Source organism: Cupressus sempervirens, chromosome 2, assembly GCF_028749045.1.
Source record: "Cupressus sempervirens isolate cs-2001-9-10 chromosome 2, ASM2874904v1, whole genome shotgun sequence".
NCBI lineage: Eukaryota > Viridiplantae > Streptophyta > Pinopsida > Cupressales > Cupressaceae > Cupressus > Cupressus sempervirens.
Window position 1 is genome coordinate 690,730,465 of NC_143119.1, and position 72,089 is coordinate 690,802,553.

A 72,089-nucleotide genomic window follows, 5' to 3' on the forward strand; every position below is an offset into this window, starting at 1 on the left:
CAATGAAAAAATATTTTCTAGAAAAATTTGGGCCTTATCTATTGTCTTGGCCAATTCTACCTATTCAAGTGCAATTCCACTTGATATCTTCTCATTAACCCTTCATTGAAACTTTATTTTTGACCATTCCATTAATTTTACATTTTTATCATGGTCTTCATTAGTCACCTGATCAACTATATCTGATAGTTGTTCTACTATAGGCCTTGTTTCATCTGGTGATTGCAAGCTAAAGGCATCCATGAAGATGTCCTTTATCTCATTCAATGCTTTCCTATACTTGTATTCTCTTCTCAATACTTTTTTTCTCTTTCTCCTATCCAATGCACTTTGTATTTCATTTATCTTTTCTATGGTGAGGGCATTGGGTTCATAGGAGGGAATGATGATCTCTTCATCAAGTTCAAGATCGCCATAGTGAAGTATCCTGGCTACCTTTTTAGAGCTTGAGCCTAGTGTTTGCACTTGCATTGATATCATCTATGTGCTCGGCTTCTTAAGAGTCTAAGTGGGAGTACCAATTTTTGGTAATTCAACTAATGTTTGGATTGTGGCTTGTTCCTCATCTCTTTTCTCTTCCTTCTTTTCTTCTAATTTTTCTATATCACTGACAATTTTTGGGGGTGAACCTGTTAACTATTCTTATTTTCTTGTATCTTCCCCTATTGCTGCACTCAACATTTGAAGTGCATCACTTATTGCTTTTGGTGGAGATGGTGGTCAAAGTAGTAGGAGTTTAGTAGTAGTGTATGTAAAAGGTTGTTCCTTTGGCTTCACCTTTTCTCTTTGAGGTGCTGCTACTCTCTTTGGAGTTCATCTACACTCACCAGTATAGGGCTTGTACACAACTGTTCCTGTAGAGTAGATTGGTGAAGGATCTTTGAGAGATCCTCTATAGTTAAAGGATTGATGTTCTCACATGAGGTATCAGTAACATCCTTTATTTTTATGGTCTCTACAAGTGTAATCGAGGCATGAGGAGGGCTAGGAGGTGGCATTTGTGTGTCTTGTATACTTTGTTCTTCTTCTTGTTGCTGGTCAACTATTGCCATAGTTTCCTCTCCCTTAGTTGTATTCTCCTCTTCTTCCTCCTTATTTTCTTTCTTTTCTACTCTTCCTTCCTCACCTTTCTTCTCCTCTTTCTTTCATGTTTCCTTTTCCTCTCTTCTCTTTGAACTGGACTCAACCTTATATTCCTCACCAAATACATCATTAATTTACTTGTATATTGACTTCCACAATTTTGTGGATTTATTTACAACATCCTCTATCTTATTTTGGAGAATGCAAAATGCTCTATATTTAGGAGAAAAATTTATATTATGCCTTTTATTTGCCTTAGCTATTTGACCTTTAGTTAGGTCTAGCAGTATTCTATCTAGGGTTGATTCCCTTATCTCCTTCTCCATTTGTAAACAAAATTGCCACTTATCAGCAACTATCTTGTATAGCTCCTTAGGCATTGTACCATCTAACTCTAGAGGTATATATTTGTATTCTGCCATCATTGCATACACTAATTCCTCTATTTTATTTTTCTCTTCTTTATTGAGCTTATTAAAGTCTATAGTCTTTAAACCATTCAAGTTTGTTTTTCTAATATTTACACATAACTTGTCAATGGCTAACTTTGTGGGATGACTTACCACTTTAAACTAGCTAATATCATCTGACTATGTTCTTTCTTCATCTGAGTCAAGTTGGGCAACATATTTCCTTCTCTTCCTTGGTTCTTCACCAGTCTTCTTTGTCACTTTCTTTTTCTCTTTGGATTCATCTTTTTCCTTTTGAGTTGCAACCTTGGTGGTAGCCCTTGTAGTAGGCTTCTTTACTTTGACTTCAATGGGCTTTGACCCTCGCTTTGCCTTGGTTTGAGGTGTAGGCTGAGTTTTGGCTTTTCTTTTGGTGGCTTTGGCTTTAGTGGGTGCTTCCTCAACTTCTTCTTCCTCAGCACCTTCTTCTTTGTCCTCTTCTAGGCCCTCTGTCAATTCTTGTGGCCCTTACCCTTGCTCACCTTCTTCCTCACTGTCACCTTTAGCTTCTTCTACTTCTTATTTACATGCTTCACCTTCAATATCTGCCCTAAATGTCTTCTTTATTTTCCTTATCATCTAATTTTCTTCTTTATTATAGAGGTTGTCTTTAAATTTGTCACCACCCTAGATTTGACAATATCATGAGTTCCAAAATGAGGAGCATCCTTGTCAATTTCTTTTGCAAGTAAAGCAGTGATTACAGCTGAAGCTTGGTCTCTATCAAGCTCATATCCAAGTGGCCTAAGCCATCTTACTCTAGGTATCACTGCTTGGATGTAGGTGTAATCTATGTCAACCAAGAAACAAATATTATTTGCATGTTGCTCAACCAGTGATACTAGTATCCTTATTCTTTGTTTCATGGATTTCTTGAAGTCCTCAAAGTAGCTTGTCATCTGAACATAAAAATCATCTCCCATTTTCTCAATAAACTCATTGACTTGTGTGACAATTATCTTGTCGGGATCCCATCTTACCTTTGCAACTAAAGGAAATTCTTTCATGACATAGAAAAATATGCAAATCAATACTGATCCAAATTTGCACTGAGCTCCTTTAGATTTCGTTATGGCTCCCAAATTTTCATTGATTTGTTGTAGCATGATCTCTGCTAGATCATAAGTGTGATCCTTCTTTACAATTTTATATGCTACATCTACTACTATATATGGCAGGATGTTCAATCTGGTTGATTGATAGAATTTATGATATATGACTTTGACAGTGAAATCAAGTAGGAGATCAGTGATGGTATCTATGGTCATTCCTTTGTTATTCCATTTGGCACCAATTTTCTTCTCTATGGCCTCCTTTTTATCACTTCTTAGGGTTTTAGGTTGGTCTAAGGTTTGGAATATAGTAACCCTATGAACAATTTTCTTTGTGATCTTCACTGGCCTAGTTTCTAGCCAAAATGATCCATTATGAATTTGGCTTAACACTATATGAATCCATTTAGTTTTAAATACAATGGAGAAAACTAGGGCTTTGGTTAAACCCTTCTTTTCAACAATTTGAAACTCATCCTTCAATACTCCCTTGTCACACAACTTATCAAAAGCATTGAAAATTTCTAGGTCACCTATGGCTCCAATCTTACAGTTATAACTTTTTTTGACATCCTTGACCATTACAACTTTGTCTAGAATGACTAACAAAGCACCTCTTAGGTACTTCTGAGATGTGGGGGGTAAGGGGGGGGGTTGTGAATAAGAAGTAACTAGTTTTTATTCATTTAAACCTTCATTAATCTCATAGCTGAAAGTAAAGCATATGCATGTAAACATATAAACAAACATAAAATAAAAACATGCATCAACACATGACATAAGAGATTTGGTAACCTAGAAACCCTCCAGGAATAAGAAGGTAAAACTGGGGTAGGGATGACACCCACAAAAATTATTGTAGGAAATGTTCAACCACTTTTGTTGGTCTTCTCTTTGAAAGGTCTACTTTGTTAAAGGGTTTACATTGTGTCAATTGTGACCTGGTTAGAGGATTTACAAACACTTTACATGAAGTGTCACCCTATTAAAGGATTTACAATAGGTTGTTAAACCCACCTAATATATAGATTTTTCATCACCTTCTCCAAAGGTTTTCCTACCTAGCTATTAAGCTAACCTATCAATATAGGATTTTAGTATCTAATACAATGGTAAGAATGTATTAGGACATTTGACTTGATAGTATTCAATCTCTAAGTGCTAGATTTAAGCACTTGATCTGCTCTCTTCTGATCTTGATCCTCTGACATCTGATATCTAATCTTGTTCCTTGTCCCTTGTTCTATTCTGATCAACTGGATATGAAACTATTACTCTATTCCTCTAAGTCTTTCCTTCTTCACACTGACTCTTCAAAGAGGACAATACCATATCCATTATACAAATATCAATTGTAATTAGATGTTTACCACTCAAGGCTATCTAAAATCTCCTCCTTCTCACACAATCTCTTATACGTCCCAAAACACAAAATGCATATGGCTTAAACGGAGCCCATACTCCATGAAAGAAGAAACAACTCCTCACTATGAGGTAAATTTTCTCAACTACAATGTTGAGCCCAACTAACCCCATCAACGAAGGCTACTCTTTCCTCCCAAGTGTGAGTGAAGCCTCCACACCCATTAACAATTCAACATCCCAAAAACAAAACAACAGAGATGAAGAAGGAAAACCAAGAAAATACATGTAACACAAATCATAATCACACCATCGCAACACAATACAAGGATTCACATTGACAATACATGAATCCACAACAACAATGCATGCTTTCAATATCATTATGCTAATGAAAAAGATGGTCATGGTTTGAGCACCAACCTTGGTCCAAGCTAAAGGCAATGATAGTTGATGAAGAACTCCCTTCTCCTTAGCTTCCTTCCCAAAACCCTAACTATCTCTAAACTTAGAGAGTGGGTGAACACCCCCATTAGTTTGTCCAAGCCTCCCTAAAAGGGCTCTCCCACTATCTATTTTGGAAAAAACATCAAGCAACTACCTCTTACAACCTTGTCCCCCACCCCAAGTTTGCTATTTTTGACTTAGTGGAAACATGAGGAAGAACTCATGTGACAACTCAATTTTCGAATTGGTGGAAGAATGCATTGGTTAAGGGGCCCCCTAAGCTAGCTAAGCATTAACATGGTTTAATTTAGGCCCCTAACATGTTATACTAACATATGGGTAGCTTATTTTCACAAAAAGGACACTTTGGGACCACATAATGACCCTCTAAAACCCTGGTCAAGTCTAAATTCGAATTTCCCTTTGATGTTGAGTCATCCTATCCCTTGTCAAGTGGGTTTACTTAATCTTTAAAAAGGTAATTATTTTAAAAGTTAAATGCTACCATGACCAGAATACTAAGTGACATGTCATTAACATGCAACAATTCTACAAGTGTCAAGTGACACATTAAAGCACATTATGCATCATCGTGACATGTCCCTAATGCATCTTTGAGATTAAAATTTTCACATACATGCAAGCTTACATTTACAAAATAAAATATATCACAATGAGGCTTTTGAATCTTCCAAAGATTCACCTTGGCTGAACCATGTTCACATGAGTTTGGACCTTGTTTCCTCGATAAATATCCATGGTTCCACTTCCTACACACTAAACTCGAGCATCAGTAGTCCAAGGGAAGGTCACATAAAATACATATCATACAATGCATACAAATTCAAATGTTATATAATCCATATTAACATAATTCAATTAAATTTCTTTTCTTAATCTTTTCAAATAAAATATTCAAAACATTAAAATATCAAAATCCGCATATCACATTTGATCTTAAATCAACATGATTGAATTAACATTTTGAATCACATAATAATTCATTTTCAATCCTAACATGTGTAAAGTTGCATTCATATTTGTTTGATCATCTCATGCAAAAATTTGGTTCTTAATACATATCATAGATGGAAATCACTACTGTAAATACCAAAACCAATAGATAATATAAGCTTCTATCCAGCTAAGTCTCGAATAAATGTCAAAATATCCAAATCCTTAGTATCAAAAATGTGATTAAAATATCTATGCTATGATGAGTCGACATGAGGTCTCACAATGCATGATATTCATAGTAGTAGCCATTCTAAACTTGAGGTGAGTTACATTAACTTTTTTTATCTATTATATGTATTGTTATTGTTATATGTATTGTTGGTTTTGTCGATTAGATGCAGACATATAACATCTTGGGTTTACTAATCAAATGTGTAAAAATGTTGTAATAACCTTATATGTCAGGTATGCATGTATGGTAATTTAGTGTTTATACTTGACACTTTCATAATTAACTATGTAGCTTAATGTATTTTCGTTTCTTTTTGTAGAAATATATTGATTATAAATTCAAGGAACTAGACAAAGTTAGGGTGTTGGATTTGTATGATAGTGATGTTGCAGGAATTGGGAGGATCCATTCCCTATCTATTTCTCATGGAATCAATTTGGTAGGAATAGGAGATGCAAATGTAAACATTATAATAGTCACAAATGACATTCTTCTTGTTTATATGGATAAAGAAGATGGAGCTACTCATCTAAAAGAGAAAATGGGGACCTTCACACGATGGCCAATGCAATATTTGCAAAAAATACCACAGTTAATCATATTTATCATGTAGTAGACGTTGTTAGACATCTATTCTCACAAAACTACCTTTTATGTAGTATTTTGAATATTTTATTTAAGGATTTCAATGAGGATGGTGTATTTCAAAAAGTTCAAAACTCTTTAGATAACTTTGAATTTTTTGATTAAGATTTATATATATATATATATATATATATATGCATTAAGTTTTTGTATTGTAGATTTTGTTCATATATTCATAATTATAATTTTGTATCAATATTATTCTAGTGCTAGCATGTTGTAGCTTGTTCATGTATGTATTATTTTTATTTTCTTTTACAGTTTACTTCTAAGTTAAGATACTGATATATTTTATTATTAAATTTATGGTATTAATAAATTATTTTTCACATGACTTATTTAATATCACTAAATCAACTGGGTAAAAGCATAAACCTGTGTCACCTTTTATAAATGAGAAGTGATATCAGAATTTAAACTCTTCAACTTTAACGAAATAAAAGTGGCATTTGTGCTTAGAATTTGAAGATGATGTAAACTAATGAAATGTGTAAAATTGGATGAAGTTTATGTCTCTAATTTTTTTTAAAAAAATTGAGTGAAAATTTTATTTATTTTTGAATTTTTAAAGTGTATTTTTTAATTTTTTAAAAATACTAAAAATATAGAGTTTTTTTCCTGTCAAACAAATATATGCAAATGTTCATATTTTGGTTTGATTTTTGAATATGTTAGAGTTAACATGTATACCTGGTGCATTGAAAAAGAAAAATTGAAATTCGGCTAATATTTTTGAAGTTATAACTGGTCAAAGTCAAAGTTATCAGAAATAGACAGTTTTTTTCTCCCGTCAAACTTTTTCCATCAAATCTACATATTTTTTTTTAAAATTACATATTCTTGAAGAAGACTCTCTCCTCTAGTGTACCATTAAAAAAAAAAAAATTAAACATGATTTACTATTTTTTTCTTATTTTTGAATAGACATCTTCTTGAATCTTAAAATACCTACTTGTAATATTTTTAAATTATAACATATTATTCATAATCAAAACTTTAAAAAAATTATACAATCATAATCATGACTCCAAGAACTACAAAAGTATATTTTTAGTTTTAAAAAATACTTCAATTTAGTAGGTCAAATTGGCCTTCAAAGTGAGATGTTTACAGAAGTTCTAATTTTTGCTTGTTTGGCTGCCACATAGATAGTTACGGCCGAAACAGTTTTGGCCGTAACGGTTTTGGCCAGAACAGTTCCGACCGAAACCCCTAGTTGGCTTGAGAAACCGCTAGCGGTTAGCATGACTTTTTGATATAAAAAAATATTGTTTTATCTTTTTTAAATAATTAAATATATAGGGACAGCAAAAATTGGAAGAAGATTTGCAAAAAAAATTAATTTTGAAGCAATTTTCAACAACTATTTTGCGGATTTAATCAATATTGCAAAGGATCGAATATTTTGAAGGTGCTTTTTTTCTCTTCTAATTATTTTTATTTTTATGTATTATATATTGAACCATTAGCTGATATTTAGTGAAATCTAAATTTTTTATTTATTTTTCTATAGGTTGAATTATTCAATGGGTAGTAAAAGGAAAAGATCAAGGAAATATGATAGAAAAAGAGATGACAAAATGAAAGGCCATACAAAACATGCTCAAAACCAACCTACTAAAATTCCTGAACATGATGAGATTCATAAAGAAAATGAAAGTAATGAAGAGGAAGAAATTGGCAGTTCTATTGATAGAGACAAATTAGAAAGCATAAAAAAATTGATGGATTTGGATGAAGAACTACTTTTTAACCAAATTCCATCTAAAGATATGATAAATGATAACACTATCAAAAAGCATTGTCAGAACATGTGGGATGAATATTTCAAGGATAAAAGTATATTTGGACAGGCACAATTATTTGTCAAGTTATTTAGGAGAAGAGATATGAGACCTGTCTTAGAGTTGTTGGGTGTTGATAACAGGAAAAACCATGCTCATAATATTAATAAAACAATAGTTGAAAATTTGCAAAATTCTTATAAAAAAATTGACAACACAACTAGAGGAGGTGATTTGAGTAATGCGCGTAGAGCATTGATGACTACTATATCTAGTACAAAATTGACACATAGAAAATAGGTACGTGCAATTTCTGATGTACTACATATATCTAGAAGAACTGTCCAGAGATACATCAAGAGGAGAAATATGCTAGATGATAACATTGAGAATAACTAGGTGAATATTTGTAGAGTTCCTCGAAAAGACAAGATTTCTAAAGAAGTAAAAAGACAAGTTATTGAATTTTGGACCACACATTCTCGTGTTTCTTCCAACAGGCATGATACTATACAAATTAAAGATCAAGAAACAGGGGCCAAAATTGAACATCAAAAACATTTCATAGATATAACTCAAAGTGAACTTTTTGAAGCATTCAAACAAGAATTTTCAAATGTCAAAATATGTCAGAGAATGTTTGACAGTTTACGTCCTTCGTTTGTATGCATAAATAAGATGCGAGAAACTTGTTGTTGTAGAAATCATGTTGAATTTGGTCTACACTTGCAATCATTTAAAAAATTTATGGCAATACTTGATCCTAATTTGGTCATCCCTAGTAGTACAACACAATTTGTGAGGTCCATATTATGTGATAAATTAGAAGATTCAGATGAATTCAAAGTGCAATGCATCAAAAATTAGTGTGAAGTTTGTGCAGATTTACGCAAATTTTCTCAAGTTATGCAAGTTGAGAATATTAATGAATCCACACTAGTTTTATGGATGAGATATGAATATGAGACATACCAAAATAATAGAGCGGATGAATCCAAAAAAATTGTATTGAAGGAGAGTGAATTGCATTATGATGAGTTCATGGCCAAGTTCCGTCCGTTGATATATCCACATTTCCAACATTGTCATGGTGCACGATGGAAAGCTAAATAGTTTCATGATTTCAAAAATTGTTTTCCACCTGGTTGTATACTTTCAATTGTAGATTTTTCTGAGAATTATACATTTGCAACTCATACAGAGCTCCAAAGCCAATATTATCATTCTGAACAAGTTGCAATATTTGTGCAAGTGACCTATAGACATGCACAATTTGAGGTGGATCGGATAGAAAGATTGGATGAAAATGAACGCATCATCATCAAAGAGGTTCATTTCTATATTAGTGATGATAAAGTTCATGATAGCAGTTATGTGGCTCATTGTTTTCCAATGTTCTCTGAAGATCTCAGAAATTGTGGAATAAATGTTTCAGAGCACTGGATTTGGTCTGATGGATGTGCAAGTTAATATACACAAAATAGTTATACATTTATTTAACTTTATTTTAACTTGTATTTATTTGGACATGCCTATTTCTATTTAATATATGTACTTGGATAATTGTAGATACTTATCATGTTTCACATTCATAGGACAATTCAAATCTGCAAAAGCATTTAATTGGTTAGCAATGCAACATGCTAGAACCAATGTTAAGTTTTTATGGAATTTCTTTGAAAGTGGACACAGAAAAGGGGAGCATGATGGAGCAGGAGCATGTATAAAACGTGCACTTCGACAACATGAACTTGCAGGTAAATATATGCATTTTTTAAATGTACATGTTTAATACTCTAATAGCATATATTTTAAATTTTATATACATGCATATTTTATGTACATACAGGGAATAGGATAGAGAGTGCAAATCAAATTGTTGAATGGTGCAAAGTTCATTTTGCTACTCAAGATACTAAATACAATAAGCGTTACTTTTGGGAGGTGAAAGGTGAACTAAGTTATAAATTTATTTTTAATGTCTTTTTCAAATCAAGTTGAGTTTTTAATTAAATATTTATTTTGAAATATGACAATAAGTTTTTGTATTTGTAATAGATATAGATCGATCTAATCCTTACAATTGTCAAACAATTCCTGGAATTAGAAGTTTACATCAAGTGATGACTACAGGAAACCATAAACCTCCAGTACTTAAAGTAAGAGAGAAAACATGTTTTTGTGATGACTGCATTAAGGACAATGTAGTGGGTGCATGTGAAAATATTGAGAATGGATATGTTTCACATTGGGATTTGAAGGAGATAGTTAGAAAGCCTCCTTTTGAAGATGTTGACATTGACATCGACATTCATGATCTTGTATATTCAGCTGATTATGAGCGCATTTCTGATTTAGTTGTGGCAAGTTTGTGTGCATATATACATATATATAAATTAATATACATGTATATTTGTTTTAAAATTAATTTATATTTCTCTTTTTATATACACGTAGGAGATATTTTTGCAGTTCAAGCCTTACCAGATAATGCAAAAAATGTGGACTATTATCTTTTAAGATGCACAAAAGCAAAACACAAGTTGCTAAAAGGAACGATAGAAGCTGATGAACAGTCATATCCAATTGGATCAGTTGTTATTGAAGGAACATATTATCAACAAACAAGGGTAATTGGTAATGGTATTGAATTTATTGAATACAAGCCTGGAGAAAAGGTTTTACACTATAGTAACCATGTTATAGCAACCAAATTACAATTTGAAGCAGTACAAAAGAAAAGGATGTCGTGGAAATCAAAAGTGGAAATTGCCTATTGAAGAACATGAAAAACTTTTAGAGATAATAAAAAGTAGAGAGGATCCTAACAATATATTGTTTGTGGAGCTCTAGTTTACCTATGTACTTATTGTGGAGCTCTAGTTGAGTTATGCCTGTATAGCTCTTATACTTTCATATTTAATATTGATAGGATATTTGTTTTATATAAATTTTTGTACATTGGATCATTTATCTTGCATATGAAAAATTAGACATGTATTGTTATTTTTATTTAAATTCGACATGGATATCTCATTTAAGACCAGGTCTCTTAGGACCTCCCCTTAAGACAACCTTTTTAGTATTTGTATGTATTTGTATGTACATATAATCTTTATATGTTCTTATATGATACATTCTTTATGTTTGTATATAATCATTATGTTAAGATTACATGTATATGTTATATGAACTATGTTACATATAATTACATGTACATTATATTTTATTAAGTAAATGTTGTTAATTATAGTTAATTAAGAATGTATGTCATTAAATACAGTTAATTAAGTCATTAAATAGAGTTAATTATTAAGACATTAAATATAATTAGATTAAATATAATTAATTTAAAGGTTAAATATAGTTAATTAAGGCATGTCATTAAATAGAGTTAATTAAGTCATTAAATAGAGTTAATTATTAAGACATTAAATATAATTAGATTAAATATAGTTAATTAGATTAAATATAGTTAGTTATAGTTAATTAGGTTAAATATAGTTAATTATACTTAATTAAGGCATGTCATTAAATAGAGTTAATTAAGTCATTAAATAGAGTTAATTAGTAAGACATTAAATATAATTAGATTAAATATAATTAATAGGATTAAATATAGTTAGTTATAGTTAATTAGGTTAAATATAGTTAATTATAGTCAATTAAGGCATTTCATTAAATAGACTTAATTATTAAGACATTAAATATAATTAGATTTAATATAGTTAATTATAGTTAATTAAGGCATGTCATTAAATATAGTTAATACATGATCTACATTAAATATAATTAGACTAAATATAGTTAATTATATAGTTAATTAAGACATGTCATTAAATATATGTTATATTGTTATGTACATCGACCATTAAAATTATATAGTTAATTACACTTAGATTAAGGCATTAAGATGAATAACTATACATATACATGTAAACTTGAATATTGAAAATATGAATAACATATAGAAACATTTGCATAACACATACATAAGTTACATAAAAAATGAAGACATCAAAAGATCAATAAAATAGACGTCTACATTAAAAGATCAATAACATACATGTGCATATATCTGGAGAATATAATGCACCCATATTAAATGTATAAAAATAGATCATGTAAATCAAATGTCTGGAAATAACATATATAAAACATCCAAATCTCCATATAAGCATGTATCTCAAAATAAAATATAAAACATCATTTAGTTTCCATGATATAAACGCGTATCTAGAAATAACATATAAAACATCAAAGTGTCCATATAAACCATGTATCTGAAAATAACATATAAGACATCAAAGTGTCTGGATATAAAATGTATGCATATGGAAATAACATATAAAACATCAAACTGTCCATATAAATATGTATCTAGACATAACATGTGTATAATAAAATAAAAGGCCACATATGATCTAATCAACTACATCCCCCCTCCTGATCTTGGGCCTTGTCCCCAAAAGGGTCTATCAGCTGCATCTGAACCCTGTATCAAATGATAACAAGTGAGCCATTTAATTATGTGTACAGACAAATTATATCAAGATCTACATGTATATAAATCAAATATATATATGTATATATATATATATATATAAATTGTAACATACCTGGGACTCACAACATGTAGGATATGTCGGTGTCTACAGATCAGCAAAACGTAACATACTATCACTCAAACCCTATAACACATACACAAACACACACATATACATTAATTTAAACATATAGACATATTATTTACTATAATAAAAATAAATCTAAACATATAGAGATATTTACCGTAGCATTATGTAATGCTCTGTCGATCTGACTGATATCTTAATCATGTAATGAAAAAATAGTATCAACATCCAAGTCAATAGTGCAGCCCTAATCTGAAAGCATGGAAGTAAATAGACCAGGCCGTATGGTGCCACTGAGATCCTAAGTAGGGGGGGGGGGGGGGGTGTTGTAGGGTCCTGAGTAGCTAGGGTTGGTGTTGTAGCCTGGGCCTGTGTAGCAGTAGGAGTAGTAGAAGGTGCAAGAATGTCCTCCTTCCTCTGTGAATCCTCTGGGACTGTTGTACGTGACAAAATATGTCTAATCTGAGAGCTCATGTCATGAAGTGGAACCCCTAAGAGTGTAGATAATGCTCGATATGCATCTAAAAAAATCAGATGCTAAATATGATGCCAAACGATGCAATGCATCCACCTCTAAGACTGCAAAAATGTCTACAGGAGAAGGTATGTCTACAACTCCATAATCATCATCAACAAGTGTGCTAGATGATGCAGCTGTGGGAGCGGTACCTCAAGACCGTAGCATATATCAACTACATTGATCAGAAGAAATCTTGTGTAACTGTGTGGCGACGATGGCGATGCTCAAAAAAATTTGTGTCCTAATTGTGTCATCAGGAACACTCTCACCTGCAGTAGCCATATGTGGACCTCTTGGCATAACCAAAAGGTTTGGACCCACCATTGCTCATTTGTTAATGGGTGCAGGAGTGTCCGCAGGTCTAAATCTATCAGAAAGTCTCCCCTGACCCTGCCCAACATGCCCTAGATAATCTGTATAGTCAACATCATAATGTAAATGAAATTTTGCAAACAATTGTTTGTAGAAATATAGGGGGAACTCATCCTTCTGTGGCCATCTATGATGAGTAGCCAACCAACGAGGATACATCAATGGTGCGATGAGTGGATCAGTACACTTCATCGCAAAGTAGCCTCTAACTCTGTGACGATCTGCATAAGATAGAAACATGGTTTTCACCAAGCCGGTGGAAACCTCAGTATCAATCTATGTGTACTTCACAGTGCCAGTGACACTATGAGATAAAGAAGAATAAAATGTCTCAATGCTCATTTCATCAAAAGGGTTGTATGATTCAACTTTCTGAATCATACACAATAACTCCTCTTGCATCGCTATGACCTTCTCCCTATTAGGGAGGGTGGTAGAAGAGGAAAGTGAGCTATCCAAAACTTGCATAGCACGAGATAATCTCGCCACTGTATCTCTAAATAATTGTTGTCTATCATGGGTGGAGGTTGATCTACGTGTTGTACCAGACTCAGCACTCTGACCCCCACCACAAACACTGGCATCCCCTGAGGATGCAAGAGCATGATCCCCAGAACCAAATGCCATAATGTATATATGAAAATAAATATGAGAATATGAATGTGAAGCTACAATCTGAGTGATAAATATCTAGAGATCTGCACATGCATATATATACAAATATAAACATACAAGTCTATTTAAATTAAAATAATTAAAAGTTAAATTTAATTTGAAACACATGTACATATAAATACACAACATTAAATGAATGGTGCTAAATGAACAATCATGTAACATACATATGTATTTTAAAACAAATTATCTTAGAGACCATATCTAATGTACATTGTAACGTGCTCATGCAAATGTGAAAAATAAATATTCATACATGTACATGTATATGTAATAAAAATAAAATAAAATTTCTTGATTAAATGATAACTAAGTGCACACATGTACATACATGCAATAAAAAAATATAATTCTTGACTAAAATCTAAATTTTGATGTAAATGCTTTGATGATTATGGGGAGTGTAGATGAGAGTTAGGACATAGGGATAGAAAAATTTGTTACTAGATAAGTAAATGATTTTAGTTAGCAAATGTTAATTTACAATTTAGAACTCATGACTTAATTTACTAGTTTGAATTAGAGTTAAGAATGTTAATAAAGTAAATGGGATATAGTTTTATTAAGGTTGATAGTAAGGTCAGTCTATTATGTGCTAGTTTAAACATATGAATACCTATTACAACCTATAACAGACGTAATGACCCAGTAGGAGTCCCTAGGTCCCCTTAACATATATATGGATTAAAATACCTAGAAATGTATCATGAGGTCGTTGTGTGTCATTTGATAATGTAAGAATCATCATTACCTAATAAGACCTATTATATCCTAATAATACATATTAAGAGTTGTCAAAACCTAAAAAAAATAGTATGACCTATTACGACTCCTATGTCCCCTTAAGACACACATGTATGGATAACGTATTGAAAAATGCAGTTGAAATAAGTGATCTTAATGTGTTGTTTGGTAATGTAAGACTCATTATTACCTGACAATACCTATTATGTGCTAGTAAACATATGAATACCTATTACAACCTATAACAGACGTAATGACCTAGTAGGAGTCCCTAGGTCCCCTTAACATATATATGGATAAAAATACCTAAAAATGTATCATGAGGTCATTATGTGTCATTTGGTAATGTAAGAATCATCATTACCTAATAAGACCTATTATATCCTAATAATACATATTAAGATTTATTAGAACCTATAAAAAATAGTATGACCTATTACGACTCCTATGTCCCCTTAAGACACACATGTATGGATAACGCATTGAAAAATGCAATTGACATAAGTGATCAAGTAATGTGTTGTTTGGTAATGTAAGGCTCATTATTACCTGAAAATACCTATTACAACCTATAATAGACGTAATGACCTAGTAGGAGTCCCTAGGTCCCCTTAACATATATATGGATAAAAATACCTAAAAATGTATCATGAGGTCATTATGTGTCATTTGGTAATGTAAGAATCATCATTACCTAATAAGACCTATTATATCCTAATAATACATATTAAGAGTTATTAGAACCTAAAAAAAATAGTATGACCTATTATGACTCCTATGTCCCCTTAAGACTCACATGTATGGATAACGTATTAAAAAATGCAGTTGACATAAGTGATCTTAATGTGTTGTTTGGTAATGTAAGAATCATTATTACCTGACAATACCTATTATGTGCTAGTAAACATATGAATACCTATTACAACCTATAATAGACATAATGACCTAGTAGGAGTCCCTAGGTCCCCTTAACATATATATGGATAAAAATACCTAAAAATGTATCATGAGGTCGTTATGTGTCATTTGGTAATGTAAGAATCATCATTACCTAATAAGACCTATTATATCCTAATAATACATATTAATATTTATTAGAACCTATAAAAAATAGTATGACCTATTACAACTCCTATGTCCCCTTAAGACAAACATGTATGGATAACGTATTGAAAAATGCAATTGACATAAGTGATCAAGTAATGTGTTGTTTGGTAATGTAAGGCTCATTATTACCTAACAATACCTATTATGTGCTAGTAAACATATGAATACCTATTACAACCTATAACAGACGTAATGACCTAGTAGGAGTCCTTAGGTCCCCTTAACATATATATGGATAAAAATACCTTAAAATGTATCATGGGGTCATTATGTGTCATTTGGTAATGTAAGAATCATCATTACCTAATAAGACCTATTATATCCTAATAATACATATTAAGATTTATTAGAACCTATAAAAAATAGTATGACCTATTATGACTCCTATGTCCCCTTAAGACACACATGTATGGATAATGTATTGAAAAATGCAATTGACATAAGTGATCAAGTAATGTGTTGTTTGGTAATGTAAGACTCATTATTACCTGACAATACCTATTATGTGCTAATAGACATATGAATACCTATTACAACCTATAACAGACGTAATGACCTAGTAGGAGTCCCTAGGTCCCCTTAACATATATATGGATAAAAATACCTAAAAATGTATCATGAGGTCATTATGTGTCATTTGGTAATGTAAGAATCATCATTACCTAATAAGACCTATTATATCCTAATAATACATATTAAGATTTATTAGAACCTATAAAAAATAGTATGACCTATTACGACTCCTATGTCCCCTTAAGACACACATGTATGGATAACGTATTGAAAAACGCAGTTGACATAAGTGATCAAGTAATGTGTTGTTTGGTAATGTAAGACTCATTATTACCTGACGATACCTATTATGTGCTAGTAAACATATGAATACCTATTACAACCTATAACAAACGTAATGACCTAGTAGGAGTCCCTAGGTCCCCTTAACATATATATGGATTAAAATACCTAAAAATGTATCATGAGGTCGTTGTGTGTCATATGGTAATGTAAGAATCATCATTACCTAATAAGACCTATTATATCCTAATAATACATATTAAAATTTATTAGAACCTATAAAAAATAGTATGACCTATTACGACTCTTATATCCCCTTAAGACACACATGTATGGATAACGTATTGAAAAACGCAGTTGACATAAGTGATCAAGTAATGTGTTGTTTGGTAATGTAAGACTCATTATTACCTGATAATACCTATTATGTGCTAGTAAACATATGAATACCTATTACAACCTATAACAGATGTAATGACCTAGTAGGAGTCCCTAGGTCCACTTAGCATATATATGGATAAAAATACCTAGAAATGTATCATGAGGTCGTTATGTGTCATTTCGTAATGTAAGAATCATTATTACCTAACAATAACTAGTTGTTAAAATGAACATCATCAATAGCTACGTGTGGTTCATTCGGTTAGTAGAGGGCCTATGTTATGGTTAGAATGTGGTATGGGTTATGATTGTAGTTAATATAAGGTTATGTTAGAAGGTGTATTTAATGTCAAAATTAATTTCACCATAAGATATTATTGTTTCACCTCTAGATCCATCAGGTTATGTTAGAAACTGAATAATGTTCCCTAAAAGTTTGCTAAATTTTTTACTAATATTTTTTTACATGTTTACCTCATAACCTAATATTTTTCTATATTTTAACCTAATGTTTTTCCTAATGTTTTTCTAAATTTTAACCTAATGTTTTTCTATATTTTAACCTAATGTTTTTCCTAATGTTTTTCTATATTTTAACCTAATGTTTTTCTATATTTTAACCTAATATTTTTCTACACTTTTAACTAATGTTTTTCTATATTTTACCCTAATGTTTTTCCTAATATTTTTCTACGTTTTTATTTCATGTTTAACTACATTTTTGCTAAAAAATTAATTTAAATACCATTCTAAAATAATCTAAAATAATTTAAATAATTTAAACATATTAAAAAATAAACAATTTAAAGCATTTCACTCACAAAATACGTAAAAAACAACTATTTTAAGTAAGATTAACATCTATTAATCAAAAAATATGTTTAAAAACTATTAAAAAATAGGGAGGGAAAAACCACCAACCAGTTACGGCCAAAACCCTTAACCCACTCTCCAAACATTTAGGAACCGCAACAGTAACAATGATAGCTGCTAGAAGTTTGCGGTGAGTTTTATCCCAGCTTGGGGTTTTAGCCAGAACCCATTCGGTCGAACGTGTTTCGGCCGAAATGGTACGCACCACGTAGGCGTGAGAAATTGCCACGTGTGTACAGCTAAATCTGTTACGGCTGAAACCGTTACGACCAAAAGGGTTCCGGCCAAAATGGTACAAGATATCACAAAAGGTGACACAAGTTTGTGCTTTTACCCAATTGCTAAATATGTCTAGCCACACAGTGAAATCAATAATTAAATCAACTACTAAATGTGTGTCTAACTACATGATTGAATTGACTAATCAATATGTGTCTAACAACATGATTAAATCAACTACTAAATGTGTGTGTAATCACATGATCAAATCAACTACTCAATATGTTACTAACCACACAATTAAATCAACTAATAAATGTGTGACTAACTACATAATTAAATATACTTTTAAATCAACTACTAAATATGTGACTAGCCACATGATTAAATATACTATTTAATTAATTGCTAAATATATTAGACAATATATCACTAAATATACCAATAAATCAATGATCAAAATTAGCAATCAAATAAATGATTAAAATTGTTTAGTAGTAAATTTATTAGTGATATAAATGACTAGATATTAACTACTAGCAGTCATGTGACTAAGTTTAATCACATGTATACAATTTTTAGTGATTTTTTTAGTCACATATTGTTGTTTTTGTATTAGTGTAGCAATACACACACAATTTACCCTTTGCAAATGCTATCATATTATGTATAATTGAAAGACACTAATGAAAAAAATAAATTAAAAATAAATGCTCATATATGAGAATTACTATTATTACACAAGTTACTAGTTACTATATATGACTAATAGACAATTTTAAATCTTTGAAAGGAGGAGTAGAAGATCAAATAACAAAAGAATTTTTATTTTTTTAAATATAATATATTAAACAATGTAACTTTATATAATTGGAAGATTAAAGCAACAATAGCACTTTGATGACATGGAGAGAGGGAGGGGTGATGCTTGACATTTACTACACATTAATAAATGTATCAATTATTTTATTAATTTATATATAATTCATTTTTAGAACCATTCAAATTTGAAGCAAATTATAAATGTATACATTAGGCATTAAATACAACCCTATTATCTTGAATTTTATGAAAGACATTTTGTAAAAAAATATGATTTCTAATAATATAATGCCATGTTTTTCACAAATTATATTATATTACATATGTATTAATTTAAAATTAAGTTATATGTACATAATGATATCTTTAATTTTTATCTGAACCCAAGACCTCCCAATTAAGAGGCTCATTGTTTACCATTGTGTCATTTGAAATGTGATAATATTAGTTGACTATGAATTTTGGGTCCAACCAGATAATTGTATAAACAATGTAATTCTTAAGAAACACTATAAATAATCTACATAAACCTTTAAATAATTAATTGTAGACAATTCAATCAAGAAATAAATAATGCATAACTTAATATTTGTAACTGACCTAAATTTGCAAATAATAAAAAATATGTAGTCTAGAAATGTTATTTTTTGGGAAACATAGATCTTTTTGTTCGACTTCTTATAGTTGTGGTTTTTCATTTTCTAAAAGTCCATTAACTCCATAGAATACAATCATTTTGTTGGATTTGAAAGTGAAATCAAAGTTGTCTTACCAAACACAAAATGGCATAATAGTGATTTTCCCAAGTATGACTTACAAGAAGCCAAACTGAACTTCCATACATTAGTTGGCTAATCTAATTCTTTGAAAGAGTTGGATTCTGACCAAAGTAAACATTTTTTTCATATTTTTTATCAAATCATTGATAATCATTTGTATGATCCAAAGTAAACCATCTTCCAAAGTCATAATAATTTAATTTTTTCTTAAATCAAAGTCAGTATTAATTTAAGGTGACGTTCATATTAAAAAGTATTATCTTATGGTCAATATTTAATGATTGAATCAAATGATTTTTAAGAATTTTTGACAAAATACATTGAATGATGTTTTGAAACATGTAAAAAAAAAATTGAATGATAGTTAAGTATGATATCCAAAACCAAATAGTGAGTGATGTATTTGTTAGTATGGAGAATTGACTTTCAAATTTGTAAACTTCAAATTGGGTATTCAAGCCTTGAAATAGTAACATGATCAAACAATAAAGATAAAGATAGGTTGACAATGAAGACAAGCACTTTCTATCAAATAAAGACAAAATAATTCAATGAATCTCGATAATAGTTATCCATCACATTGTGTGCTAAAAATTATTTTACCATATACCAATTTTAATATAATGTACATTTTGTAAGTGTCATGAGTTAAAGAGAAAAATATTACATTTTATAAGTGTCCTAACCTAAAGAGAAAAAAAAAATTCTACAAGTTTATAAATAAGATTTTATTTTTCAAATCTTAAACGCTAAAATAAAGGAGATATAGGGCAAGAAAGCAAAAATTATATTCATTGACAATCAATCTTTTGTGTGTGTGCACGCGCGTGCGCACATGTGAGTGTGTGTACGCATGTGTGTGTGTGTGCATGTGTGTGTGTGTGCGCATGCGTGTGCGTGTGCGTGTTCGTGTGCATGTGTGTGTGTGTGTGCGTGTGTGTGTGTGCGTGTGCGTGTGAGTGTGCGTGTGCGTGTGTGTGTGCATGTGCATGTGCATGTGCGTGTGCGTGTACGTGTGCATGTGCGTGTGCATGTGCGTGTGCGTCTGCGTGTGCGTGTGTGTGTGTGTGTATCAATTTTGATGAAGAAATTAGGGCTCTCTTGATTTTGTGTTCTTTGCCTGAAAGCTGGAATGGCTTGGTAATGGCGGTGAGTAATTATGTTCCTGGATCTAGTACCCTAAAATATGATGATGTGATCGGTGTTATTTTAAGTGAGGAAACTTGTAGAAAATCCTCAGGTGGATCTACATCAGGAAGTTCTTTAAATGCACAAAGTAGGGGCAGAATGACTGAAAGAGGAAGTAACTCTACAAATCGTGGGAAATCAAGAGGAAAGTCAAAGGGGAGGAGGTCTCAATCGAGAGGACCAAATGATTGCTGGTACTGTGAGAAACCAGGGCACAAAAAGAAAGATTGCTGGAATCGAAAGAAAAATGAAGGAGATAAATCAGATGGAGACAAGGAGGCAAATGTGGTAAGTAACAAATCCGAAGATGATGCTTTGCTTCTGTCTTTAGAGAGTGTTGATGATTCATGGGTTTTAGATTCTAGTGCTTCATTTCATGCTACACCTCATAGAGGTTATTTCATTGATTATGTCCAAGGGGATTTTGGGCTTGTTTATTTGGGGGATAATGAACCCTGTCAAATTGTTGGAAAGGGAAAAATTAAGATTAAGTTGCAGAATGGGAATCATTGGCTACTACATGAGGTAAGACATGTTCCAAAACTAAGTAGAAATTTAATTTCAGCAGGGCAACTCGGTGATGAGGGTTGTGTAGTTACTTTTAATGATAAAAATTGGAAGGTTTCAAAAGGTTCCCTTGTAGTAGCAAAAGGTGTGAAAGTAGGCACCTTATATCTTTGTACAGGTCATATTGTTCCTTCTACTTTGATTGTTTCAGAGAAAAATGAATATTCAGGAACAATTACTGTAGTTGAGCAAGGAGAACAAATAGCTGTTGTAGATTCTGATACAGTGCTATGGCACAATAGACTTGGGCACATGAGTGAGAAAGGTATGAAAGTACTTCATTCAAGGAAAGTTTTACCAGGTCTAAAATGTGTGAATATGGATTTCTGTGAAAGTTGTGTGTATGGAAAACAAAAGAGAGTGAGTTTTGTAAAGACAGGGAAGGAAAACAAAAAGGAGAAATTAGAGCTTGTGCATACAGATGTATGGGGACCAGCCCAGGTATCTTCCCTTGGTGACTCTCATTATTATGTTACATTTATTGATGACGCAACTAGAAAAGTATGGGTTTATTTCCTTAGACAAAAATTTGATGTATTTCAAACTTTTAAGAAATGGAAATGCTTGGTTGAAAATGAGACTGGTCAGAAATTAAAATGTCTCAGATCTGATAATGGTGGTGAGTATTGCAATCATGAATTTGAAGATTATTGCTCCACTAATGTTATTTGTAGACAAAAAACTATTCCAAGGACTCCACAGGAAAATGGAGTGCCTAAACGCATGAACAGGACTATAATGGAGCGTGCAAGGAGCCTGAGGTTGCATGCTGGGTTGCCCTTACACATGTGGGTGGAGGCTGTCAATATTGTAGTATATTTGATTAATAGAGGTCCCTCTACTCCTTTAGTCTGTGGTATTCCAAAGGAAGCATGGACTGGTAAGAAGGTGAGTTATTCTTTTCTCAAGACCTTCGATTGTGAAGCTTTTGCTCATATAGACTCTGAAAATAGAACCAAGCTAGAAGCTAAATCAAAGAAATGTGTCTTTGCTAGATATGGCATTAATGAATTTGGTTATAGGCTTTGGGATTTTGAAAATCTTAAAATTATTAGAAGTCGGGATGTCATATTCAATGAGAAAGTGTTGTACAAAGATCTGTTGCAGCAACATGAGAAGAAAGAAGATGATTATGTAGTGCTGGATGATACTCCAAAAGCTGATGTTCTAGCCATTCCTCATGATGTGCAACAACTGCAACAACAAATACCACACACACCAGTGAATGTTAGACAGTCAACAAGGCAAATTAGACCTCCACAAAGGTTTTCTCCCTCTTTGTATTCTATTTTACTTACTGATGCTAGTGAACCTGAAAGTTATGATGAAGCTGTGTAGGTGGATACTAAGATTTAGTGGGAGTCTGCAATGAAAGATGAAATGGAGTCTTTGTTGAAAAATAAGACATGGGATTTGTGCAAGTTTCCTGCAGGTAAAAAGGCTTTACAGAATAAATGGGTTTACAGGTTGAAAGAAGAGGAAGGAGGTAAGAAAAGATTTAAGGCCAGGTTAGTTGTAAAAGGATGTGCATAGAAAAAGGGAATTGATTTTGATGAGATATTTTCTCCTGTTGTTAAAATGACTTCTATTCATACTGTTTTAAGTCTTGTGGCTACTGAAGATTTGCATTTAGAGCAGATGGATGTTAAAATAGCCTTTCTTCATGGTGATATGGATGAAGAAATATATATGGCTCAGCCACAAAGTTTTGAGGTCAAAGGTAAGGAGAACTTAGTGTGCATATTGAAGAAAAGTTTATATGGATTGAAGCAAGCACCTCGGCAATGGTATCTGAAATTTGACAGTTTTATGCAAAAGCATGGATATAATAGGTGTCATTCAGATTACTATGTTTATTTTAAGAGGTTGGATGATGATAGCTACATTATTTTATGTTTATATGTTGATGATTTGCTTGTAGTTGGGTCTAACATGGATCATATTAAGGGGCTGAAACGCCAATTAGCACATGCATTTGCTATGAAGGATTTGGGGGCAGCAAAACAAATCCTTGGTATGAAGATTTGCAAAGATAGGAAGAACAGAACATTGACGCTATCTCAAGTTGATTATGTTGAGAAGGTGTTGCAACGTTTCTCTATGGAGAATGCTAAAGCTTTCAGCACACCTTTACTTGGTCATTTGAAATTGACTAAGGAGACGTGTCCCAAGACACAAGAAGAGGAGGATAAGATGTCCAAGGTACCCTATGCTTCAGCTATAGGAAGTTTGATGTATGCTATGGTATGCACTAGGCCAGATATTGCACATGCAGTGGGAGTCATTAGCAGGTATATGAGTCATCCAGGATTTGAGCATTGGAATGCTGTCAAGTGGATTCTCAAATATTTGAGAGGAACATCCAATAAGTGTTTACACTTTGGGGGCTCTACTACTGATTTACAGGGCTATGTTGACTTAGATTTGGCTGGGGATATTGATACCAGGTAGAGTACTACAGGTTATGTCTTTACTGTTGGTAGGGTAGTCGTGAGCTAGGTTTCTAGGTTACAAAAGATTAATGCTCTCTCCACTACAGAGGAAAAGTATGTTGCTGCTACAGAGGCAGCCAAAGAGATGATATGGCTTTAGTTCTTCTTGGAAGAATTGGGACATCCTCAAAAGGATAATTATTTTTTCACAAATAGTCAAAGTGCCATTCATCTTGCTAAGAATTCAGCTCTACATTCTAAGACCAAACACATACAGTTGCAGTACCATTTCATTCGATTAGTTTTGGAGGATGGACAGTTAAAGCTGGAGAAGATACATACCAATGACAATCCAGCAGATATGTTGAAAAAGTTTGTAACAAGGGAGAAGTTGAACTCCTCTTCAGCTTCGGTTGGTCTTTTAGACTGAACATGAATAAAAGAACAGTAGAGTCCATGATGGTTTGATCCAGTGGGAGCCCCATGTGGTAGTGGTATTGCTACAGGATCAGTCTCCAAGTGGGAGATTGTTAGATTATGGTGACTAATCAGGAAAGTATTGTACATACTTCATAAATAGTGGGGTTCGGGGCATCGCCCCAAAAAAGAAATTTTGGGCAGTAGCCGACATATGGCTGACATGTTATAACCCTAAATTGGTTTAATAATTGTATAAAAGGGCTTAGGGTTGGGTATTTTTCATAAGGTTGTGATACAAAATTGGTTCTTGTGGCAGTATTGAGTTGTAAGGGATTATAGATTGTAATCAGGTTGTAATCACTAGATTGTAATAAGATCGGACTTGCTGTTTGGTGGACGTAGCCCAGGGATTGGGTGAACCACGTTAAATCTTGATGCCTTGTGTTCATTTTTGTGTGTTCTATTATTTTCTATTATTGGTTATATTTGCATGTAGTTTTTATTTGTGTCTGTGGTTTATCCTAACACAAACTAGAGATCACTAAGAAGTATGTTAATGGGTGGATTGATGGTTATGTTTCTATTGTTGGGAGATTCTTGCAACTTTTGTTTGATGTCTTTTCTGAAGTGACAGGTCTTATCCTTAGAGGTATGCATTTTTTCTGTGACATGAAAGTTTCTGAAATAGTTGTTAATATTTTTCCCAAGGATGAGGATGAAAAGGATAAAATTGTCAAATATTTTGGGGGTTTTGTGCAATTGATTCCTTAAAATTAATTTGGAATACAGTTTTAGTTGTGGTCATGGAGTATATCACCTTGAATGGTCTTAATGATAGGGTACGTTCTTCTCATTTTTTCCTTGTTAACCACTTTAGACATAAGAGGAGAGTGTGTTCTCCATTTTACCTTATGTGTTCCCTTAGTCAGGATATAAATTTTCATAGCAAAAATCTGCAAAAAACAATTATGCATGAGGGTCTTATCCTCCTTGTCTCAAATTATATTAAGAAAAATGTGTCTAGCCCTATTCATCCCTTTGTCACTACAAAGGAGGGACCCTCTAAGAGCTATGGTAATTAGAAGGGTAAGTGGAAATGGATTTCAGTTTAACTAGATGTGGATTCACCCCTCTCTATTAAAAATTTGAAAGTTGTTATTGAAGAGAAGGATTTGGACATGAAGTTTGAGGGTGTTAATGTGGAGGACTTTTTTCTAGTTGCCAACTCAAAATTGGGAGTTGGAAGTATGAACATGGAAGATGATGGGGATAGTGTAGAGTCTTATGTCTTAGTTAAGAGGGTGTTTCCTTACCAAGGAATCCTAGTCCCTCTAACCCTAATTCCCCTTCTCCTTCTCCCTTTCTAGAGGAGAATGCCCCTTCCCTAGAATGGAGTGATGTTATGGAAAATAAAATGGGTGATGAGGATGAAGGGCGTATTGAGAAAGAAGCCTCTATTCTTATGGATTATGATGATTTGGTTGAGCACAATATTCCTATTTCCCTCTAGAACTCTACTGACATGACAAGAATCAGAAATAAATATGAGGAGGATGGTATTTTTCCTAAGGATAAGGTGGTTGTGGAGGTGCAATAATGTATTCCTCTCCTCAAGATTATTGATCTGGATGAGATTAATGTGTGGCTTCTTGATGAGGGCTTGAAGAATATGAAGGTGGATCCAACTTTTGGTGTCCTTTCTACAACTAAGGTCATGTCCTTGTACTCCTCTTGTTTGGAAAGGTGGACCTTTAACACCATCAAAAACCTAAAATTTAAAGTACATGTCTCTCAATGCCAAGTTTGATGATATTCAGAGCTTTATGCAGAAAGGTTCTACTAAGACAAAATTTGACCATGTTAAAGAATCAAAAAATAAGACTGAGGGATTAATGGGGAGAATTTCTAAAATGGAAAATACTCTCAAGGGAATTCTCAGCAACAACCAAGATATCATGTCTACCTTGGTGGATTTCCTTAACAAGCTTATTAGAAAAATGGAATAGGATGTTGATGCATTGATGATACTAGACTTGGATGTTGGTGAATACATTGGGAAAATTGTTGGGACTACCAAGAAAATTCTTTTGAGCACCAAGAAAAAGATGGTTGTCAATCATCCTCAAGATTTCCTTAACATCAAGGGTGTGGTGTGAAGGATGGAGGACATAAAATATGAGATAGAATCTTCTATGAAGGAGTTGATTTGATCATTTTGTGTCTCTGGTCATGTTGGTTTTTTGTTTTGATTCTAGGCTAGGTCTCCTACGGGTTGTGTCTATTTGGTTTTTGTTTCTTTTTTTCTGATAGTGTTGGTGTTGCTAGCTTATCTACATAGAATTTTGTTGGGGCTTAATATTATATATCTTGTAACTTTTGTATGGGTTTTTGGGTTCCCTCAAAGCCTTATTTTCCTTATTAATCAAAAATGTTATGGTTGCAACCACTTTCAATTCATTGCAAAGCCTCTAAGGCCTTCAAATTAAAGTTAAAAATTTTGTTCACAAATTTTAAAAATAAAAATCTTGAATATGTTCAATATTAGACATGGTCTTACAACAAAAATGTATCAACAGGTGCTTATTTATCCAATACATATCTTTGAGGAATATATCTGGCCAATTTGTGTTCAAATATAAACTTGCTATAAATAGTAACATTATGTAAATGTAAGGTTGAGACACCATTTTTCTGACATTATCTCACTTTTAAATAACACATTACAAGAGGAAGGCGAGTAGCTACACCTTAATTTAATTGTGAGGGTCCATGAGGCCCATTAACTTTTAGCACAACCTAAATTCATATGTGATCATAAACTTAGTATGCCCTCTCGGGTTTACAATAACACACCCTCGGGGCCATCCTCGATAGACTTTAAAGGATGCTTCTTAAATTGGTACCTAGATCTATCCTTAACATAATATACTTGTGGTTTTTCCATGTTTTCAAGACTCAACAGCAATAGTAAATACTTCAATTATAAAGCTTCATAGTTCACATAAATACCTTATGATGATCGAATTGGAGCTTCTACAAATTGCTTTAAAATCCTTCAAAAATCTCTCTAATGTTCTTCTTTGGTCTCTCTAATGTCTTTGGATTCTCAAATGGTGAAAATGAAATTAATTTTTCCTCTTAAATCCTCAGCAATTATTTATTCCATTAATGCATTAGGTCACATAGTACAAAAGCTAACATGTGCAATAGTATATGCTTAAATATATAGCAATCATCCAGAATGTCATATAAACATATGTAAACATACATACATGATCAATAATGTCTCTTATACCTCATACTAAATTTTTCTACCTTGGTTCTTGGATTTCAAGGTCTTATGGTTTATTGGTTAAATTCTCCCCCAAAGACTATGATAGCCAATTAGGTTGATGAAGAGGGCTCAGTGCTTAGCATTTTTTCTCTTTTTTATATGCACTAATATGCTCTTTTCTTTCCATATTTTCCATTGCTAATATTTCTTTCCCTTACAAATGTCATATTTATGTTCTCATAACTAGTTTGATTAACAATATCATTTCTCCTTCCATTATTGTTGCTTCTTCTAACATTAGGAATTCTCAATATTGTTTACAAATCCAATAAATCTTCAATATCTAGTTGTGTTTCAAAAAAAATCAATTTTAACATGTAACAATAGATTTTCCATACCTTAGTCCATTCTGATTCCCTCGTGATCTACTATCTCTAGCTATGAGTCAAAATTTATCACACTTGTATCATGTGACACAATTAGATATAACATTGTTAATTCCCAAAGTTATTATTATATTCATGTTAGGTCTTTCATTTTCTCTTCCACTAGTTCGATGATTAGGTCTTTTGAATTTAATATGATTAATATCCATAAGTCCAATAATTGAGAAATATTTTAGCATTTGTTTTACCTTTTCAATATTTCTTCAAGTGTCCATATTTCTTTCATGAATAGCATCTTACTTTTAATTATATCATTTATTCTTTAGGTTATGCAATCTAATATGTTGATCAATTTGGATCTTGCATAGCTATGTTTTATGATTCCTTAGAGCATTCACCTTCAATGTATCTATTGATCTCAAATTGGTTTTGACAAATGAGTGTCTACACACTTAAGTCATTTACTTAGTTCATGTTGAACAAGTAATACATGTCGAGCACAACATGTAAATAATAGTGCATGCCAAGTCCACAATGAGTGTCGAGTAGATAGTGTATGCCAAGTGATTTAGGAACTAAGCAAGTAGTGCATGTTGAGTGATATAAATGCCTAGTCTTAGTATAGAATTCAATATATGTCAAGCATCAGAGACTTCAAATGTCAAGTGACATAGTTTTTTTATAGTTATTTGTAATGGCACAAACAATTATGTAAACTATTTTTGAGCTGACTAAAGGTTGAATTACACTATTTTGGAGATAAGGATGCACCTTATGTTGGATTTCCAATGAAATTACATATAGCCAATTAGAAAAAGGGAAGGTTTAAGTAGAAAAATGGATGAATCATAGTCATTGATTCATACCTAACCCTAAGTCACCTAAGTCTTCTTAAGAAGGACAAAACCCTAAACTCTCTAGAGTGTGTAGAAGGTGAATGAATGAGAGTATAGAGAATTTTGCATGTGTAAATAGAGAATTCATGCTGACTAAGGAGTTATGATCTAAAATTGCATTAAAAAATTAGTTAAAAGAGAATAGAGGAAAGGAAGAGCATACAGCAAAGAGAGATCTGATCAAGAAGGATCAAGGAGACATCAGTTTAGATGTGATATGTTATCAAGCAATCAAGTGCTAACTGCAGGATCATTGTTGAATCATTCTAGTAGGTGAATCAGTCAAATATCTTAATAGAGTAGTCCTAATAGGCTTTATTGAAATCCTTTAATAGGGTGCTTACTTAATTGTGAGTTAAAATCCTTTAGCAAGGCACACTTCTAACAGAGTGTTGAAATCCTTTAACGGGGTGAGACCTAACAATCTATGTAAGCCTTTAACAAGATAGACCTTTCATAAGATAGATCATGTCTCATGATCAAAACATTGTAACCTTCATTGGATACACTTTATTACTGTAGTAGTGAATATCTGTGGGTGTCATCCCCAACCCAATTTTACCTTCTCACTTGGAGGGTTTTTGGGTAATCATATCTAGTGTCGTATGTGTATGAATGCTTATATGTTTACATGATTTAGATGTATATGTTTTACATGTTATTATAGTTTATCTATTCAATGCATGAGATGGATGTGTGGTGAAAGTTTTATTGGTCAAAGGTTAAACTACTAGTTGACCCCACCTAGAAGTTTACCTTTCCTAGTGTAATTCCAACAATTGGCATTAGAGCCTTGTTCTTTGAAAGAGAAGATTTGTAACTTTGAGGAAAGATATTGAAATAGAAGTCTACAAGTTGGGAAAGACTATTGAGAATCAAAGAATTGAAATACAACTCATTCTACATCAACTGAAAGAAGCAAGAGAAGAACTAAAAAAATGTAGTGCCTCTCATGTTTGCAGTCTGTACTTTTTTTATTTTGATTCAAGACATACTTGATACTCTTATTGTTATTTATATTTTGAGATGACTTGAGGGTTAGATGTATACTTTGATTTAGTACCATAGATGCTTTACTGCTATGTTGTTCAGTTTATCATATTTGCACGTTGATGCTATATTGAGATGCCAATAGATCTATGATGATATCTAGATTTATGGTTTATTGGACATATTTGTTGATTATGTTATGTGATGAATTTTATACTATGGTAATTTACTTCATTCATGTATCTTTACATTTTTTGCAAATATGAGTGGTGTAAATGGATTAATTAGTTATTTAATGCATTGATTTCTTCGGCTATTATATTATATACAATTGCAATTGATCATTTATTTCAGTGTGCAGGATTTATATTGCTAGTAGTGGCACATGGAGATAGTGATTCAGCTATTCATTTTTTACCAATGTCGTCCCTATATGGTTGGTGTATTCTTATTTAATTATTTTAAATTAAAATATTTTGGTGATTAGTAAATATAAACTCATCTACATTATGTGATTAGACTAGTGAGTGTGTTTGTGCATTTAGAGGTTCGCTCTATTGTGAAAGTGTTAAGTGATTTTCTTTGATTTTGAGTTTTTAGGTTTTAAATCTTTTCGAATTTAATTTCTGGCAGCTTTTCCTTAGGTGAATTCCCATTATAGAGAATAACTTGTGTTAGGATTAAATCATAGATAAAAATAACAATTACATGCAAATATAACCAATATCAAAAAATAATAGATCACACATAAAAGAACACAAGACACCAAGATTTAACATGGTTCACTGAATCCCTGGGCTACATCCACTAAATAGTAAGTCCTATATTATTATGATCCAGTGATTACAACTTGATTACAATCTATAATCCCTTACAACTCAATACCACCACAAGAACCAATTTTCACATTACAACTATGAAACAATCCCTAACCCTAAGCCCTTTTATACAAGCATTTTTACTACTTTAGGATTATAATTAATAATTACATGTCAGCCCAAAATCTTGATAAAATAGTGTCGAAATTTATTTTTTCTGAGCCCCAAAGAATTTATGAAGTATGTATAGTATTTTCCTAATTACTCACCACAAACTAACAAGCTCCCACTTGGGGACTAATCAGGCTCCACAGTAAAAAAAAAATCTCCCACTTGGAGACTGATCATATAGCTATACCACTACTTCACAAGGCTCCCACTGGATCAAACCACCCTGGACTCTATTTTTCTTTTATTCATGTTTAGTCTAGAAGACCAACCAAAGTTGAAGAGCATTTAAGCTTCTCCCTTATTACTACCTTTGTAAACATATCTGTTGGATTGTCATCTATATGTATCTTTTCTAGCTTTAACTATCCACCTCCAAAACTGACCAAATGAAATGGTACTGCAAATATATGTGTTTGGTCTTTGAATGCAGTGCTGAATTCTTTACAAGATGAATGGCACTTTGACTATCTATAAACAAATAATTATCCTTTTTAGGGTGTCCCAATTCTTTCAAGAAAAATTGAAGCCGTATCATCTCCTTGGTTGCCTCTGTAGTAGCAACATATTCTACCTCTGTAGTGGATAGAGCATTAATCTTCTATAACCTAGAAACCCATCTCATGGCTACCACACTAATAGTAAATTTAGAGTCTAGCTACTCTAGTTGGCTATTTTCCCTAATCGACTATTCAATCAAAAAGTGAGTAAGTATTGGAAAAGTGATTTCATTATTCACTTCTCACTTTTTGAAATAGAAAATTTGAGAGCTTTTTGAGAATCCTCTTCTGAAGGGTTCAAATTTTGTTCATTCTGGGAGATGTGAGCATGGGTTTTTTGCAAGGTTAGTCTCATTGGATCTAGCTCAAGGAGTTTATGATTTTCCATCACTTTTAGAAAATTTGGTGGGTTATTTATTTTATTGCATAGGTTTCAATTTCTACCCCTTTTTCTATCAGGTAGGGTCTTCCTGTTTTATTGTTTTTACTCTATTTTAGTTTTTGTTTCTTGTAGCAGTATGTTAGGAGGCTAAGAACTAGTGTTCCCCTCCATTTTTGTTTGCTAGTTCTGCCTGGTTGGTTGGGAATGAACGGTTTCCCTATTCTTAGGATGGGTGTTTGGGGTTTTGAGCCATTATGCTGGTTGTTTTTGCATATGGTGTCCGAACTCATTTATTTTTTAGATTTTTGGGGTTTTTACACCTAAAGACCAAATGGGTTTTAATTTTGGAATTTTTTCAAATTTTGGGGTTTTTACCTCGTTTTGTGTGCTACCTTGTTTTCTCGAGTTTTCTTGGAACAATGTGGATTGTGGACCTAGATGATTAATTTAGATATCAATCAGACCACTATTGTACTTTTATGTTGCATTGGGATGTGTGTTGTATCCATCCTCTTGATTCTATTTTTGGTTGAGGGACTTTCTACTTTGTGTTCTCATCTAGTCCTTGTGCTTTGATCTTCATAATAGTGGTGTCCACACACAAGTATGTGTGTGTACATTTGTTGGGTGACCTACAGGGCCTGATCTTACATGGTACTTCTAGATGTTATGATCATTGGGGTTGGGTTGGGAATTTTCATGCCTACAGGTACTCTCTATTGGATGAGCATGGGTAGGGTAGGGTAGGGTAGGGTAGCATATGGAGGGGACTTCTAATTACTTCACAACCCGGTGTCTATTTCCTAAGGGTTGGAGTGTAGAAGCTTTATAAACAAGTGATAACTAAACTTAAACATTGGGTGGTAATAAAATGTAAAGATAATAAAAATGATTTGGGATTTGCTCCTTCTATTGGGAAGTGGAGAGTTTCCAGTACTAGCTTGGGCTTGTCAATGCCAAGTGACTCTCCATGATGTCATCCCCTACTTAGTATCCCCTTAAGTATCTAACCAGAACCTATAGTTTATGCATTGTCTATGTCTTGGATTCAGTCATCATAATGTCTAGTGTGTGTGTGTTTGTGGTTGGATCATTATCTCCATCAGCACAGCAAGTGTTGACCTATGGGTGTCATGTGGTTGGGAGGTGTAGTTACCTATACCACTACTAGGAACCAGTTTATAGAGATGGTCTATTAGTCTAGCGAGAGCATTGCTAGATATTTTCACTTGGTACTTTGATTTCCAGAGTATGCTTTCTTATGATTTATGCTTTCATTGGGATGCTTGTATATCATGTTTTGATGATGTTACTTACTGACATATTTCCTTATTATGATGATTAGCATGTGATAGGTGATGTTATCTACTTGTAGGATTATCTTATGCTTTGTTTCTAGCATGTTAGATTACATAATGCTTATGTTGTAGCATGTTTAGCAGTGATGTCCCTATTACGATAGTACTAATGATCTAGTAGGTGACTTGGGATGTTACGCAAAAGGGATGGCTAGGGCCAATGATGGTCTTATGATGCTATTGACAGTTTGGAGGAACCATGTACTTAGTTAATTATTTTGTTCATTGCAATGTTAATTGTGTTATTAGAATGTTGCTTTTAGTACACTATGATGTTTTCCTTTCGTATTTTTCCTTCTTACTATTTGTTAGATGGTTAGTGTTATTTTCATCTTTCAAATTTTGTTTGAGTGTTCTTGCCTCGAACTATGGATCCGATACTCCTTGGTGTGGAAGTTTTATACTTTGTTTTTACCCTTTAGTTGTTTCCCTTAAGTGTTCCTTATTTTCCTGGGTAGCCATGTGTAAGCATGGTGTGACACAATAAAGTATCACATGCCCATTAGAATTGTATGGTGTGTTCCTTGATTGCGTTACACACCTCTTGGAGTTTTTTCGTGCGATACTTTCTAGTATCACACCCCCTTTGAAGAACTATCATATGATACCCTTAAAGTATTGCACACCCTTGTGAGTTGTATTTCCTCATCCCTAAAAATATCACCCTACTTCTTTAGAAGTATCACGCGATACTAGAAAGTATCACCCAGTGTTGATTTAAAGAATCACCTGGAAATTGGGAAAACCTATGTGGACAAGTAGTGAGCAGCTTTTGGTAAGACCTGAGCTTTTTGGGAAGTATTTCAAGTACCCTCTTCAATGTTCTTCAATCCTATGGTGTCACATTTTGGATTTGGAATGTTTCTATTCGAATCTAGAACTGCATCTTTCTGTTGTCGGTCCTTTCAAGTTTAAAATATATCATTTAAGTATATGTTAACATATATTTTAATATATGTAATGAATCATTTGAGATAGGTTCCAGAGCTCTACAAGCTAAGATAAAGATTCTAAGAAATTTTAGGACTTCAGGATTTTAGACTTAACCAATTCTCAGGAGTCAACTTTTGTCTTTCAGCTTGGTTGATCTCTTATATTTTCTTGTTTGTGTTTTTTATCAATGGTGACACTTGGAGATATTTGGTGTTGTTTTTTGGTTAGTCTTCTATTTCCATGTTTATGATCCATGTATGATGGTTGTCTTGTTCTTTCATACTTGTTAAAAAAAAATTATGTTGCTTATATTTCATTGTTGTTCCAGGGATTTTCGGCCAGGGCATTACAAGAAATCTATGAAGAGAAGGAAGTAAATTACTATTGAGGAGAATGACATACAATACAAAGAGATAGACACTACTATGCTATTTACTAATAGAGAGTCCAATGAATTTGATGTAGTGGTTGCAGATCTAATGGAAAAGAATAGAGCCCAAGTAGAGGAAATCATAAATCTCAAGTTAGAGCAAGAATCACGAGCCATACTACTATGTGAGGTGACTGAACAGAAGAAGAAATCTATAGAAGACAAATCCATGATTGAATAAGACAAAATAATTTTGAGCAACACATTGGAAGAGAAATCATCAAAGCTAACCAAGATTTCCAACATGCAATTGAATACACCGAGTCAAATGATGAATGCCAACTATGAGTTGAATGTCAAGGACATTGAGATAACAACATTGAAGTTGTAGAACAAGCAATTGCAAAGTGACCTAAAAAGGGAAAAGGATTTTTTTGAAAGTTTCAATAAGCCTAATGAAGCCATCAAATACTTTGAGAAACTATTGAGATCCCCTAGATCCAATAATGACACATCCGGACTAGGATACACAAGCACTAAAGAAGGAGAGTCATCCAAAAGTGTTGAATAAATGAATGAAAAAGGTAAGGATTACAAACCAACTTTTCATAATTGTGGTAAGAAAGGACATACTGCTAATGTGTGCAAGAGCAAAACTATAAATTAAAATATCAAGCATAAGAACATGGTTCACTATCATAAGTGCAACAAACAATCTCATTAGGCACATGAATGCAAAACCAAGACCATGAACACACAAAGATTTGAAGGATATTGTTACAACTATTAGAAATATAGACATAGAGATTTTAAATGTAGATCCAAACCCATGTGGTCATCAAACAGGAAAACAAAGGCAAGGAACAATGGCAACTCTATAATTGGGATTATACTACAAGATATAGTAGTCATTATTATCAAGAATATCGATATGTTCCTAAGAATTGTATTAGGACACACTTCAAAGGTGAATATAAGAGGTGGTTGAGTAAACCACATGTTTTTTTTTTTGAAGATTGGTCACATCAGTAGATATTTCTCAACAAGGTCAGAGGCACCAAGTTGTGAATTTGATAAAGGTAAAAGCAAGGCAGATGTTAAGAATATCATAAATGAAATGAACAAGACATGGAAGAAAAAGGATGATTACAGCACATCAAATGGAGAAGGGATCACTTCACCCAATGGGTCAAGTGATCACACATCATCAAACTAAGCAATCAAGAGGTATGTGGGAATGATTTTTATAAGGTTATATCATACATCAATTACAAAGGATCTAGTACTAAAAGGATTACATTAGCATGAACAAAGATGCATGTTATTAGGAATCGAAGAAAAAATTTAAGTTTTTCATGTTGTTTCCAAGCATGAAAAGTTTTTTGTATGTGCCGAGAAAAATGCTAGAAGATGTTGAGCTAATAGATTGGCTAGTTGATTCCAAGCTCGCAATGGTTTCCAAGTGAATGAAATGTTAATCGAAGTTGAGTGAGTCTAAAGTTGATTGATGTCAAGCTTATAGTTGTGTAAACACTTAGAATTTATTGCAGGGTTTCAAAATAGTATTTGATTGATTTTAACTCATTTTTCATCATTTCAAAATTGAGTAAGAGTAAGGAGAGCAAGAGGCAATCTAGAAATCCATCAAAGGTAATTGCAAAAGATCTTAGCAACAATTCAACTCCATTTTGTTAGATCTTGCAAGGTATTTACCAAGTGTTGAGTTACATTGTTTATATTTTTGTAAACCCTAGTTTTGCATTATGGAATCTAGCTCAAAGAATGTAGAGGATAAAGAAGTTTTGAATGCTCAGCTAGTTAGTAATGAAGTTAAGAAACTTATATTTAAGGCCATATCTAATATCACTTACAAACAAGACCCCTCTAATGCGTTATCCATGATACCACTGAAATTTTAACAGTGCAAGATGTTAGGAAATGCTATAACTATAAAATTGGTAGCATTGGTGATATGGAGATCAATGAAGCATATGACAGACTATATGATAATGATGTTTTGAAGGAACAATACAAAATTGTAGAAAAGAAAGGGTTAAATTGTGCCCCAGATTTCCCCAATGTGTTCAAAATAGAATGGATTAGACTAGTATTAAGCAAGATACATGATGGTTCACTATGGCTAGATAATGGACCCATCAAGATAACCAAAAGGATAATCCATAGGGTTATCCAACCCTAGATTGGCTTAAGACATTGGGGAGTGACTCAAAGGAGGTTATTGAGAAAAAAAACAAGAGCCATATGGAATAAAAGAGGAATGACTATTGATGCCATCATTGATCCTTTGATAGACTTTTCAATAGGGGTTATTTCACACAAATTTTACCAATTTAGTAGATTAAACAGTGTGCCCTGTATGGCAGTGGATGTTGGCTATAAAATTGTTAATAAAGATCAAAAATATGATCTTGCAAAGTTACAATTACAGTAATTAATGGAGAATCTAGGAGAAATAAGAAGGATAAAGAGTGCTTAGTGCAAATTTGGTTCTATCCTGATATGTATATTCTTTTATGTTAAAAACACTTTTCCTACTTTTGGCACAATTGGTTGGAAAACAAATAGGTCAGTGGTAGTATAGATTGGTGAGTTCATTGAACAATTAGGTGAGAATTTTGAGACTGTGCTGACTAGCTATTTTGAAGACTTTAAGCAGTCAATGAAGAAAAGATTAATAATTCTAGTGTCACTTATAGAAAAGCATTATGATGATATATGTTTTCTAGTGGATGTCAACTATACATTTGTTCAAACTACTACTTGAAGGGTAAGATGGTTGAGACCCTTAGGATATGAAATATATGTGGATGAAGCCTTTGTAGCTATCATAGCTTTACTAGCAAAAGAAATTGATAAAAATATCAAGGCATTTGGAAACTATGAATTGACTAAGTCCAAGATTACCATGGAATTGAAGACAACTTTTGTTATTAAGAAGAAAGATAGCTTAGTGAATAAACTGAAAGCCAAGTTTGGTGAAGGTGTCAAGCAGGAACAAGATGAAGAAAAAGAGGATGAAGAGGAAGAAGACATCCAGGCACAATCACCACTTGCATTAACAATAGGAATGTGAGAAGATTAGGAAGAGGAGCAGACTAAAGATATAGAAGGTTCCAAGGGAGAAGAAGCCGAGGAAGCACCTACTCCCACTGATCAAAAGAAGAGGAAGACCAAGGCACAACCTATGACAAGGGCTCAGAAAACTATTAAACCAAGCCCAGCCAAGCCTACAACACCTACTACAAGGGCTAGTTCATGTGTGACTGCTAAAAGGGCAAAGGAGAAAGCAAAACTAGCCAAGTAGGAAGGTGGTGTGCAAAAAACCCAAGAAGGGAATATGTTGCACAAGCTGAATCTGATGAGGAGAAAATAGAATTAGATGATAATAACCAATTCAAAGTGGTGAGTCACAATCCTCTATTAGACTTAGAAAATCTATGTGAGAATGTTAAGACTAATGCATATTTGTCATGATTCTCTCATGTTGATTTTGATAATCTTGGCAAAGTAGAAAAGAATCAATTAGAGAAAGCTATTTATGCCATAATGAAAAATTTTAAGAAAACCCAACTAGAAATTGCTAACTCTATGCCAAAAATTCTATATGAGAGAGTTGAGCAGAAGTGGCATTATTGTTTAAACTTAGAAAGACAAATAAGGGAGACTTTACTTGCATAAGAAATGCTTGAACTTAGTAAGGCACAAAGTGCTAAGGCTATGAAGAAATATGTAGTTAGTTTTGTACCTAAAAATAGAGCCTTTAGCATGCTACAAAATAACATTGAAAATGTTGTGAAGAAGTCCACACAGATGTGGAAGATAACTTATGGGCTTGCTATAGTGAGGGAAGGTGAACAAGATCCTATTGAGGTGAAAGATGATGAGGAAGATCATAACACTGATAATATTGTTGAGAGAGGGACAAAAATGCAAACAAATGATAAGGCAACAATTGAGGTAGAGTAGCAAGAGGAACAAAGTGTACCAAATACACAATTTCCTAATGTTAGTCCTCAACATGTAACAAATGAGAATACTAAAATAGTAACAATGAAGGATGTTTCTAATGTCACAACTTAGAACACTAATCCCCTTTCAAAGGAAGATCTTAGCAAGATACTAGATCAGCCTACACTGCAGGCCAAATTATGTGATAATCCTATTCTTTTGAGTGTAGATTAACTACAAAAAATAGTGATTGATACTCCAAGGGAAGAGGTGAATACACAAGAACTAACTACTATTATCCCTCAAGTCACTAGTGTACAACTTTTGGATAAAGTACCTGAAGCTACATCTGAAAAGGTTGATGCAATTGAAAAAGTTGATACAATTGAGAAGAGTATAATGGAAACTCATGCCACTACAGAAACACAAAGTGCAACAGGTCAAATAGACTTATTTCACCTACAACACAAGTACAAGGTGCAAGTCAAGGCATTGTGGAACACAAAGAAAAGCTTGAAGAGACTGAATTGGCATCAAATTTGAAGGAGCAAGTTGCCATTCAAGCCCTAGTAACCTTACTAGTATCTGGCACACCTTAAGTCAAACTCTTCAAAAGCTGAGCACAGATGCAACATCTTGCAGATCTCGGTGCTGAGTTCTAGCTCATCAAAGGTAGAAAAGTGATCCAATATGGAGATGTGAGCCTTGACGAAGAGATTGTGTTACCAAAATATGATTATGACACAATAACCATAGAGAAAATGGGTATATTGCAATAAGCCCTAGCGAGAAAGAAGCATCAAGAACTACTTAGAAGGGAGCACAGGTAGAAGTAAGCATTATTGGACATCAAAGACATCTTTTTAGATGCATCCAGTCTGACAACTCTAGATGACACCAAACTACTCATTGAACAACTAATACATATAGTGGAAAAGGTTAGTGATGTAGACCTTGACACATGCAAAATTGTTAGAATGCTCAGAAAAGAAATTTAAAAGAAAAGTAAATGAGAAAATATCAGGTGATATAGCACTAACATAAGTTGCATTGGCAACTAAGATTGAGGGTGTGAAGAAGGTACTTGAGAAAATTTTCTCACTGTACACTAAACTATGCAATCCAACTCTCTTCACCCAAGAAACTAGAAGTCACATTTTGAGCTTAGAGAGCCAAATCAATGCATCAGGTGCAAAACTGCCTATGACAGTAGCTCAAAGTGAAAACACTTAAGAACTTTGTTACAAACCCAAAGTCAGTTAGTTTCATTGTTAGCGGATGAAGCCAATATAATGGCAAAACTAATTAGCATCCAAACAACACTCACCCCACACATGGAAATTTTGCACAAAGAGTTAGGCTACATTGAAATACTCATGAAGAAAAATCTCAATCTTTCAACATTAGATGGCCTAGTACACCTTGTTGTTGAGCTACCCATCCAAATCAATTCTTTAGATGTAGCATGTGAAAATTGAGATGTAGCTCTCAAGATAATACTAGAGGTCCATAAATATATTTTTGGACAAACACACTATAATTGTATAGCCCATTGACATCAGTGTCAAAAAGGGGGAGAGTAAAAAATGGGGCAAATATATATGAGGAGGTATAGATTTTGGGAGAGTAAGAAGAGGAACAAAGCATAAGATAGAATAATCTAAGGGGGAGCAAGTAGAGAAATAGCATGAAGTCAAAGAGTATCAGATGAGTTACATCTACTCAGTAGTGGTACAGAATTTTGGATATAGAATAGACTATCAACTTAGGGGGGGTTATCAAATTTTGAGGTATCTAAGTTGTTACAAAATTTTGAAGTTTTGTACATATGCCAAATCATAAATATGTTTTGCTCATAAGATTAAGGATGTTAATGCATGACCAAGTGTTTTTGACACTCATGTCAAAGGGGGAGATTGTTGATCTCAGATTGGTTTTGACAAATGAGTTTCTACACACTTAAGTCATTTACATAGTTCATGCTAAACAAGAAATGCATGCCAAGCACAATGTGTAAATAATAGTGCATACTGATTCCATAGTGAGTATCGAGTCACTCATGTAGCAAGTCACTCAAGTGTTGAATAGATAGTGTATACTAAGTGATTCAGGAGCTGAGCAAGTAGTGTATGTTGAGTGATACAGATGTTGAGTCTCAGTATAGAATTTAGTATATGTCAAGTGTTAGAGACTTCAGATTCCGAGTGACACATTTTTGTTAAAGTTGTTTTTAATGGCACAAACAATTATGTAACCATTTTTGAGCCGACTAAAGATTGAATTACAATATTTTGGAAATAAGGATGAACCTTATATTGGATTCCCAATGCAATTACATGCAGATAATTAGAAAAAGGGAAGGTTTAAGTGGAAAAATGGATCAATCATAGTTTTTTATTCATACCTATCCCTAAGTCACCTAAGTCTTCTTAAGAAGGACAAAACCCTAAACTCTCTAGAGTGTGTAGAAGGTAAATGAAGGAGAGTATAGAGAATTTTGCATGTGCAAATAGAGCATTCATAGTGACTAAGAAGTTGTGATCTAGAATTGCATTGTAGGATTAGTTAAAGTAGAACAAAGGAAGGGAAGACCATATAGCAGAGAGACATTTGATCAAGAAGGATTGAGAAGACATCAGTTTAGAGGTGATCTACTGTCAAGCTATCAAGTGCTGACTATAGGATCATTGCTAAATCATTCTAATTGCTGAATCAATCAAATCTCTTAACAAAGTAGTCCTAATAGGCTATATTGAAATTTGTTAATAGTGTACTTACTTAATTGTGAATTACAGTCCTTTAGCAAGGCACACTTCTAACAAGGTGTTGAAATCCTTTACCAAGTTGAGACCTAATAGTTTTTGTAAGCCTTTAACAGGGTGCACCTTTCACAGGGTAGATCATGTCTCATGATCAAAACATCATAACCTTCATTGGATACACATTATTACTATAGTAGTGAAGATTTGTGGGTGTCATCCCCACCCCAATTTTACCTTCTCACTTGGAGGGTTTCTGGGTAATCATATATGGTGTCATATGTGTGTGAATGTTTATATGTTTACATGTTTTACATTTTATTTCAGTTTATCTATTTAATGCATGAAATGGATGTGTAGTCATAGTTTTATTGGTCAAAGTTTAAACTACTAATTCATCCCACCCCCCACCCCCCTCCCCTGCCCAAAAACAAATTTTACCTTTCCTATTGTAATTCCAATAGTATCATGTACTTATCATGCCTCCCTTAGGTTTTTGTTGCATGAGTTTCTCAACAAGTTCATTAGTACTTGAATATAACTTCTCAAGATGTGACTTATCTCAAAAAGATTTCCCTTAACAATGTTAGTGCATTTCTCAAGTTCCTTATACTTAGCTTTGAATCTTTCCAAAAATGAGCATTTAAATCTTTTCAATTAACTAAGTTACTTTTTAGACCTTCTTCAAGTTTCTCCTTTTGAGATTTTTTTTTCCTATTTCTTAGCCAACTAAAGTGATGTGACTTCAAGTTCATGTTTGAGTGCCTAAATTTCCTTCTTGATTTTTGATATCACATCTATTTAAGATCCTTGATTTGATCAGCTATCTCTTTTCTTTTTATCCTTAAAATATCAATCTGATCCTTGAGTTTCTTAATGTAGTCTTGTGCATATTTAAGCTTCATATTTATTTTTTTCCCTTTATTATCTCTTATCTACATCTTCAAGTGTTGCTTCAAAGTTGCCTTTCATGTCATCTATATCCATCAGGATTCTCCTCAAGTAGTGAAACTATCTAAGTAACTAAGCTTTGACATAGATTAATTTGGCTTCTCCAAATGGTTCTTGGATTCAACTTCTTGATTATGAGGATATTCTCTTCAAATGCAAGAAATTTCATAAGATCGACCATCTCATTGTATGATGCTCCTTTGACAAGGTTAGTTCAAAGAAATCACATTCTTGGTGGTTGGGGATTTCAAATGATTACTATACAGTTCAGAAAGTATCCAACGATGTGGATGGGTTGGATAGCTCTTCTCAAAATGATCTTTCTTTGGCTAAGGATTTTGTTGTTATTTCTTATGATTTGAATGTTGGCCCTATGGCAGTTTTGACTAAAAATGTTGTTATTGTCCCTTCTTTTGTTGTTGAATCTGATGGTTCGAATGTTATCCCTTTGGTGACTTTGATTTAGAATGTTGTTAGTGTCCCTTATTCTAATGTTGACTATGTCCATAACACTATTTTTGGTACTGACTCAGTTGTTTTATCTCCTACTGCAAGGGTTTTAGGGGTTAGCAGTGGGGCTAACCCTTTTCCAGTGATTTTTCATGGGGATTGGTAGATGGCTTCTGGGAAGGTGGAGGATGTTTGGACATTAGTTAAAGGAAAAAAATTCAAATCCTCCAAACCTTCATTTGATATTTCTTTACATTCTCAAAAGACTAGACCAAAATGTAAATCTTGATGGTTTGTGGCTTTTTGGGTTGTCTTAATATCTTTCTTTGTTAGATCTTTCTTCTCCATTTGTACAAGGTTTCGGGTTCTTTCAAAACCTATTTTTACTTAATCAAAACTAGGCTTTGATACCGATTGTTAAAAATAGGCAAAAACTAAGAGAGGGTGTGTGGGTGGATCAGTACTGCAACACTTTTACACCAACTATATATTTCAAAATTTAACCATATGCATTTACAAATAACAATACCAAAAAGTAAAGCACGTAACAATGAGAAATGCCTACCATCATGATTTTTTTTTTAGGAAACCCTAACCAAGGGAAAACCCCAATGGGGATGGTACCTACAATAATGTACTAATCCAAAAAAAACTCAATTTGGAGTTTTGACTGTATTGGAAGTACTTACATGCATTTAGTACATTAATCCTTGTGAAAGTACTAGACCTTGTTAGAGGTCTCAACAATGTTAGGGGTTGTATTATAATGGGAGTGCATTGTTCTACAATGATATATAATCTATATAATGAATAATAGATACATTACCAAAAGTAATTGTACTAATATCTCAATATTTGATTAGTCCTTTGAATATCTCGCATCTAATTATGACCATACACCAAAAATTGCATTTGATCATCAATATAACATCATAGCATCCTCCGTAAATCTTAAATAACATAAGAATACCAATACCATACTTTGCATGTGAAAAATATATTCCTTTTATATATCTTTCCAATTACTTTTTTTAGTTGGCCTTCAAAAATATTACAATGAAATACATAGAACATTATTCAAAATTGAATATTAAAACTTTCTAACTAAGGGTTAACATATAGGATGTCATCCCTACATTGCCAAGTAATTGAATTGACAAGAAAATTCAATTCCTTTGGCCAAATTGACCGATCTCTATCACTTTCCCTGCACTCTACAATATAAGTTCATGTCTTCATATTCATCAACCAAAATATTTTCCTACTAACATCTTAACATAGGTAGACATAATTGCATTATATTAAGATGGCATAGAAACTATGTCCAAAATTGTGGCTAGTAAAAACTAATCTACTAAGCTTTTTGATAAAAACAAATCTAACTGTTGATAGTCTTCCTGTGATATACTTATTTATTCTTTATGTAAATCAATCAAAACAAAAATGGATCATCACTCTAAGCAACCTTACCATATGATTACATTGATCATCAATTATAGCATTCATGCCCTTACATCTAGTCACTTTTCACTGGAACATGCCTAATCACATGTTTTCATGTGTGTGTGCTTTCTATCAAGTTTGCACATGGTTCAAAAATGACATATTCAAATGACTTAATATTTTAGATCTCTTTGTTATCTTTCTAAACATATTATTAAGTGTTGTTGTTTGATTTTTGGATTTGATTGTGTGAGCAATTTTTTACATCAACGTTCTGGATCACACTCTGTGATCCATCATCAAGATGCATGCAAGAGAAGAGAAGGAGAAATAAGATAGATAGTAGACCAGACTCCCAGTAAAAGGAGGGGACGGGGAGGAGAGGAGGAAGACTGCACACAAAATGAGGACAACAACCAACAAAGGAGACCCCTAAAACAAAAAGGTCAAAACATAAAAGACTAAGATTAGAGAAATAAGGCACAAACAAAAGACTACAGTAAGCAGCCCAAAGACCCAATTGAACTAAAAATTATAAATATTAAAAACAACAATGAATGAAAAAATAGTGGATAGATTAATGAATAAATGAAAAAAAAGGGGGCACAACGAAAATTATTAAAGAAGATAAATATATAAATTATGCACTATTACAATTATTAAAGAAGATAAATTATTTAAAAAGGGGTCTCAACTTTTCTTTGTCTCTGTTCTCGAGTCCTCATGTTGATTTTCTCATTAGTATAGAGAATGCAATCCAATCTCTACCTTCAGTCATCACAGATGCAATTAGACAAGATTGTTGAATTAATCACACTTGTAATAAACCTAGAAACACCATACCAATCTTCCTTTGCATACCACACATGACTAACAAGATCCTCATGCAAACCATCATCAATATCTTTAAAACTCACCTCAAAGACAACATCCCATGATTCATAAGAATTTACCTATTTGACATCTTCATCTTTGCTTGCCTCTTTCGTGTCATCAACAATGCATGTAACTACTCCACTTTCCTGATCTCCAACTAAGGCACTATACTTTTCCTCCATTGTTGCAATCTTCAAATCATCTTCATCTACTTTTGGCACACAAATATGGTTATCTTCATGCTCTTTCTCTTCTCTTTCATCTTCTTCAGCTTCTAGTTCACAAATAAATTCCTCTTCATCCTCTTGCTCTTCTTTTGTACCACATGTCTGATACTCCATTGGATCTTCTTTCTTTTCTACATCCAAGGAATTATCAACATCTCTTTTTTGGTGATGTGCTCTTTGTTTCCACAACTCAACTTCTAATTCTTTCACTTGCTTCTGCAAATCAACTATCAATGCCTCTTGATTTCTTGCCCTAATTTTCTCTAGTCGAGGAATCCTCAGAATCCATCCAATCACAAAATTCATCTTCTTCTTTCTCTTCTCCATAATCAAGTCTTTAGAAGACAAATCTAGCACAACACAAGAACCTTGTCCAAACTGCCTCACAATCGGTGGCCTATCTACACAATCAAGAACTTCTTGACAAACTTCACCCAACTCAAGGTCCTGGTGCAAACTACCTCATGTTTGATGATCTATTTGCATGCTTAGGAACTCCCACTCTGATACCATTGATGAAGGGCCATACCACTCGTACCAACTCACAACCAATATCACAAAAAGATGGAGACAAGAGATGACAAAATTCTTCTTAAAGCATCCATTAATACTTGAAATTCATTACAATATTCTCCAAATGAAAGGACTCCAAATTCTTACAATATAAGAGAGCTTCCTCACTAAGAGCTTCCAACTAGAAGAGCTTACAAAAAAAGAGCTTGTTCACTACACCTTGAGAGCTTCTACTTTCCAAACTTCTACTTCTCCAGCTTCCTTACAAGATATTACATTCGAAGAGCTTCATTAAAAATGAATATAAGCCTTCCTTAAATAGGCACTTACCACCCAATGCATGATTTATCCACAACATTCTAGAATTCCACCTACATAATATCCAACACCTTCTACAATATCCACAACTTTCTAGAATACAACTAAGCACCACCATTTGGCCCAATTAGAAAATTACATTTCTTTTGTAGGTCACAATAAATATTAAATGCACGATTTAAGGAACTTTCACAAACTTCTAAGATGCCACCTACACACTTTGATAAATGGAATAATAACTATTTTTATTATTTTTCTATTATGCCACCTATGCACTTTAAAAATAGAAATTCCTCTTTTCTCCTTTTTTCCTATTTTTCAATTTTTTATTATTTTCTTGTTGGAATATTCAAATGGGAAGAATGCTTCTGAGAGAGGGGGTGAATCAGAAGTACTGGCCTTTAGCCTATTTTAAATCCTTAATAACATATAACCGAAATTAACATGCATGCATATAAACATTAAACAATCATGAGAAACAAGCATGCATCACCACATAACACTTGAGATTTTGGTAACCCAAAAACCCTCCAGGAATAAGAAGGTAAAACTGGGGTGGGGATGATACCCACAAAATCACTACAGCAATAATGTTTAACCACTTCTAATGGTTTTCCCTATTAAAGGCTTTACACTGTATCAATAGTGACCTGGTTAAAGGATTTACAAACACTTCACATGAAATGTTACCCTATTGAAGGATTTAATCACCTTTTCAAAGGATCTACAAAATAGTTTTTAAGCTAACCTATTCAACATAGGGTTTCCTTTCTAATACAATGGCTAGAGAGTATTAGGTATAATAAATCTGATAGCTTACAATCCTTGATTGTTGAATATAGGCACTTGATCTTCTTTCTCTGACCTGGATCCTCTGAGATCTAATATTTATTTGTATCCCTTGCTTTGTTCTGATCAACTAAATGTTTAACTGCTGCTCTCTTCCTCTAAGTCTTTCTACTCTAAACTCTGTTCAACTCCACTATAGTTTCCCCATACACTCCTTCATTCATTCATAATACAATGAGATGTCATCTTCCTTATAAAGACATTTGAAGACTTAGGGTTAGGTGTGGATCTACGATCCATATTGAATCTTTGTTTCCCACTCATTCCTTGCACTTTTTTTATTGGTTGCATGCCTTCTTCATTTTTTTAATTGGCTACATGTAGTTTGCATAGGAAAAATTAAAGATTTGATCTTATCTATTTGATCCTTCTAGATCCTTCAATGTCGGCCATAAAAATGGTTTACATCTAAATTAGTGAAGTTACAAACTCATATGTGCATTTTGTGTTACTCGACACTTACTAATTTTTGATGCTTGGCACATGTAACAAAACTATCTCACTCAGTTCCTGTTGCATTTCTATTTTTCTCGGCATCGTCTATGACTCGACAATTAAATATTACTTGGCTTTTGTATCATGCTCGACACCTGAATTCACTCGGCACTTGATCTTCACTCGACACCTGAAGGCTACTCAGCACCTGAAGATCACTTGGCACCTGATCTTCACTCAGCACCTAAAGGTTGCTCGGCACCTGAAGATCACTTGGCACCTGAAGGCTGCTTGGCTTCAATGTAGAAAGTGGTTAAGTGTGTTGGCACTCAAATGTCAAAACCATTCTAAGACTAACAATCTCCCCCTTTGACATGAGTTTCAAAAACACTTAACTAAGCATTATTCATCTGACCTTATGAGTACATTCACTAATCTTCTTGATATATATATAGAGGTTAAAAAAATTGGATCAAAATTTTGAAAGAAACAATATATACCGCAAAATTGTTGTAACTCCCCTTGAGTTGATTGTGCCATTATCTATTCTGTCTTGGTAACCAAAATTGTTGTGTTGAATATGTCTCATGCTGAATATTGATATAACATTATATCTCCCCCATTCTCTTTATTTCCCCCTTTTTGACACTTATGTCAAAGGATTCTAAGGGTTAAGACCATATTTCACCAAAAATGTACTATTTACCTCCATAATCATCCTGAGAGAAGCATCCCAATTACTCAAAGCAATTTCAAGAGATTTGTACTAGATGGTAGTCTCTGTAGCAAGATGAACAAGACCATCTAAAGTAGACAAATTAGGGTCTTTCTTTAGAACATTTTTTGCATAGGCTTGTTCTTTATGGAGGATTTCCAAGTGTGGGGTGATGGAAGATTGAAGTTGTAGCCATTTGGCTTTGATGGTGCTCTCTTATGTTGTCAATTCAGCTGATTCCTTCTGAGTATGAAGTGTTTGAGAAAAATACTTCTCACTTTGAGTTGGATCCTTAGGTAGCTACATGCTTGAAATATTCGGATTCCTCTCCAAGCTCATTATCCTTCGGTTGGTCTCTTGTGTGAAATATGAGAAGTCACACAACTTTTTGTACAATGAGAATATATTCTCAAGTACCTGCTTGACCTTTTCAATTTTCTTGCCCAGTTCAACTTGTGATAGTGTTATTTTATTTGCAATTTTCTTGTTTACTTTCCCTTGAAATTTTTTTTCAAACCATTCCATTAGTTTTACATTGGTCTCTTGGTCTTCACTTTGTACCTGGTCCATTATATTGGCTAGTTGCTCCATTATGGGCTTTGTTTCATTAGGTGCCTATAAATTGAAAGCATCTAGAAATATATCCTTAATTTCTACTAATGCTTGCCTATGTTTGTACTCATACCTAAGTACCTCTTGCTTCTTCTTCCTTTCAAGTGCCTCTTGCACATCAATCATTTGGGCAATGGTCATAGTGTCAAAGTCATATTTGGGAATGACTATTTCTTCATCAAGAGTAGGGTCTCCATAGTGAAGTACCCTTGCAACCTTGGTAGAACTTGAGCCTACTATAGATATCTACAATGGTACTACAGAGTCCGGCTGCTGTGAAGTTTCAATGGGAGTCCCTGTTCTAGGAAAGTTGGCCAATATTTGAATTGCTTGTTGCTCCTTCTCCTTAGGGCTCTCCCCTTCCTTGTCCTATTCTTTTTTTCCTTGATCAATGACATTTATCTTAGGCAATGCACCTTGTGTTTTTTCTGTAGATATAGAGGTATCTTTTTTTCTTGTTTTCTCTTTAGCTATCTCCCCTGTAAGTGTACTTACTGATTTGTCAACCTTAGCAGTTGTATCTTTGACTTTGTGCTCTTTGGGTTGAGTACTAGTAGTTGTACAAAGTTGTGAAGGTGGTTCTTGTGGATTCACCTTTTCCTTGGTAATTTCAGCTACTGCCTTCTGCAATTCATCTACACTCACCAAAATAGGGCTAGTGCACAACTGTGATTGCAATGTTGTTTGGTGAAGAATCTTCTTGAGATCTTCTGCAGTGAGTGGATTGATGTTCTGACAAGAGGTGTCAAGAACATCCTTTATTTTTATAGATTCTATAGGTGTAGTTGCAATATGTGGAGGACTAGGTGGTGGCAATTGGGTGTCTTGGACACTCTGTTCTTGTTGTTGCTCCTCAGCTATTGCCTATTCACCTTCTTGGGCATCTTTCTCCACATCTTCCCCTTTTTCACTTTCATCCATATCTTCTTCTTCATTTATCCTTTCAAAAGGTTCCTCTTCTCCATCCTTTCTTGTAGTCAATCCATAGATTACCTTCCATATTTGTGTTGACTTTTTGACAGCATCTTCAATTTGATTCTGCGGGATACTGAAGGCTCAGTATTTAGGGACAAATTTGCTTGCATATTTCTTGCTTGCCTTACTAATTTGACCTTTTTTAGGGTCTAGCATTACATGAGCCAAAGTTGACTCTATTATTTCCTTTTCCACATTGAGGCAGTAATCTCACTTATTCTTAATTAATGTGCTTAGCTCATTGGGTATTGAGTCATCAAGTTCAAGTGGAGTAGTCTTGAACTTTTCCATCATAGTGTAGATGGACTCCTCAACTATGTTTTGTTGTTCTATAGACAACTTATTGAGCTTTATGGTCTTAAGACCAGACAAATCTACATTATCTCTAATATCATTACAAATGCTTTCTAATCTAGATTAAGTGGAGCGTCTTACCATTCTAAATTGTTCTTCATCAAATTTTGTTTCTTCTTCCTCTCACTCCTATTGTGCAATAGACTTTCTTTTCTTCTACTTTGTAGGCCCACCTTGCTCTATTGCATTCTTCTTTTCTTGTACCTTTTTTGCTTTGGTTGTTCCTCTTGTATCTGCCCTTGTAGTTGGCTTTACTGGGCTAGGTTTTGTCACAGTTTTATGTGCCTTAGGTTGTGCAACTGGTTGCTTCTTTGCTTTCCTTTTCTTGGGCTTAGCTTTGGGTGCATCCTTCTCTGCACTTTCCTCTTCTTCAACATCTTCACCCATGCCTTGGGCGAATGTAGGTGGTCCTTGCTCTTGCTCTTCTTCATCTCCTTCTACTTCTTCATCTTCTTCATCCCCTTTTGTTGTACCTTCATCAAATTTTTCCTTTAGCTTTTTAACCAATTTATCCTTTTTCTTGAGTGTGGAGGCAATCTTTAACTCCATATCCACCTTTGACCTTAACACATCATAAGTGCCAAAGTGTGGAACACTCTTGTCTATCTCTTCTACCAATAATGCAGTTATTGCTGTAGATGCTTCATCTATGTTGATCTCATAACCAAGAGGCCTTAACCATCTCACTCTTGGTATGACGTCTTGTACATAGGTATAGTCAATATCAACAAGAAAACAAACATCATTTACATGTTTATCCACTAAAGAAACTAGAATCCTGAGTCTTTGCTTCATTGATTTCTTAAAATCTTCAAAATAACTTGTCATCAGTGTGTCAAAATTATCTCCCATTTATTCTATATATTCATTAATTTGGGCTATGATAGTTCTATGATTTCTCCATGCAACTTTTCCAAAAGAAGGAAATTCATTTTGAACATAGAAGAATATACAAATGAAAATTGCACCAAATTTGCATTAGGCACCCTTTGCCCTTCTTATAGCTGCTAAGTTTTCATTAATCTTTTGTAGTTACAACTCTGCAAGATCAGAAGTATGATCCTTTTTGACCAATTTGTAGCCTACATCTACTACAATACAAGGCACACTATTGAGTCTACTAGATTGATAGAATTATGGGCAATAACTCTAACAAAAAATTCAATGAGAGGATCTTGAATGGTGTCAATTGTCATTCCTCTTTTATTCCAATTGGCACCTATGTTTTTCTCAATAACCTCCTTGGATTCACTTCTCAAGGTCTTGTACTGATCTAGGGTAGGATATCTAGTTACCCTATGAATGATTCTTTTTGTGATCTTTATGGGAACATCTTCTAACCACAGACTACCATCATGAATTCTGCTTAACACAAGTCTAATCCATTCTGTCTTAAATACGGTGGGAAAACCCCAAGCTCATGTTAAACCCTTCCTCTCAGCAATTTTATATTCATCCTTCAAAACTCCATCGACACATAACTTCTCATAGGCTTCCCTTATTTCCATATCTCCTTTGGCTCCTATCTTACAGTTATAGCATCTCCTTACGTCTTAAACCATTACGACTTTCGGGGGTATGCAAGAAAGGGCTTCAGCGGGATTGTTTTTATATGCAACTTCAGGGATGGGATGAAAATTAGGCTACTTAATCTCATTAAATACTATCTAGACCTCAAATGACTCTTTGTCATGGGTTTTCTTAGAACTCGAAGCCATTTGTGCAAACTAGGATTTCCTTTACAAAGAAATATGAAATTGCATAGCCCGAAACAAGTGAAAATACCTCAAGATCGATGAAAACATGTTGTAAGAGGTTGGAATATGCTTGGAACACTGGATTCTTTGCTATGAAGTTGCTCTGCTCTCTTTCTCTTCTTTGCTTCTTGTTCACGATGAAGAAAAATGATTAAAATTGCGATAATATACCCTATTTCCATTGCATTAAATGCTCAACTACCCACGCGGCTTCTAAAGGATTTTTAACATTACTTGGCTTGCACTACATTTCCACTTTACTCGACTTCCATTGGAGTTACTCAACTCGGCATCAGTCATCAACTCGGTCACTGTTAGGAACTCGACACCCACTAGAGTTTTACTCGGCCTCTGAGGACTACTCAGTAGTTTTGTAAGAATATCCATATTATGACTTGGCATCTTTGCTTATACTGATTTATTCTTTTTAGTACTTCTTTGCCTTGGGACTGGTGTATGATATAACTTTATATATCAGTCCCATGCATCTATTCATGTTTAGTTTGATGAAGTGTGATCACTTGACCCATTGGGTGAAGTGATCACTTCACTTGATCTGTTGCATTCATCTTTCTTCTTCCAAGTCTTATTCATTTGTCCTCTTATTTTTTCAACATCAATATTTTCTTTTCCTTTGTTGGCTTCAATTTTTGGTGCTTTTGACCTTGTAGGACAGTTTCTACTGATATGACTAGTTTTCAAGCAGCTAAAACAAGTAGTTTGACTTAGCGACCTGCTATAATTCCCTTTGAAGCGTGTTCTTATACAATTTTTAGGGATATGTCCATATTCCTGACAATAATGATAGCTATACCTAGTGTTGTAATCCCAATAGTAGTGATTTTCTTTTCCTTTTATTTTTGTTGGATGATTTGATGTCCACATAGACTTTGATCTGCATTCAAAGGCTCTATGTCCATACTTCTTGCAGTTGTAGTAGTGACTTTCAAATCTTGGTGTCTTGATAGTCCTAGTACTGCATTCATGTGCTTGATGTCCTTACTTCTTGCATTTATGACAATAGCTTGCACTTTTAGGCTTATCATGCTAATGGGCATTCTTGCTTCTACATACATTAGAGGTATGTCCTTTCTTACCACAGAAATGACAGGTAGGTTTGGTGTTCTTACCTTTGTTGTTTCTTTCTTCTACAATCTTGGATGACTCTCCTTCTTCATTGTTGGTATATCCTAATCCTTGAGTGTCATGGCTGGACCTTGGGGATTTTAGTAACTACTCAAAATACTTGACAGCCTCATTGGGTTTGTTGAAGCTCTCTAAAATTTTCTTTTCTCTTTTCAATTCATTTTGCAATTACTCATTTTGCATTTTCAGTGTAGAGATCTCAATGTCCTTCATATTCAGCTCATGATGAAGGTTCATCATTTGGGCAAGTGTATCCATTTGCATGTTTGAGATCCTTGTTAATTTAGTACATTTTTCTTCAAGTCTATTTGTAAGATTCATTTTGTCATCTTCCATCATGACTCTATCCTCAACCGCTCTTTTCTTTTGTTCAGTCAATTCACATAACATTATGGCCTATGATTCATGTTCCATCTTAAGAGATCTTATCTCTTCTACTTGAACTCTATTTTTCTCCATCAGTTCTGCTATTGCTACATCAAACTCTTTAGTGTCTCCATTGGCAAACACTTGTGTGGTATCAATCTCCCTGTAGTTTATATCATTTTCAACTATAGCTATCTCCTTCCTTCTTTTCAAAGATTTTCTTAATTCCTCTCTAGCTTCCTCTACCTTGTGTAGAGCGAGATGCACATCTATCACCTAGTTCTCAATGATCTTTCCAAGTTTGAAAACTTCCATCTTCAGATCTTTTCCTCCAAGTTGTTAGGATTTTTTTTGAGAGAACTTAACTCTAATACCAATTGTTGGAATATTCAAATGGGAAGAATGCTTCAGAGAGGGGGGGTGAATCAGAAGTAATGGCCTTTAGCCTATTTTAAATCCTTAATAACATATAACTAAAATTAACATACCTGCATCTAAACATTAAACAATCATGAGAAAAAAACATGCATCACCACATAACACTTGAGATTTTGGTAACCCAGAAACCCTCTAGGAATAAGAAGGTAAAACTGGGGTGGGGATGATACCCACAAAATCACTGTAGCAATAATGTTTAACCACTTCTAATGGTCTGCCCTATTAAAGGCCTGCCTTGTTAAAGGCTTTACACTATATCAATAGTGACCTGGTTAAACGATTTACAAACACTTCACATGAAATGTTACCCTGTTAAAGGATTTAATCACCTTTTCAAAGGATCTACAAAATACCTGTTAAGCTAACCTATTCAACATAGGGTTTCCTTTCTAATACAATGGCTAGAGAGTATTAGGTATAATAAACCTAATAGCTTACAATCCTTAATTTTTGAATATAGGCATTTGATCTTCTTTCTCTGACCTTGATCCTTTGAGATCTGATATTTATTCATATCCCTTGCTTTGTTCTAATCAATTGAATGTCTAACTATTGCTTTCTTCCTCTAAGTCTTTCTACTCTGAACTCTGAACTCCAATATAGTTTCCCCATACACTTCTTCATCCATTCACAATACAATGAGATTTTGTCTTCCTTATAAAGACATTTGAAGACTTAGGGTTAGGTGTGGATCTATGATTCATATTGAATCTCTATTTCCTGCTCATTCCTTGCACTTTTGTTATTGGTTGCATGCCTTCTTCATTTTTTTAATTGGTTGCATGTAGTTTGCATAGGAAAAATAAAAGATTTGATCTTATCTATTTGATCCTTCTAGATCCTTCAATGTTAGCCATAAAAATAGTTTACATCTAAATTAGTGAAGTTACAAACTCATATGTGCATTTTGTGTTACTCAGAACTTACTAATTTTTGATGCTCAGCACATGTAACAAAACTATCTCACTCAGCTCCTGTTGCATTTCTATTTTGCTTGGCATCGTCTGTGACTCAGCACTTAAATATCACTCAGCTCCTATATCATGCTCGGCACTTGAAGTCACTCGGTACTTGATCTTCACTCGACAGCTGAAGGCTATTCGGCACCTGAAGATCACTCGGCACTTGATCTTCACTCGGCACCTGAAGGTTGCTCGGAACTTGAAGATCACTTGGCACCTGAAGGCTGCTCGGCTTCAATGTATAAAGTTGTTAAGTGTGTTGGCACTCAAATGTCAAAACCATTCTGAGACTAACATTTCTTTCTATTTTTGTCACTTTCTCTCTCCTCCAATTTTTTTTTTTACAAGATGCTCCTGCATCACATGCCAAGCCTCCCAAGTGCAATGTCCCTAAGGCTGAGTTCTTAGCCTTTAAAAACCTTGTGGGCAACAATGACCTTGTCATTGTCAAAGCTGATAAGGGCAATGCCATAGTCATTCTTGACAAGGCAGATTACATTTCTAAGATGCTTAACCTTCTTTTGGACACCAATAGCTACAAGGTCGCTCTGTGTAACTAGTGCAGGAGCACCCACATAAAGTATTTAGGTCATAGTTTTATATAAATTATTTAGGTCAAAGTTTTAAATAAAGTATTTACGTCAACTTTTATGCACGAGCTGACTTGAGAAATTTATCTTGATTTCATCATTAGGATAAGCTAATTCTCTTGGGATTTGTACAGATCATTGTGAGGTCATTCTTCCCCATTCTATATCAATCTAGAGTATTCTATAGACTATTTTTCCTATTTTGCAATAACCTAGAATTTTTCGTAGACCGTCTTAGCAAGTATAAGTAGAGTTTTAGGTTTAGGTTTAGGTCAAGTTGGAGAGTAAAGTTTCTAGATACTAGGTTATAAAGAGAAGAAATCTACTACTCATTTGATAAATTAAATAGAAGAATTTTATAATCTATCTCTTGCTAGTGCTAGTTCCTATTTCTATTGTGTTTGCTTCCGTTGTGTTTTATCTCTGCATCATTTTTGGTATCAGAGCTCAGCAAAAGGTTTGGGCAAAGGTGAATTGTGAGTTTGTGTTTGTTGTGACAAGTGTTGGGAAGAGAACCTATAAGTGTGGCAAAAAGACTAGGTTGAGTGGACAGAACCTAGATAGGAGACAATGGTCACAAGAGGAGATTTATCTCGTGATCAAAAGATACTATTCAATGCATGGGTTTCATATTGGGATTTTCAAAACAAGAAGAAGGAAGAAGCAAGGAAAAGAGTAGAAGAGAAAATGAAGAAAAGAGAAGAGGAAGCCAGAATAGATCAAGAGATAAAAGAACAAATGGAATTCCTAATACGAGAACTAAGAAAACATAAAGAAAATTTAGTGCAACTAAAAGAGGAATTGCAGAAAAATATGGAAAAAGAAAATAAAGATCTGGAGCATCAACCAATTCAGATTACAAAAGCCTATACTAAGATATTGGAAGAGAAGAGTTTTCCGTTGAAAGAACAACTTAATCACATTGATGTTGATATACCAAGTAAACAGATCGATATTGACATACCAAATGAACATAGTGAAGCAGATATACAAGGTGAGCAACAACATGTTTTTGATGAAACTTATGATACAAAAGTTCTTGAAGATAGAAAAGAGGTTGAAATGGTTCATAAAGACTTGGATGTGATGGTCCTTAATGCAAAAAAGAAATGGCATTTGAAGTTAAGGAAGAAGGTGGTCTGGCCTATCAAAATGATACTAGCATCAAGGAAGAAGACTTGTGATGAAGCTAAGACGATAGATGTAATGACTCGTACCAATAGGCCACTAAACAAACTCTAGATTTAACACACTGCTAAAACATATTGCTGAAATAAAAGAAATAATAGTGCCAATGTATTCATTCAATGAAAACCAAATGTTTTTACAAATGATATGGCAAATTTCAGCACCAAAACATTATGACATAGCACATTACAGAGAAACCCTAACTGGTTGTATACAATTGAGAACTTGTTGCAACTACAAATTGAAAAGAAGAACCTGGATTGATCAAATACTAGAGACTAACTGTTGAAGATGATATGGTGAAAGTGAAACTCCAACTGAAACTCCAAATCAGCAATTAAGCACAAATGAAAGGACTGAAATATCCTTCCCACAGCTACAATAATTTAGGTGATCTCTCACACCCTCAAAATTGCATACCAATTGAGAGTTTTCGTTCTCAATGGCTAATTGTGACTATTTGCAGAAACCTTAGGCTCCACAATGCACATAAGCAAAAATAAATAATAAGTCTAGATGATAGACAATGAGCCCTCAATGCCTATTTATTCTTTTTTCCTTGATAGGTCGGCCTCCCTTTTTTAATTTTTCTCCACTTCTTCCAGCAACCTCTAGAAGCTTTTTTTATTTAATTTATAAAGTTACCTTGTAATATATATTTTTTAATTAATAAATTTATAATTAATTCCTCCCAAAAAAAAATGGGACATTACAATAGAGGAGGCTCCAATAGTGATGAATATGTCTCTAAGCATGGAGATATTGCAGCATAAAGACATCACAGCAAAGGATGTCACTGTTCCTATAGTAACCCAAATTGGTGAAGTCATATCTAATGAGGTTCCATCTAATCCATTCATTGTAGGTTTGGAGGAGCTCCATCTAAATATGGCAAAAGTTTACGCACATGTGACAGTTGATTTGGATATTGGTCAAGAGTACAAACATCAAATACCAAAGAATTGGAAGACACGAAAGAGGAAGACCAATCTAAGGGACTTGGATTCTATTGTCCCTAGGAGTATGGTGCAAGAGCACCCACATAAAGTATTTAGGTCATAGTTTTATATAAAGTATTTAGGTCAAAGTTTTATATAAAGTATTTAGGTCAAATTTTATGCATGAGCTGACTTGAGAAATTTATCTTGATTTTGTCATTAGGATAAGCTAATTCTTTTGGGATTTGTACAGATCATTGTGAGGTCATTCTTCCCCATTCTATATCAATCTAGAGTATTCTATAGATTGTTTTTCCTATTTTTCAATAATCTAGATTTTTTCGTAGACCGTCTCAACAAGTATAAGTAGAGTTTTAGGTTTAGGTTTAGGTCAAGTTGGAGAGTAAAGTTTCTAGCTACTAAGTTACAAAGAGAAGAAATCTGCAGGAAGAGCTAGTGTATGTACAACTCATTTGATAAATTAAATAGAAGAATTTTATAATCTATCTCTTGCTAGTGCTAGTTCCTATTGCTATTGTGTTTGCTTCTGTTGTGTTTTATCTTTGCATCAGTAACCCTTGTACCAACATCCTTAGAAAGGTTAAGGCAGCTATTTCTAATTCTTCCTTTGAGGCTAATATTAAAAAATGTTTGTTACACACCAAAGAGGTCACTCCTAGGATTTATGGGGTCCTTAAAATCCACAAAAAAAACATTCCTCTCAAACCCATTATGGACACCATTGATTCCCCCACCTATAATTTAGCCTCCTTCCTTGCCAAGCTTTTGTCCCCCCTTGGGGGTAACTCAGACTCTTTTGTCAAAGACTCCAGCCACTTTGTCCAATTTATCAAGGAGGCTAGACATGTTAGTGGTGACTTGTTGGTCAGCTTTGATGTTGTGTCCCTCTTCACCAAGGTCCCCATTCCTAATTTGGTTGAGTTAGTCAGGCACGAATTTAATGTTGAGGTGGCCTCCCTTGTGGAGCTTTTCTTGTGCTTCACTTTCTTTTCCTTCCACGGTGTCATTTATGAACAGGTTGTTGGGGTGGCCATGGGTTCCCCCCTTTCTTTGGTTATAGCCAACCTTTACATGGAACATTTTGAGGATATTGCCCTGTGCTCAGCCCCGCTCAAACCCAAATGGTGGAAGCTTTATGTAGATGACACCAATGTTTGTTGGCCCCATGGTCTTTGACAGTTTGGAGGAATTTCACAACCACCTTAACAATATTGTTTCGAGCATATCGTTTAACAAAGAAGTTGAGTCTGACAATCATCTCTCCTTTCTTGACATCCTCATCATCAAAAAACCAGATGGCTCCTTTGGTTGTGGTGTCTTTCGTAAAGCCACCCATACTGACTGTTATCTTTAGGCCTCCTCCCACCACCACCCGAGCCAAAAAGAGGGCATCCTTAAGACCCTAACTTTGAGAACCCATCGAATTTGTGATGTTGATCACTTACCTCATGAGCTCTCATATCTTCGCCAAGTGTTCTTGTGGAATGGTTATTCCAACCAAAAAATCTCTAGAGCCTTCAACCGTACTAGGTCCCTTACCTATTCTCCTCTGGTACCACCTCCCCCGCCACCTGATCCTACCCCTTTCTTATCCCTTCCCTATGTCGAGGGGATCTCACATAAGATCTCTAAAATTTTGGTGTAAAAAGGGGTCAGGGTGTCCTTCAAGCCTCTCTCCACTCTCAACCGTTGGCTTCCCCCTCTCAAAGACTCTAGGAATTCCTATTAGGAGTCCGAAGTCTACAAGGTTCTTTGCTCTTGTGGCACCCCCTACATAGGCAATGTAATGTCCCCTCTTTAGTTCGACATGACATTGATCATGGATTTTTCCTATTCCAGACTCTCGTAGGCAAATGGTGTGGAGAGAGAGTCAATTCTGCGGATCAGATGGTCATATCTTGCTCTTGAAGAAGTGTTAAGAGGTTATATTTTATTATTATGTGTCATTGGGGCCTACATGTTATAATTTTAAGTTGAGTTGCACTTTTTATTTTATAAAATTACTTTATTATAAAAAGTGCATTATAATGAGATTTTATAAAGGATGTTTCTAGAAGTTCTAGCAACTTCTTAGAAAAGTGAATAAATAGAGGGTTGGGCCTCTCATTTGGACATGCTTGGATTTGAGATTTCTTCTACTTCTTCCATTGTGGAGCAAATTTGTAGTCTCTTGGGTCTGCAAATTATTATTTGATCTTTGGGAACGAATCATTCCCTTGGATTGGCGACTTTGAGGGTGTGAAATATCACCTGAATTGTTGCATTTGAGGAGTTGGTAATGCAGCCATCTCATTTGGACTTCATTGAGATTCGGTTATAAGGGTTTACTTTGGTTGGAATAATGGTTTTAGTTGTGCCCTAGCATTTGTGGATTGATTAACAGGGTTTGAAGACACAGTTGTGCATTATTTTCAAACTGCCAGTCCAGGGTTTGGACCCACGTTTTTGCTCATAACTCCTAATTGGCTTGACGGATGAATTTCATATTGTAGGGGGTTATTCAGCAACCCTAGGCGCCCAGATTTATTGCTTTTGGAGTGGCAAAAAATGCTGCAATATTTTTATCTAGCAGCCGTACCAGGCCGTACCTGTATGGCCCTGTCAGTTGGGCAGCAGCAGCAATTTTGTGAGTCGGTTTGGGGCAGATTGTGAGGTCTTCGTGTGGCATTAATTCAACATTCATATCCGGCAAAATTGGAGCTATTCCAGGTGCACAAACTGAAGTTTTGATTGCCAAAATATTGCATGTTATGGATTAGAACAGTCAGCACTGTCATTGCATAAATAGTTATTTCCAGTCATTAATAACTGTTGTAAAAGTTTCGTCATTTGCATTCCAAATCTGAACTGGTTTATTGTTCATGTCATAACATTGCATTGTCAAGAGCTTGATGTATTAGAAGTGCATAGTTGTGACAGTCTCTCATTGTAATCAGTTCTATTTGCTGTCATAAAATCAGAATTGCATTGGACTTCATATTTGAGTTTCTTATTGTCATCTATCTCTTAGATTGGTAGTGTTATAATCTGGAATTGTTGCTCATACATTATTGGCATCATATATTGAGGTTTTGTTGTACAACAATTAGTAATATTGCAGCCTTATTCGGTTACATGCCAACTGTTTGACAAAATTCCTAAGTCTAGTTTGAGGGTTTCAGTGGCCTTTATAGTAAGGGTCATTACAGGCAAAACAGGTCACTCTTTTGCCACCAGACTCAAAGAACATGCAGTAGATATTAGTCATGAGTGGGTTCTTAAGTCTACCTTGGCTGAGCACTCATCCTCCACTAAACATCATATTCACCTAGAGGACACTCTCATTGTTTCCAAGGAGCACAACTTCTTTAAAAGGAAGATTAAAGAGGCTATTTAGATTTTTAACAACCTGTCTAACCTCAACCAAGATGATGGGTGGCACTTAAACCACTCTTGACATCCCTTGTTGTCATCCCTTAGGAATTCTAGCCCCACCTAGTCTTGTTTGTGCTTGGTCTCCTCATTGCCTCCTTCTTTGTCGCCTTCCTCCCCCTTTTTTCACCCTGTGGTTATTTCCTTCCTCCCTCATTCTTGTCCCCTCACTCACTCTTTTTCTCTTATGTTTTTTTATTTTTCTTGTGTCCTCCTTGTTCTTTTACTACTTCTCGCCCTTGTCACCCTCCTTCTGTCTTAGGGTCCTTTTCTCCTCTCTTCCTTGTTTGCCTAGCAATTTTTTGTGTACCATCTTTCGCTTCTTTTCTCTTGCCCCCTAGTTCCTTTGTTTTTTGCAGATTCATATCCATTTTTTATTGCTCTTTATTTACATTTTCTTTTCCTTTTTTCAATCCCTCCCCTTCGGTCTTATATATATATATATATATAATAAATGCTTTTATGGATCTATTTTCATTCTCATTTTTTTCCTATTTTTTAAAAATTATCTCTATTTCATTTCAAATTCTTCTTAGTTTGTTTCTTTATTTACATCTTATTGTTCTTGTCTCCATTATTTTTCTTTCCTTTTTTATTAATTAATTATTCAATCAATTGATTGATGGATTAATTGATTATCTTATTAATTAATCAATTGATTAATTAATTAGCTATTTAATTGATCATTTAATTGATTAATCTAATTAATTGAGCAACTACTTAATTTATTAGTTTTCTAATTAATAAATTTTCTTTTTTATTGCTCTAATCAATCAAATTTTAATTAATTAATTAATCAATCAATCAATTGATTGATTGATTAATTAATTAACTTATTCTTTTAATCTTCTAATCAATTAATCTATTGATTAATTGATTAATTAATCAACTTTCTTTCTTTCTTTTTGATTTCTTCCTTTCTTGGTTCTTTCTTTTTGATTAATTAATTAACTTATTATTTTTTCAATTAATTAATTGATTAATTTATTAATTAATTAACTAATCAATTGATTAATTAAGTAACTAATCAATTAATCAATTGATTAATCTAATTAATTAATTAACTAATCATTCCATCAATTAATTGATTAATTAATTATCTAATTAATCAATAATTATCTTTTTAATCTATTAGCTTTCAATTTGTTATTAATTAATCAATCAATTGTTTGATTGATTAATTAATTTTCTTATTAATTAATCTACTAATCAATTAATCAATTGATTAATAGATTAATTAATTAACTAATTAATTAATCAATTGACTAATTTGATTAATTAATTAACTAATCATTCATTCAATTGATTAATTAATTAATTATCTTTTTAATCAATTTTCTAATCAATTAATCAATTGATCATTTGATTAATTAATTTTTATTATTTCTTCTTCTTTATATCTTTTTAAATAATTTATATATTTATCTTCTTTAATAATTTTCGTTGTGCCCCCTTTCTTTTCATTTATTCATTAATCTATCCACTATTTTTTCATTCATTGTTGTTTTTAATATTTATAATTTTTATTTCAATTGGGTCTTTGGGCTGCTTACTGTGGTCTTCTCTTTGTGCCTTCTTTCTCTAGTCTTGGTCTTTTATGTTTTGACCTTTTTGTTTTAGGGGTCTCCTTTATTGGTTGTTCTCCTCATTTTGTGTGCAGTCTTCCTTCTCTCCTCCCCCTCCCCTCCTTTTATTGGGAGTTTGGTCTACTATCTATCTTATTTCTCCTTCTCTTCTCTTGCATGCATCCTGATGATGGATCACAGAGTGTGATCCAAAACATTGATGTAAAAAATTGCTCACACAATCAAATCCAAAAATCAAACAACAACACTGATGGATTGTGGAAATCTGATAGCTCTAACATATTATTAAGTTTAAATTCTAATTGTTTAAGATTTTCATCTCTAATTTATTTTGTAAGAATGTCTATTTTTTGTAAAAAAATAATGTATAGTAATTTGGGCTTAGATTTTGACTCGTTCATCAAATTGGGATGTGTACACTTTAAAAATTTGTTTGAAAACATAAGTTCATCAAAAAAATAGGAAAAAAACCATGGATAAACTATGTAATTATAGATAACCCTCATTGGAGAGATTTTATTTATTTATTTATTTGAACATTTTAGGGTAGCATATCAAACATTATGTTATTTTTTCAAAAAATACAAGACCATTTTTTGTGATCCCCCATTTTGAGGGCCTTAGTCTCCATATATCAGAATAAATTATTAGTTTAGAAACTAGATTCAAAGTACTACAACTCCTGCTCTTGTCATATCTTTAAATTTTGAGTCTAAACATCTTCAAATTCTTTGTCAAATTTTAGAGTTCGTTGATTTCAAAAAAAGAAGTGGCATCTTATACCTCCTTTTTAGTCTCCCATCTTTGTGTGCCTACTTATAAGTAGACTTGATCTTTGGGGAAACTTCATGATTAACCATTCTTATAAAGTCAGTGTAGCACTAATATGGGTTATGTCAGGCATAAAATTTTAATACTTCACTCTTGCCACCATATATTTCTTGAGTTGACTATTCATCCACATGAAAAATGGGTTCACATGATATCAAGCATGTCGCATCAAAATTTGTAAAAATGAATAGTGCTATATAACATCATGGTTTACTCAATGCAAAAAAGTACATCCTATGAATTAATAAATGAGCTAAAAGAGCTCTATAATGAATAGTTCATAAAGAACAAAACTTGTAAAGTTTTATTCAAATGGAATGGAAAGCTAAGTAGGTTTGTATTAGGAAAGACCCTATGCTTAAGCACATTGAGAATCACCAAAATAGAATTGATGCTAAGTGGGAAATTCATAAACTATTGAAGTATGTGTCAATAATTTTCACTCACAAGATATGCAATTGTCCTAATATGACATCATTGTTTGACAGTACAAAACTATCCCCCTAATTGCCAATAAATGTACTAAAAAGGTTTAATACGAATAATTTCATAAGCTATCATATATTTTGAACCTTTTGCAAATAGGGTAGAAAACTAAATGGGATTAATAAGACTACATGGTTAAGCATGCTTTACCAAAAAAGGTATTTTGATGCATGACCTCCTAGAGATTCCTAGTGTTTACTCCTATGAGCATCACCTAAATTTTTAAAAAAACAAGTGAACCACCTATTCTCATGAGAGATGGGTTTTTGTGAACCACTACTCATGGCCTATTATTCAAAGAGTTTGACTCAAAAAAATTGTTATCCTAATAAAAATATTATAACTTGATGCACTTCAAATATATTTCCCATTTGTTAATGGATGAGTTAGAGTGGATCTATAATTAATATTTCATAAGGAATAATATTTTCTATAGGTTTCACAAGTGTGGTAACAATCTAAGTGGCCCTAGACTTAGGTTTGAGAAAAAACTAGATAGTTAAGCACTTAGCCAAAATAGTACATGGGTAATTAACCTCGAAAAAGTTTCAATGCTTCAAGGTTGTGGACATCACCTAGATAAAAGGAGTGGTGATTAGACAATTCGTTCTTACGTGAGATATGCATTTATGGGAAAGACTATGCATGAAATATAGTTCAACTAATTCAAAAGCCTTATAGTTTAATTCCAATAATATATCATAATTTGACACACTATATAAAAAAACACCTCCAACTTGTCAATAGAAGACCTAAAAGGGGGATTTTAGAGTGAATGGTTTATAGGGCACAATACTTCCTAAAGGTTTTGAAAGTGGGTAAAAAATTAAGTGGATTTGGTCTTCAGGGAAACATCATTACTAAATGCACTTGATATAAAGTATTATTGTGATGGGTGGTTTTTTTGTTGAAGGTTAGTCTTTAATTGTGTTTCTAGATTTATTATTGCCCTTCCTCCCAAGATGAAATTTCAACCTCTTATTTATGCCAAGACCTCCCCTATGGTGGTTTTTGGCCTTGATTGGGTGAATAATGTGGACTTCTACCAATATTGTGAATTAGTTTGTAGATGTATTGGCTTCTAGCCTTCTCTACTTTATCTTCATCAGTGGAACCCTCTTGTTGCTAGTGTAGCCCCCTCTAGTCATGTGGACACTTCTCTATTTGTTGAACCTATTATGCTCCAACTTTAGGCTGATGATATACAACCTTTTTAACCACCCCTTATGTCAACGTATCACAAAGAGTATACCCTCACTTTCTCACCCATGTGGTGAGGATCCTAGTGAGAGTACTACCTAGATGGTTATCTACCGCAGGGTGAGTTGTCTACTTGCTCTTGATGTTGGTTTTGCTAGTGGGTTATTTAGACATTTTTGTTAATGGCCCTTTTGGTCTTGTCTTTGTAGGGGACAACACCCTTGTTTTACACTTTTTAATTTTTAAAAACAATAAAATATTCTCCAACTCTTGGTTTATTTTACTTAGATTTTATAAATATAGGTGTGAAAAATAAATCGGTTGATTGCATTAATAAATTACAGTGTTTACTTAATCTACAAGACCGAGCATGCCAATTTGAAATCTTGTTCACATCTTTACTAGATTACATGCGTTTCCTTCAAGTCTTGTACAATTTGAAAGGCAAGACCTTACCTCAAGTATTAGAATTGACTTGACAAGAAAATAACACATTAACCATGTAATGGATCTAAAAAATGATATATCCTTGTTGAAAATAAAAATAAAAAAGAAAATATCATGAGGGAAAAGTACCAATCATGTCCATGTTCAAATAATCATTTTTTAATGCATCTCAATTACAAGTTCACTCAAAAAATTATATATACCAATAGTTTCCCTCTTGTATACTCAATAGCTTAAAGTGGTACTTGATTGGAGAGGTGGTGCAACTTTAATGGTACCCATAATGTTGTGCCCAATTACTTTTTAATTTGTTTCTAGACATTGGTTAAAACATTAATTAGAGGGCCCATGAATGTGAATTTTATGGTGGTTAAAGTGAATGCTCAACCAAGCAATAAGGAACATAATTTGAATGTCACTTTGAATGATCACTTCTTGACTTTTGTGCATATAACAAATTGAACTAGTTTTGACGTAACTACCTAGAAGTTGAAATGATAGTTATAAACTATTAAGTTGCATACAAAGAAACCAAAAAATACATCAAAATTCAGTCTACCACTTAGGAGCCTAGGGTGCATTACAATTAGTAATACATTTTTTCTTTTGAAAAAAAAAATCAAAATACTTTTAATTTGTTTTTATTTGTTTTGGGCAGATTTTTAGTTAATTGTTACATAGCCAATGTAACAATGGACATGCAACATTGGCTGCCCTTAAACATCACATATTTGAAAAATAAGTCAACTTTAACTATTAAGCACTTTTTTATTAGAAATTGAGAATTATTGAAATTAACTATTTCTTACCTCCTCTATTGAAAAACTTTTGGTGGGCATTTTTGAAAAAATGTTTTAAATTTACTTAACGAATCTAAAAATATAGTAGCATATGTCTTAACGAGAAATTGGTGTTTTCCTTCACTATGGTCCACATTCCAACATGTTAAGTACGTTCTGTGATAATTTTATGCCAAGAAAACTTTTGACTGGCAGATTCAAGGATTTTTCTGAAATGAACTCCCACTAGAAAAGCGTTGATATTCTTTGACAGACTGGTCGGGCTCTTTTGGAGGACAGCCATTAATGGGATGAATTGACCAGTTTGTCATACAATGAGAATTTATGACCATCAAATTCTTCCACATTCAATTCATCTCTCTTTATCAAATTCCGACAACTATGTTGAAAGAAAACAATAACCTTGACCCATTGAATTTTTTGTGGCTGTAAACACATTGTGGGCCTCCGCATGCATGCTTTGTCTACAAATGATCGTTACAGGTTTCAGAAATACATTTCACATTTTGAAATGGCTTAAGGATTGTTCACGTAACAAGCCTTGTTTGTGAATATGGCTTCGTCTAAACAAGGAAAAAACTGGATCTTATCATTTTCAGATTCATTAATTGTTCAATAAAGTTTGTTTGGGGCCTGTCGTGTAGAAACAAGAGATGTAAAAACCTACTTGTGGTGATGTGTAAAGAATTATCCACATTTTGCCATGAGGACAAGTGAGGGATTTGTAAAGTGGCCATAATGTGTAAGAGCAGTATGATAAGCACTATGTATGGTGTGTGCATTTAGAAACATAATAAAATAAGTGTGAGGTATCATAACAGCAATATAACGTCGCATATCAAGAGTGAGCATGTGAAAATAAGTGTGCAATAGATAGTGTCATGAGAAAACCATGTGAAACGATATGTCAAAATGGGAATGGCTTAAACATCACACATTAAGCTTAGTTCTTATACCAAAAGTGTTAAATAGTCAAAGTGGACTATTTTTTCCCAAGCTTAATTCTTGCCTTAGTGTGTGATGTCATAGATAGAAGTATGCTCTTGTAAGGGAATAGCGAAAATTGCTTGATTTAAAAAATAATTTCTAACAGATGGCGGTTTTGAAAATAATATCAAATGGACTTACATTGGCAAGTGAAACAATTTGATGCATATGATGGTAAGTGTTATAAGTGAAAAAAAGATGGAAATAATGTGAACATGGCATAAAGTGCAAGGACCAAGGCTTAATTTTAAAGGTCAAACCAAGCATGGAGAAAGACGAAATTATACGGTAGGGGGAGTACAAGAAGTGTCACTCAATTAAAAAGATGATGTAAGTTACATAGAAGGAAGATGTTTAATGAGAAGGGAGTACAACACTATGTGATTGAATTAAAATTCTAAACATTAATGAAGTTATGACGTTATTTGATGCAACCTTTGTATCATTCAGATAAAAATAGAAATGTTATGTTTTCATCGTTGTTTTGTAGTTTTCCTTTAGTTTTTTTTGGAGTTCATTGTTATAGTTACATTATATAAGATGTATTCAAGCTAAAATTAGAGTAAATTAGTCAAATGCTATTTTTTTTTGGATATTTTTCTTTTTTAGATTTGTGTTTCAAAATGTTTTCCATTTTGGTCATGTGGATGCAAAAATTGGTCTTGAGCAATTAAAAAACTAAGAGATTGGTGAAAGAATCACCTCAATATCTTGAGTAGTTTGAAAGATATTAATGCTTTTGTTTTGAAAAAAAATTCCAATGAGGATTAAAACTCAAAATTGAAGATCTTAGAGGCCCTAAAAAGGTTTGAAACAATAGAGATATTGAAATATTTGCGATGTTGTACATGTCTTTACAAACTTTTAAAATATATGTGATGTTGTACATGTCTTTACAAGCTTTCCAATGACATATTATGTTAAAAATGGAACGCCTGAGTCAAAAGTTGTGATCTCCAAAAGTTCTACCATCAAGACTCAAGTTTTAATACAAAAATGAGGAGAGAAAAAACACTTTAGTTGGAAATTTAACTAATGAACCAATGGGTGTCAATAGGGAAAAGTTTCACTTTTTAGAATATTCTAAGGTAGTTATTGGTGCAAGATATATAGGGATGGAGGAGGGTTTTGAAGCTCAGTTCTAAAAGTGTAGATTATGAGTTGTCTTACATATTATGTACTGAAAATTTCCACATGTTGTTTTATCTAAATATTATAATGTTGTTTCATTAAAAATAATAAAAAGCAAGTATTTCTAATTTTTACAATTGTCTAATTCTTGCAATTTTTTGTTTAATTCTCTGTCATGTTGTGTGTGCTCAGATTAGTAAAGGAAGTATCCTTTGTCATTGCTCAACCTAAATGAAAGTGAGTTATAAACATCCCATTTTTTTTCATCATCCCAAATCCATGGGAAAAATGCAAGCAAATGAAGAATATTAAATGATATCAAACAAAGGAAATGTTCATGGTCACTTGTGCCATACGAATCATGAGAGGTAACTCTGTGTCTTCCACAAAGAGCAACCATAGTTTGTACCATGTACATGTGATAGAAACCTTATAGATCTAAATATAAGATAAGATTCAATGAAATCAATTTTAAAACTAAAAATTGGAATAGGTCAAAACCTTGGGGGCAAAGCAATAACTAGGTCAACAACATTTGGTTCAACAATATCTAGAGAAATAAATACACCCTATTTTGTAATTTAGGTCTACTTAAGTCTAATATAAAATAGAACACTAAGTAGGGCTAAATAAAGAAATGAGATTATTGACTAAAGCTTAACTATCTCAAGTGAAACCATCAATTTTCCCCTTAATGAGGCTAAAAATCTTACAATGGAATGATCATCCAACTCCAATATGCATTGATGATGAGGTCTCTAGTGTCCAAAAGAGTTCCAAGTCTATGGTTTAGTCCTTTTTGGCATGGTTTGGTCTTGGTGGCATAGTTATATCCTCTACTACTAACGGTTTCTAAACTTGTTCTTCAAAGAGTTTAAAGATGAGTTGTGCTAAGAAGCACAATGTAGAGGTTGTTACTTAGTTGATCTCTATTGCCAATGAAAAAAGATCAAATACAGGCTAATTACTAATGCAAAATGTCTAGATGATGAATCATTAGTGTAGCAACCAATTATGCAAAGTATTGATGTAATGTAAGTGATATACTAATGTATTGTACAATAATCTAATGTGACAACCCCACAACTAACTAATGATCTAGGGCTTGTCCCTAATAGTAGATATGTGATACTCAATTCAAAATGTTTTGAAATTTAAATTAATGGTTAAAAATTATAATTCTTCAAAAATAGAGTTCATGATCGCAAGCTTGTAAATGTTTGATCCAATGTGCTCGCAAGTTTCATTGGTTCATAGATCTAGGTCAAAAGTGCTTCACATGGACCCGAAGCTTGTGTCATGTCAATGTCACCAATCATATTTTTAAAAAAATATGAAAACACTTATTTAAAAAATAGATATATAATAATTTTAAAAAGCTAATTCATGTCAATAAATAAATTTTTTTTTGAATTCCAACTACTAGGACATGTGGGTGTTCCTATCTAGGAGGCACTTTTATGCATATGCTCTAGTCCTATGTGACAAGAAATCCACACAAAGACAAGTAGTCATTTTTTCTACAACAATAGATTGAGCATAATACAAGAATGTAGAGAAGTGATATTTAATTGAGAGGACCATACACAAATCGATAGGCCAGTCCGAGAAAAATAAATTTGTACCTAAAATTTAGTCACGTGCATCTTAATTCTACAAAGGTAGACTATGCATTATAAGGGCTCAGTTCAAGATTGTGGCCAACTTGCATGCCAAAAAGGGAAAACTAAAATTAACGAAATGTTAGTAAGGTAGTACTAGAAATTAATGTAAAACTGAACCTAGAGAGATGATCCACTTATGACACCTAGTCTTTGAATTTCATCGTCCTATTTATTGAGCAAATATTACAACTTCAATCATTGATTTAAACAAACCTAGATAGTAAAACCTGCTTATTAACCATAAACAAGTCTCTATCCATTCTTAATCTAATTTGCACCCATTTGATCTACCCAAAGACTTGAATGGACCTTACTTTCTTACCACTAGCTTGATTTCTCCACACCACAAGAGATAGCTCTCAAGCCCACTCGCTCATTGGGGCCTTTCTAGCTTTTGTACTTAATCACTGAAATCAACAACTATCAACATGCTTCTAGATTGTGTATGTGTTGCAGGAGCAACTACATGTGCTTGGCACAGGAACAATGTTTCCTTATTGTTTATGGGGGGTATTTTAATATTTTGTTATTTTGGGGTGTATTTTAAGGTTTTGTTATCATTAAGTTTTAGGGCATATTTTAATGTTTTGTTATCACTTTTGTAAAGGATTAAATAAAATCTTTACAGGTCTAGTGGTTGCCAAAACCATTTTTTAACTGTTTACCTATGTTTATATATTCTCTTCAAAACCTCTAGGATGAGATGAATTTTTTTGTTTCCTGGTGGTAAGAAGATTGAGGAAGAAGTTGAATGATATGATTCAGGTTCTGTTGAATGAAATAAGAGAATTTTAAAAAAACTCTGATTTTCTTGCAATTACTTTTTTTATTATTACTTTGTTTAATCTATGTGTGAGTTCCAATATTTTATTTTAAATTTTATATTGTAATGAGATCTTTATAGGCACGGCACAGGTTGTTGAACTGTTGTCTAGAAAGTATTTTGAGACAGCATATCTCCTGCTTGTGTAATCTTCATGTGAATAGACCAACACATGTTGAAGAACAAGCAGGAAGAATGTACCATATTTTTCTTCTAGTCACTTATAGGAACATGTTACAATTTGAAGAAACATGTGTTTGGTAAGGCAGCGTCTCTATGTGCTTGTCATGAATGAATAGATGCAACTTGTAAGGTGTTGTTCGTGTTTGTTGTTTTTCCTATAGTCTTCTCCAGTTTCTTCTTTCCATCTTATAGGGAAGCTATTATAGAATTTATTCTTATTATCTCCTCATTATATTGGTATTAGAGCAAGACAAAGTCTTGCTAGGAAGTGTATGTCTGTAGAAGAATCACAAGCTGAAGCTGAGGCTCACACCATGCCACCAAAAAGTATGACTCCAAATGTCATCAAAAAGATGATGGAGGAACTTCTAGAAGAGAAGTTGAAGGAATTCAAGAAGGGGTCCAGTGACAAGGATAGGGAGAATGAGATGGAAGAAGGTGCCAATGGAGATGAAGAAAGAGAACAGCACCAGGATCCACCAATGGAATTTCCTATAGATCAAAAGGCATTTGTTGATGCTTTAAAGTCAATAAGGGGAGATGTTACTAATAGGCTACCTACATATGGAGGCAATCTCAATAGTGAGGAAGTGATTGAATGGATTAAAGCAATCACCAATCACTTTGATATGAATAAAGTTCCAAAGAATGATATGGTAAGGATTGCAAAAAGAAAATTGAGAGGATTTGCTCTCTTGTGGTGGAATTATATTTAAGGAGAAAGGATACAAAATAATAAAAGTCTGATTTCTTCATGGGAAGTAATGAAGGCAAAAATCAAGGCACAATTTCTGCTTGCAAATCATGAGGTGCAGTTGTTCAAAAAGCTACAAAGCCTAAAGTAGCGAGAGATGGATGTGAATGCCTATACGGAGGAGTTCCATACATTAACTCTTAGGGAAAAGAAACAAGATGAGGAACTAGAAAGAGTGGCTAGGTATTTAAATGGTTTGAGAATAGGCATATAGGAGGATATCAGCCTCTTGGCCCCAGATACATTGGGGAAGTGTTTTCAACTTGCTCTTAAAGTTGAAGGGAAGTTGAAGAGGAAGGGTGATCAGCAACAAGGATGGA